This window comes from Ixodes scapularis, unplaced genomic scaffold, assembly GCF_016920785.2.
Source record: "Ixodes scapularis isolate PalLabHiFi unplaced genomic scaffold, ASM1692078v2 PGA_scaffold12__126_contigs__length_90152505, whole genome shotgun sequence".
In the NCBI taxonomy this organism is placed as follows: Eukaryota; Metazoa; Arthropoda; class Arachnida; order Ixodida; family Ixodidae; genus Ixodes; species Ixodes scapularis.
The window spans coordinates 89,518,689-89,590,489 of NW_024609838.1; the positions used below are offsets into that span (position 1 = coordinate 89,518,689).

Consider the following 71,801-nt stretch of genomic DNA (forward strand, 5'->3'; position numbering starts at 1 on the left):
CTGCACCTCATACAAGCATACTGACGTCTGTAGCACAAATATAATCTATATAATAATCTATATACCACAAACCAGAGGCTCCCCTGCCAAGGTTATATTCTGAGGAATAGAAGGCTAATTTACAGTCAGAAATCACAATGTTGAGAAAGCCTAGGGTTCACACCAGGGTGACGACACTTGAATACAGACGGCTTATGAACTGGACCCAAGCACTGAGTGAGCACCTGACTATTTGGTTACAATCAATGCCATGGTAACTATTGGGGCTTGGGCTTGTGTCTAATCACTGCGCCAACAGTAGCAGCTAACCCCTAACAGTAATCATGTGATTATTTTACCTGGCTGTGAGGAAGAGCAGAATATTGCTTGTTCTCAAGCTTTATTGTGCGACAGCAGCATTTAGCAGAAGTAACTGAGTCGGTTTATGACCTCTTTAATGCTGCTCTGTTCCACACGAAGGAGCTATAATGGGAATGCTGGCTATTCGCCTTGAGATCCGATCGTCAGGGGTGCTGCGGGGAAATGCGGAACTAAGCTTTGTTCTACACTTACTTGGAGCACGGAGAATGCTGCGGACGCTAACTCGAAGCCCTGAGAGGCTCCGGTGCAGCGTTCGTGCGCATGCATTGGAGTCAACTGCGAATTCTAAGAGCATGCATAGCCTTGCCCGTGCTCCATAACAAAAGTGGGGATGGTTTTTTTGTGGACGCCAGAGAATCGCCGCTTGTCTTGTAGGAAACAATGGATAAACAAAAGCATGTGTCCCCACTTTTCAATCTGGATCTTGAGGCAAATAACATGCAAGCAGGGCTGTGGCAGCATCTCCTTTGTACCTGGCAGACAATGAAGTGAGGGTGTGACCGCAATCTGAAAGAACAACTCCGCGGGTACCTTGCATGTGCGGTATCTTAGAGTGCACCGTGCCATATGGTGCTGCGAGTATGGAACGGCCACAACTTGCGTGCTATAGCCAGCGGTGACTGAGTTAGTACAGTTTGTAAAGTTCGACGTACTGCATGTAAGTGTTCCATGCACCTATCGGGACTGCTGCACAGTTGACAGGGATGCCAAATAAACAGACGAGCAACACTGATGCTCAATGTTAGGAGCTTACCGCTAGCTATTACATCATCAGTGTCAGGGGCACCAGCGGAGGCCAAGGGGCTGCCGGGTTGTGCTGGCTCCTGGCTAGCAGGCAGGGTCACGGTCTGTGCCAGGTCAAGGTCCGACAGAAAGTAGGCCGGCAGCGGCTGCAGCGCATGGCGCTTCCTTGCGCAGATCATGTTTGGGACCTTTGGGCAGGCCGCAACATCTGCAGGCAAGGATAAGGCAATTGTTCACGCAATTATTTTATAAGCATTACATACCGGCTGGAATTCTGTCTAGCACAGGGCACAGCTTACACTGTACGGAGCACATAACATGTCAAACAACCAAGAGCTCAGCTGGATCAATAGCGGTCACTGTTTCTACCCTTTGGTAGCTGGTCTGGAATGTTGTAGCCAAATAGCGATTGTTGCAGTTCTTTCTGAGACGAAGTGCATTCAACAGCCACCGGCGTATAAAAGAAGGGAACAAAGTTTATATCCTTATTCAACATAGTTTGGCACACAACAAAAGGTTTGTCCCAAGCGAGCCAATCAGAGTACACTTCTCTAGTAAAGAGCTGTCACATACATTTGACTTCAACACTTCAATCAGTTCACAGGGGTTATAGAGTCTGCCACCTGCCATGTTACTGTGAAATCGACTATATTCGGTGCCATCTTAGGCTGTCCATACTTGCCTAAAGGGCCCTTTATTAAACATAATTATATTTCCGCATTCATATGTGTTTCCATTTGTGACACGAACGATATGCACAGCTGCAACTTCTTACAAAGCAGTTGGCTCAAGCATATTACGACCGCAAACTCCTGACAAGGCATGTCCAACTCTATCTGCTTGAATGGTCACTAGGAAGCTGCCTAGTCAAGCAAACACGGTGGACAGTAATTATAGAGTCCTTGCACCTGACGTCAGTTTTCGCTCAAAATATTTCTAGAATTCATGTTGGTACATTTTCTCCTATGTTTTTCTATGTGCTAAGAGAGTGTTTTCCAGCTCGCTGAAGTCCTCTTGCATTGTGACCGACTGTGTCAGATAGAGCAGTCGGAAATATAAAGAAGCATCGTCTGGTACCGTTCAAACACACTGCTGTTATTTAGAGTCGAGATGAGCTGGCACTTCAATGTACGACAGGAAACATGCAGAGCCTTCACTACTTTCCACAACGAGAGAGCTGGATTAAAAGCTGTCATTTGGGGCCATCAGAGATGAAGGCAGCAGAGCGACATCCCCTGGTGCCTTGAGCAGCAAGCTAGCTAAGCCAAGCCAAATCCTTGAAAAAGGCAGTCAGTAGGTTTATATGCCACCTATTCCCACTGCAAATTTAATGACGGACGAGAATGTTATACTTTTTCAGTTTCAGTGATATCCTTGATGCTACTTAACCGCACGTCGCAAAACCTCTTTTCGATTGCAGTCCATTTGCGTCGTCTAGCCGTTGAGAGATCTCATGTATTCAGACAAAACATTGTTATTATGTCTGCAGCTCTACAAAATCTGACATTACGATTGCTTGAAGCTCCGTCTTTTTCTATGAGAGCGATGATTGCTTCCGTAGGTCACGTATTTCGCCATGCTCACTGGGTAGCACCGCTGTCCACAAATCACCAGACGCCACCAGCAGTGACGTAGCTCACGTGAGAAACGACCCATGTATACAGTGATCACAAGCAAGAATATAAGCAGGGAAAAACAACTATTGCAGAAAGAAACAAAAATAGGCAAATAACATACACTTCGGAAATGTCCTGGTTGGAAAAAACCGGGGAGCTTTGTCCTCGTACTTCTTTCTCCCAGTTTCGTTAAAATGAGCGCCGCATATTCTGCTGTCAGAGGTTGGCGTCCACAGAGAGAACCGTCCAGTGGTACCTGCATGCAAAAGAAGCAGTTAGCACCATATTAAGATTCACCCATTCAACTTTGGAGCAAGTGCAACTCAATCTCAGTGGTAAGAATGGATGCAGCAGCCGTGGCGTCTGAACAGGGGCGTCAGTAAACTATCCGGGCAAGGGGGTAGAATTCAGTTCTCCTCCTCCCCCATCGTCACCCCACCGCCTTCTAAACACTTCCAGTACCATTGTGCAGCGGGCACTAAGAACAAGCACATAGTTTATGCCTAACAAACCTGGAGTGGATGCACGCTGAAAATGATAGAAGCACTGTGAGAGTATCTTTGCTTTAGCTGTAGGGTAGTGAGATGAAGCGACATTCCTGCGATGCAATCAAATATTGGTATGTCGGTGCAGGTGGAAGTGGCCAAGAGAGTGAAAAGGGCACATGCAACATCTGGGATTCTTTGAGATTGTCTTTTTTGTTTCAGTCGTATGTTGCACTTATAGGTCAAAAATAATGAATGCTATTTTTATTTTTAAAAAAAATGTGTTTCGCAGGTATGTTGTACATATGGGTAAAATGACTTGGGCCACGTCGGACAGTACACACACTGTACCTTCCTGATCATTGTCAGGAAAGTGTAGATAACAAGTAAAAAAATATGGTAAATACCTTTCCTGTTGATTCGCTGTACCCAAATGTTGCGTAGATGGCTGTTCTTCGGAAAGCGATTCCAGGACACATGCTTGGCAGTGAGAGTGGTGTGGGCACAGCCCGGTACACAGCAGGTTGTACCGCCCGTCATGTGGCTTCTGAGGGTGACCTAAGAAGATACTACATTCAGCTGACATCTCGAATAGTGAAATAAATAAGTGAAGTGACCATCAGTTTCAAAGTTGCAGTTGCTGACATAACTCGCTTGCTAAGGGCCCGCTCAACTCACAACCGCTGTTAAGAGCGATTGTGAAGCTATGCGATGTACTACATACGCATACCAGCCGCGACGATGAATCACCGGCGCTCGCGGACGGTCAGCGAACGCGAGAAAAGTGACGCCGCGCGGACGGTTGTTGACGAGCGCTGCCGAGGCACGCCGACCGCTGGTACAGCTTCGCAAGCGTCCGAAGGGCAAAAAGATCGCAACGACAAAGCACCGTCCCGAATGTTGAGCACGCAAGCAGTACTCGATATCCCACGCTCACATTTCACAGGGCGAGCGCATCACGAAGCGAAGGCATGTCGGCCTTCGCTTCGTGATGACTACTTTATTTCTCTGCTTACAGCGGTGACATTTGTAGTGATGTTCGAAACTGCTCTCTCGCGACCGCACACGAGTTAAATGAACGGCCTAGGAGCGGGATAGAGCGTAACGGCAACAGTCAGTACTCACCCCGGGAGCGGCGAACGAAGCGGCGTGGTGTCCGTCGACGGCCGCGTCGAAAACGATGGAATATGCACAAAAACACGTAATATACAGAAGAAATACAAAGCGCTGAACGAAATAGATACACTTATGAACAAGAAAAATACACTGGAGTAGATAAAAAAGAGGATTATTAAGTATAAACAACGAAGATGAAAAGTATGTCTAGAGCGAGGTGATGCGATTCCAACGGAGAGCAGCCAGACGACGGGGGCCGACAGAACACCGATCCCAAGATTCCTCGCGCGCGCGCCGGGGCGCTTGGGAGGACTGCAAATGGTCTATTGGGATGAAATGAATGCAGCTACTGCAATTACCGTTTGCTAAGTGCAAATATGCGAGCTTGCCCTTTGACAATATCCCTGACAGTTCCCTGTATTTCCGGTAATTAAAATTTCCCTGACAATTCGCGGTTTTCCTGGTCCCCCCCAGACACACTGTTTATACAACGGAGAGTTTTTTGTTTTTTTTTCTACAAGTATTGACCTTAGCTGTGCAAGTCTGCCACGGAAGTAATATATCTCGTTCGAACTTCTGGCAAGAATCGTGAAACTTGCTCTGGTCCCGAATGATTTAGGGCCATTTCCAATCCAATTGGGATGAAATGAATGCAGCTACTGCAATTACCGTTTGCTAAGTGCAAATATGCGAGCTTGCCCTTTGACAATATCCCTGACAGTTCCCTGTATTTCCGGTAATTAAAATTTCCCTGACAATTCGCGGTTTTCCTGGTCCCCCCCAGACACACTGTTTATACAACGGAGAGTTTTTTTGTTTTTTTTTCTACAAGTATTGACCTTAGCTGTGCAAGTCTGCCACGGAAGTAATATATCTCGTTCGAACTGCTGGCAAGAATCGTGAAACTTGCTCTGGTCCCGAATGATTTAGGGTCATTTCCAATCCAATTGGGATGAAATGAATGCAGCTACTGCAATTACCGTTTGCTAAGTGCAAATATGCGAGCTTGCCCTTTGACAATATCCCTGACAGTTCCCTGTATTTCCGGTAATTAAAATTTCCCTGACAATTCGCGGTTTTCCTGGTCCCCCCCAGACACACTGTTTATACAACGGAGAGTTTTTTTGTTTTTTTTTCTACAAGTATTGACCTTAGCTGTGCAAGTCTGCCACGGAAGTAATATATCTCGTTCGAACTTCTGGCAAGAATCGTGAAACTTGCTCTGGTCCCGAATGATTTAGGGCCATTTCCAATCCAATTGGGATGAAATGAATGCAGCTACTGCAATTACCGTTTGCTAAGTGCAAATATGCGAGCTTGCCCTTTGACAATATCCCTGACAGTTCCCTGTATTTCCGGTAATTAAAATTTCCCTGACAATTCGCGGTTTTCCTGGTCCCCCCCAGACACACTGTTTATACAACGGAGAGTTTTTTTGTTTTTTTTTCTACAAGTATTGACCTTAGCTGTGCAAGTCTGCCACGGAAGTAATATATCTCGTTCGAACTGCTGGCAAGAATCGTGAAACTTGCTCTGGTCCCGAATGATTTAGGGTCATTTCCAATCCAATTGGGATGAAATGAATGCAGCTACTGCAATTACCGTTTGCTAAGTGCAAATATGCGAGCTTGCCCTTTGACAATATCCCTGACAGTTCCCTGTATTTCCGGTAATTAAAATTTCCCTAACAATTCGCGGTTTTCCTGGTCCCCCCCAGACACACTGTTTATACAACGGAGAGTTTTTTGTTTTTTTTTTCTACAAGTATTGACCTTAGCTGTGCAAGTCTGCCACGGAAGTAATATATCTCGTTCGAACTGCTGGCAAGAATCGTGAAACTTGCTCTGGTCCCGAATGATTTAGGGTCATTTCCAATCCAATTGGGATGAAATGAATGCAGCTACTGCAATTACCGTTTGCTAAGTGCAAATATGCGAGCTTGCCCTTTGACAATATCCCTGACAGTTCCCTGTATTTCCGGTAATTAAAATTTCCCTGACAATTCGCGGTTTTCCAGGTCCCCCCCAGACACACTGTTTATACAACGGAGAGTTTTTTTGTTTTTTTTTTCTACAAGTATTGACCTTAGCTGTGCAAGTCTGCCACGGAAGTAATATATCTCGTTCGAACTGCTGGCAAGAATCGTGAAACTTGCTCTGGTCCCGAATGATTTAGGGTCATTTCCAATCCAATTGGGATGAAATGAATGCAGCTACTGCAATTACCGTTTGCTAAGTGCAAATATGCGAGCTTGCCCTTTGACAATATCCCTGACAGTTCCCTGTATTTCCGGTAATTAAAATTTCCCTGACAATTCGCGGTTTTCCTGGTCCCCCCCAGACACACTGTTTATACAACGGAGAGTTTTTTTGTTTTTTTTTTCTACAAGTATTGACCTTAGCTGTGCAAGTCTGCCACGGAAGTAATATATCTCGTTCGAACTGCTGGCAAGAATCGTGAAACTTGCTCTGGTCCCGAATGATTTAGGGTCATTTCCAATCCAATTGGGATGAAATGAATGCAGCTACTGCAATTACCGTTTGCTAAGTGCAAATATGCGAGCTTGCCCTTTGACAATATCCCTGACAGTTCCCTGTATTTCCGGTAATTAAAATTTCCCTGACAATTCGCGGTTTTCCAGGTCCCCCCCAGACACACTGTTTATACAACGGAGAGTTTTTTTGTTTTTTTTTTCTACAAGTATTGACCTTAGCTGTGCAAGTCTGCCACGGAAGTAATATATCTCGTTCGAACTGCTGGCAAGAATCGTGAAACTTGCTCTGGTCCCGAATGATTTAGGGTCATTTCCAATCCAATTGGGATGAAATGAATGCAGCTACTGCAATTACCGTTTGCTAAGTGCAAATATGCGAGCTTGCCCTTTGACAATATCCCTGACAGTTCCCTGTATTTCCGGTAATTAAAATTTCCCTGACAATTCGCGGTTTTCCTGGTCCCCCCCCCCCCCAGACACACTGTTTATACAACGGAGAGTTTTTTTGTTTTTTTCTACAAGTATTGACCTTAGCTGTGCAAGTCTGCCACGGAAGTAATATATCTCGTTCGAACTTCTGGCAAGAATCGTGAAACTTACTCTGGTCCCGAATGATTTAGGGCCATTTCCAATCCAATTGGGATGAAATGAATGCAGCTACTGCAATTACCGTTTGCTAAGTGCAAATATGCGAGCTTGCCCTTTGACAATATCCCTGACAGTTCCCTGTATTTCCGGTAATTAAAATTTCCCTGACAATTCGCGGTTTTCCTGGTCCCCCCCCCCCCCCCCAGACACACTGTTTATACAACGGAGAGTTTTTTCTTTTTTTTCTACAAGTATTGACCTTAGCTGTGCAAGTCTGCCACGGAAGTAATATATCTCGTTCGAACTTCTGGCAAGAATCGTGAAACTTACTCTGGTCCCGAATGATTTAGGGCCATTTCCAATCCAATTGGGATGAAATGAATGCAGCTACTGCAATTACCGTTTGCTAAGTGCAAATATGCGAGCTTGCCCTTTGACAATATCCCTGACAGTTCCCTGTATTTCCGGTAATTAAAATTTCCCTGACAATTCGCGGTTTTCCTGGTCCCCCCCCCCCCCCCAGACACACTGTTTATACAACGGAGAGTTTTTTTGTTTTTTTCTACAAGTATTGACCTTAGCTGTGCAAGTCTGCCACGGAAGTAATATATCTCGTTCGAACTTCTGGCAAGAATCGTGAAACTTACTCTGGTCCCGAATGATTTAGGGTCATTTCCAATCCAATTGGGATGAAATGAATGCAGCTACTGCAATTACCGTTTGCTAAGTGCAAATATGCGAGCTTGCCCTTTGACAATATCCCTGACAGTTCCCTGTATTTCCGGTAATTAAAATTTCCCTGACAATTCGCGGTTTTCCTGGTCCCCCCCCCCCCCCCCAGACACACTGTTTATACAACGGAGAGTTTTTTCTTTTTTTTCTACAAGTATTGACCTTAGCTGTGCAAGTCTGCCACGGAAGTAATATATCTCGTTCGAACTTCTGGCAAGAATCGTGAAACTTACTCTGGTCCCGAATGATTTAGGGCCATTTCCAATCCAATTGGGATGAAATGAATGCAGCTACTGCAATTACCGTTTGCTAAGTGCAAATATGCGAGCTTGCCCTTTGACAATATCCCTGACAGTTCCCTGTATTTCCGGTAATTAAAATTTCCCTGACAATTCGCGGTTTTCCAGGTCCCCCCCAGACACACTGTTTATACAACGGAGAGTTTTTTTGTTTTTTTTTCTACAAGTATTGACCTTAGCTGTGCAAGTCTGCCACGGAAGTAATATATCTCGTTCGAACTTCTGGCAAGAATCGTGAAACTTGCTCTGGTCCCGAATGATTTAGGGTCATTTCCAATCCAATTGGGATGAAATGAATGCAGCTACTGCAATTACCGTTTGCTAAGTGCAAATATGCGAGCTTGCCCTTTGACAATATCCCTGACAGTTCCCTGTATTTCCGGTAATTAAAATTTCCCTGACAATTCGCGGTTTTCCTGGTCCCCCCCAGACACACTGTTTATACAACGGAGAGTTTTTTCTTTTTTTTCTACAAGTATTGACCTTAGCTGTGCAAGTCTGCCACGGAAGTAATATATCTCGTTCGAACTGCTGGCAAGAATCGTGAAACTTGCTCTGGTCCCGAATGATTTAGGGTCATTTCCAATCCAATTGGGATGAAATGAATGCAGCTACTGCAATTACCGTTTGCTAAGTGCAAATATGCGAGCTTGCCCTTTGACAATATCCCTGACAGTTCCCTGTATTTCCGGTAATTAAAATTTCCCTGACAATTCGCGGTTTTCCTGGTCCCCCCCAGACACACTGTTTATACAACGGAGAGTTTTTTCTTTTTTTTCTACAAGTATTGACCTTAGCTGTGCAAGTCTGCCACGGAGGTAATATATCTCGTTCGAACTTCTGGCAAGAATCGTGAAACTTGCTCTGGTCCCGAATGATTTAGGGCCATTTCCAATCCAATTGGGATGAAATGAATGCAGCTACTGCAATTACCGTTTGCTAAGTGCAAATATGCGAGCTTGCCCTTTGACAATATCCCTGACAGTTCCCTGTATTTCCGGTAATTAAAATTTCCCTGACAATTCGCGGTTTTCCTGGTCCCCCCCCCCCCCCCCCAGACACACTGTTTATACAACGGAGAGTTTTTTGTTTTTTTGTCTACAAGTATTGACCTTAGCTGTGCAAGTCTGCCACGGAAGTAATATATCTCGTTCGAACTGCTGGCAAGAATCGTGAAACTTGCTCTGGTCCCGAATGATTTAGGGTCATTTCCAATCCAATTGGGATGAAATGAATGCAGCTACTGCAATTACCGTTTGCTAAGTGCAAATATGCGAGCTTGCCCTTTGACAATATCCCTGACAGTTCCCTGTATTTCCGGTAATTAAAATTTCCCTGACAATTCGCGGTTTTCCTGGTCCCCCCCCCCCCCCCCCCCCCAGACACACTGTTTATACAACGGAGAGTTTTTTTGTTTTTTTGTCTACAAGTATTGACCTTAGCTGTGCAAGTCTGCCACGGAAGTAATATATCTCGTTCGAACTGCTGGCAAGAATCGTGAAACTTGCTCTGGTCCCGAATGATTTAGGGTCATTTCCAATCCAATTGGGATGAAATGAATGCAGCTACTGCAATTACCGTTTGCTAAGTGCAAATATGCGAGCTTGCCCTTTGACAATATCCCTGACAGTTCCCTGTATTTCCGGTAATTAAAATTTCCCTGACAATTCGCGGTTTTCCTGGTCCCCCCCCCCCCCCCAGACACACTGTTTATACAACGGAGAGTTTTTTTGTTTTTTTTGTCTAAAAGTATTGACCTTAGCTGTGCAAGTCTGCCACGGAAGTAATATATCTCGTTCGAACTGCTGGCAAGAATCGTGAAACTTGCTCTGGTCCCGAATGATTTAGGGTCATTTCCAATCCAATTGGGATGAAATGAATGCAGCTACTGCAATTACCGTTTGCTAAGTGCAAATATGCGAGCTTGCCCTTTGACAATATCCCTGACAGTTCCCTGTATTTCCGGTAATTAAAATTTCCCTGACAATTCGCGGTTTTCCTGGTCCCCCCCCCCCCCCAGACACACTGTTTATACAACGGAGAGTTTTTTTGTTTTTTTGTCTACAAGTATTGACCTTAGCTGTGCAAGTCTGCCACGGAAGTAATATATCTCGTTCGAACTGCTGGCAAGAATCGTGAAACTTGCTCTGGTCCCGAATGATTTAGGGCCATTTCCAATCCAATTGGGATGAAATGAATGCAGCTACTGCAATTACCGTTTGCTAAGTGCAAATATGCGAGCTTGCCCTTTGACAATATCCCTGACAGTTCCCTGTATTTCCGGTAATTAAAATTTCCCTGACAATTCGCGGTTTTCCTGGTCCCCCCCCCCCCCCAGACACACTGTTTATACAACGGAGAGTTTTTTTGTTTTTTTCTACAAGTATTGACCTTAGCTGTGCAAGTCTGCCACGGAAGTAATATATCTCGTTCGAACTTCTGGCAAGAATCGTGAAACTTACTCTGGTCCCGAATGATTTAGGGTCATTTCCAATCCAATTGGGATGAAATGAATGCAGCTACTGCAATTACCGTTTGCTAAGTGCAAATATGCGAGCTTGCCCTTTGACAATATCCCTGACAGTTCCCTGTATTTCCGGTAATTAAAATTTCCCTGACAATTCGCGGTTTTCCTGGTCCCCCCCCCCCCCCCAGACACACTGTTTATACAACGGAGAGTTTTTTCTTTTTTTTCTACAAGTATTGACCTTAGCTGTGCAAGTCTGCCACGGAAGTAATATATCTCGTTCGAACTTCTGGCAAGAATCGTGAAACTTACTCTGGTCCCGAATGATTTAGGGCCATTTCCAATCCAATTGGGATGAAATGAATGCAGCTACTGCAATTACCGTTTGCTAAGTGCAAATATGCGAGCTTGCCCTTTGACAATATCCCTGACAGTTCCCTGTATTTCCGGTAATTAAAATTTCCCTGACAATTCGCGGTTTTCCAGGTCCCCCCCAGACACACTGTTTATACAACGGAGAGTTTTTTTGTTTTTTTTTCTACAAGTATTGACCTTAGCTGTGCAAGTCTGCCACGGAAGTAATATATCTCGTTCGAACTTCTGGCAAGAATCGTGAAACTTGCTCTGGTCCCGAATGATTTAGGGTCATTTCCAATCCAATTGGGATGAAATGAATGCAGCTACTGCAATTACCGTTTGCTAAGTGCAAATATGCGAGCTTGCCCTTTGACAATATCCCTGACAGTTCCCTGTATTTCCGGTAATTAAAATTTCCCTGACAATTCGCGGTTTTCCTGGTCCCCCCCAGACACACTGTTTATACAACGGAGAGTTTTTTCTTTTTTTTCTACAAGTATTGACCTTAGCTGTGCAAGTCTGCCACGGAAGTAATATATCTCGTTCGAACTGCTGGCAAGAATCGTGAAACTTGCTCTGGTCCCGAATGATTTAGGGTCATTTCCAATCCAATTGGGATGAAATGAATGCAGCTACTGCAATTACCGTTTGCTAAGTGCAAATATGCGAGCTTGCCCTTTGACAATATCCCTGACAGTTCCCTGTATTTCCGGTAATTAAAATTTCCCTGACAATTCGCGGTTTTCCTGGTCCCCCCCCCCCCCCCCCCCAGACACACTGTTTATACAACGGAGAGTTTTTTTGTTTTTTTTCTACAAGTATTGACCTTAGCTGTGCAAGTCTGCCACGGAAGTAATATATCTCGTTCGAACTGCTGGCAAGAATCGTGAAACTTGCTCTGGTCCCGAATGATTTAGGGTCATTTCCAATCCAATTGGGATGAAATGAATGCAGCTACTGCAATTACCGTTTGCTAAGTGCAAATATGCGAGCTTGCCCTTTGACAATATCCCTGACAGTTCCCTGTATTTCCGGTAATTAAAATTTCCCTGACAATTCGCGGTTTTCCTGGTCCCCCCCAGACACACTGTTTATACAACGGAGAGTTTTTTTGTTTTTTTGTCTACAAGTATTGACCTTAGCTGTGCAAGTCTGCCACGGAAGTAATATATCTCGTTCGAACTGCTGGCAAGAATCGTGAAACTTGCTCTGGTCCCGAATGATTTAGGGTCATTTCCAATCCAATTGGGATGAAATGAATGCAGCTACTGCAATTACCGTTTGCTAAGTGCAAATATGCGAGCTTGCCCTTTGACAATATCCCTGACAGTTCCCTGTATTTCCGGTAATTAAAATTTCCCTCACAATTCGCGGTTTTCCTGGTCCCCCCCCCCCCCCCCCCCCCAGACACACTGTTTATACAACGGAGAGTTTTTTTGTTTTTTTTCTACAAGTATTGACCTTAGCTGTGCAAGTCTGCCACGGAAGTAATATATCTCGTTCGAACTGCTGGCAAGAATCGTGAAACTTGCTCTGGTCCCGAATGATTTAGGGTCATTTCCAATCCAATTGGGATGAAATGAATGCAGCTACTGCAATTACCGTTTGCTAAGTGCAAATATGCGAGCTTGCCCTTTGACAATATCCCTGACAGTTCCCTGTATTTCCAGTAATTAAAATTTCCCTGACAATTCGCGGTTTTCCTGGTCCCCCCCCCCCCCAGACACACTGTTTATACAACGGAGAGTTTTTTTGTTTTTTTGTTTTTTTGTCTACAAGTATTGACCTTAGCTGTGCAAGTCTGCCACGGAAGTAATATATCTCGTTCGAACTGCTGGCAAGAATCGTGAAACTTGCTCTGGTCCCGAATGATTTAGGGTCATTTCCAATCCAATTGGGATGAAATGAATGCAGCTACTGCAATTACCGTTTGCTAAGTGCAAATATGCGAGCTTGCCCTTTGACAATATCCCTGACAGTTCCCTGTATTTCCGGTAATTAAAATTTCCCTCACAATTCGCGGTTTTCCTGGTCTCCCCCCCCCAGACACACTGTTTATACAACGGAGAGTTTTTTTTGTTTTTTTTCTACAAGTATTGACCTTAGCTGTGCAAGTCTGCCACGGAAGTAATATATCTCGTTCGAACTGCTGGCAAGAATCGTGAAACTTGCTCTGGTCCCGAATGATTTAGGGTCATTTCCAATCCAATTGGGATGAAATGAATGCAGCTACTGCAATTACCGTTTGCTAAGTGCAAATATGCGAGCTTGCCCTTTGACAATATCCCTGACAGTTCCCTGTATTTCCGGTAATTAAAATTTCCCTGACAATTCGCGGTTTTCCTGGTCCCAACCCCCCCGCCCCAGACACACTGTTTATACAACGGAGAGTTTTTTTTTGTTTTTTTGTCTACAAGTATTGACCTTAGCTGTGCAAGTCTGCCACGGAAGTAATATATCTCGTTCGAACTGCTGGCAAGAATCGTGAAACTTGCTCTGGTCCCGAATGATTTAGGGTCATTTCCAATCCAATTGGGATGAAATGAATGCAGCTACTGCAATTACCATTTACTAAGTGCAAATATGCGAGCTTGCCCTTTGACAATATCCCTGACAGTTCCCTGTATTTCCGGTAATTAAAATTTCCCTCACAATTCGCGGTTTTCCTGGTCCCCCCCCCCCCCCAGACACACTGTTTATACAACGGAGAGTTTTTTTGTTTTTTTTTCTACAAGTATTGACCTTAGCTGTGCAAGTCTGCCACGGAAGTAATATATCTCGTTCGAACTGCTGGCAAGAATCGTGAAACTTGCTCTGGTCCCGAATGATTTAGGGTCATTTCCAATCCAATTGGGATGAAATGAATGCAGCTACTGCAATTACCGTTTGCTAAGTGCAAATATGCGAGCTTGCCCTTTGACAATATCCCTGACAGTTCCCTGTATTTCCGGTAATTAAAATTTCCCTGACAATTCGCGGTTTTCCTGGTCCCCCCCCCCCCAGACACACTGTTTATACAACGGAGAGTTTTTTTGTTTTTTTGTTTTTTTGTCTACAAGTATTGACCTTAGCTGTGCAAGTCTGCCACGGAAGTAATATATCTCGTTCGAACTGCTGGCAAGAATCGTGAAACTTGCTCTGGTCCCGAATGATTTAGGGTCATTTCCAATCCAATTGGGATGAAATGAATGCAGCTACTGCAATTACCGTTTGCTAAGTGCAAATATGCGAGCTTGCCCTTTGACAATATCCCTGACAGTTCCCTGTATTTCCGGTAATTAAAATTTCCCTGACAATTCGCGGTTTTCCTGGTCCCCCCCCCCCCCCCCCCCAGACACACTGTTTATACAACGGAGAGTTTTTTTGTTTTTTTGTCTACAAGTATTGACCTTAGCTGTGCAAGTCTGCCACGGAAGTAATATATCTCGTTCGAACTGCTGGCAAGAATCGTGAAACTTGCTCTGGTCCCGAATGATTTAGGGTCATTTCCAATCCAATTGGGATGAAATGAATGCAGCTACTGCAATTACCGTTTGCTAAGTGCAAATATGCGAGCTTGCCCTTTGACAATATCCCTGACAGTTCCCTGTATTTCCGGTAATTAAAATTTCCCTGACAATTCGCGGTTTTCCTGGTCCCCCCCCCCCCCCCAGACACACTGTTTATACAACGGAGAGTTTTTTTGTTTTTTTTGTCTACAAGTATTGATCTTAGCTGTGCAAGTCTGCCACGGAAGTAATATATCTCGTTCGAACTGCTGGCAAGAATCGTGAAACTTGCTCTGGTCCCGAATGATTTAGGGTCATTTCCAATCCAATTGGGATGAAATGAATGCAGCTACTGCAATTACCGTTTGCTAAGTGCAAATATGCGAGCTTGCCCTTTGACAATATCCCTGACAGTTCCCTGTATTTCCGGTAATTAAAATTTCCCTGACAATTCGCGGTTTTCCTGGTCCCCCCCCCCCCCCAGACACACTGTTTATACAACGGAGAGTTTTTTTGTTTTTTTGTCTACAAGTATTGACCTTAGCTGTGCAAGTCTGCCACGGAAGTAATATATCTCGTTCGAACTGCTGGCAAGAATCGTGAAACTTGCTCTGGTCCCGAATGATTTAGGGCCATTTCCAATCCAATTGGGATGAAATGAATGCAGCTACTGCAATTACCATTTGCTAAGTGCAAATATGCGAGCTTGCCCTTTGACAATATCCCTGACAGTTCCCTGTATTTCCGGTAATTAAAATTTCCCTCACAATTCGCGGTTTTCCTGGTCCCCCCCCCCCCCCCCAGACACGCTGTTTATACAACGGAGAGTTTTTTTGTTTTTTTTCTACAAGTATTGACCTTAGCTGTGCAAGTCTGCCACGGAAGTAATATATCTCGTTCGAACTGCTGGCAAGAATCGTGAAACTTGCTCTGGTCCCGAATGATTTAGGGTCATTTCCAATCCAATTGGGATGAAATGAATGCAGCTACTGCAATTACCGTTTGCTAAGTGCAAATATGCGAGCTTGCCCTTTGACAATATCCCTGACAGTTCCCTGTATTTCCGGTAATTAAAATTTCCCTGACAATTCGCGATTTTCCTGGTCCCCCCCCCCCCCCCAGACACACTGTTTATACAACGGAGAGTTTTTTTGTTTTTTTGTTTTTTTTGTCTACAAGTATTGACCTTAGCTGTGCAAGTCTGCCACGGAAGTAATATATCTCGTTCGAACTGCTGGCAAGAATCGTGAAACTTGCTCTGGTCCCGAATGATTTAGGGTCATTTCCAATCCAATTGGGATGAAATGAATGCAGCTACTGCAATTACCGTTTGCTAAGTGCAAATATGCGAGCTTGCCCTTTGACAATATCCCTGACAGTTCCCTGTATTTCCGGTAATTAAAATTTCCCTCACAATTCGCGGTTTTCCTGGTCCCCCCCCCCCCCCCAGACACACTGTTTATACAACGGAGAGTTTTTTTGTTTTTTTTCTACAAGTATTGACCTTAGCTGTGCAAGTCTGCCACGGAAGTAATATATCTCGTTCGAACTGCTGGCAAGAATCGTGAAACTTGCTCTGGTCCCGAATGATTTAGGGTCATTTCCAATCCAATTGGGATGAAATGAATGCAGCTACTGCAATTACCGTTTGCTAAGTGCAAATATGCGAGCTTGCCCTTTGACAATATCCCTGACAGTTCCCTGTATTTCCGGTAATTAAAATTTCCCTGACAATTCGCGGTTTTCCTGGTCCCCCCCCCCCCCCCAGACACACTGTTTATACAACGGAGAGTTTTTTTTGTTTTTTTGTTTTTTTGTCTACAAGTATTGACCTTAGCTGTGCAAGTCTGCCACGGAAGTAATATATCTCGTTCGAACTGCTGGCAAGAATCGTGAAACTTGCTCTGGTCCCGAATGATTTAGGGTCATTTCCAATCCAATTGGGATGAAATGAATGCAGCTACTGCAATTACCGTTTGCTAAGTGCAAATATGCGAGCTTGCCCTTTGACAATATCCCTGACAGTTCCCTGTATTTCCGGTAATTAAAATTTCCCTCACAATTCGCGGTTTTCCTGGTCCCCCCCCCCCCCCCCCCAGACACACTGTTTATACAACGGAGAGTTTTTTTTGTTTTTTTTCTACAAGTATTGACCTTAGCTGTGCAAGTCTGCCACGGAAGTAATATATCTCGTTCGAACTGCTGGCAAGAATCGTGAAACTTGCTCTGGTCCCGAATGATTTAGGGTCATTTCCAATCCAATTGGGATGAAATGAATGCAGCTACTGCAATTACCGTTTGCTAAGTGCAAATATGCGAGCTTGCCCTTTGACAATATCCCTGACAGTTCCCTGTATTTCCGGTAATTAAAATTTCCCTGACAATTCGCGGTTTTCCTGGTCCCCCCCCCCCCCCCAGACACACTGTTTATACAACGGAGAGTTTTTTTTTGTTTTTTTGTCTACAAGTATTGACCTTAGCTGTGCAAGTCTGCCACGGAAGTAATATATCTCGTTCGAACTGCTGGCAAGAATCGTGAAACTTGCTCTGGTCCCGAATGATTTAGGGTCATTTCCAATCCAATTGGGATGAAATGAATGCAGCTACTGCAATTACCATTTACTAAGTGCAAATATGCGAGCTTGCCCTTTGACAATATCCCTGACAGTTCCCTGTATTTCCGGTAATTAAAATTTCCCTCACAATTCGCGGTTTTCCTGGTCCCCCCCCCCCCCCCCCAGACACACTGTTTATACAACGGAGAGTTTTTTTGTTTTTTTTTCTACAAGTATTGACCTTAGCTGTGCAAGTCTGCCACGGAAGTAATATATCTCGTTCGAACTGCTGGCAAGAATCGTGAAACTTGCTCTGGTCCCGAATGATTTAGGGTCATTTCCAATCCAATTGGGATGAAATGAATGCAGCTACTGCAATTACCGTTTGCTAAGTGCAAATATGCGAGCTTGCCCTTTGACAATATCCCTGACAGTTCCCTGTATTTCCGGTAATTAAAATTTCCCTGACAATTCGCGGTTTTCCTGGTCCCCCCCCCCCCCCCCCCAGACACACTGTTTATACAACGGAGAGTTTTTTTGTTTTTTTGTTTTTTTGTCTACAAGTATTGACCTTAGCTGTGCAAGTCTGCCACGGAAGTAATATATCTCGTTCGAACTGCTGGCAAGAATCGTGAAACTTGCTCTGGTCCCGAATGATTTAGGGTCATTTCCAATCCAATTGGGATGAAATGAATGCAGCTACTGCAATTACCGTTTGCTAAGTGCAAATATGCGAGCTTGCCCTTTGACAATATCCCTGACAGTTCCCTGTATTTCCGGTAATTAAAATTTCCCTGACAATTCGCGGTTTTCCTGGTCCCCCCCCCCCCCCCCCAGACACACTGTTTATACAACGGAGAGTTTTTTTGTTTTTTTTCTACAAGTATTGACCTTAGCTGTGCAAGTCTGCCACGGAAGTAATATATCTCGTTCGAACTGCTGGCAAGAATCGTGAAACTTGCTCTGGTCCCGAATGATTTAGGGTCATTTCCAATCCAATTGGGATGAAATGAATGCAGCTACTGCAATTACCATTTACTAAGTGCAAATATGCGAGCTTGCCCTTTGACAATATCCCTGACAGTTCCCTGTATTTCCGGTAATTAAAATTTCCCTCACAATTCGCGGTTTTCCTGGTCCCCCCCCCCCCCCCCCAGACACACTGTTTATACAACGGAGAGTTTTTTTGTTTTTTTTCTACAAGTATTGACCTTAGCTGTGCAAGTCTGCCACGGAAGTAATATATCTCGTTCGAACTGCTGGCAAGAATCGTGAAACTTGCTCTGGTCCCGAATGATTTAGGGTCATTTCCAATCCAATTGGGATGAAATGAATGCAGCTACTGCAATTACCGTTTGCTAAGTGCAAATATGCGAGCTTGCCCTTTGACAATATCCCTGACAGTTCCCTGTATTTCCGGTAATTAAAATTTCCCTGACAATTCGCGGTTTTCCTGGTCCCCCCCCCCCCCCCCCCCAGACACACTGTTTATACAACGGAGAGTTTTTTTGTTTTTTTGTTTTTTTGTCTACAAGTATTGACCTTAGCTGTGCAAGTCTGCCACGGAAGTAATATATCTCGTTCGAACTGCTGGCAAGAATCGTGAAACTTGCTCTGGTCCCGAATGATTTAGGGTCATTTCCAATCCAATTGGGATGAAATGAATGCAGCTACTGCAATTACCGTTTGCTAAGTGCAAATATGCGAGCTTGCCCTTTGACAATATCCCTGACAGTTCCCTGTATTTCCGGTAATTAAAATTTCCCTGACAATTCGCGGTTTTCCTGGTCCCCCCCCCCCCCCCCCCCAGACACACTGTTTATACAACGGAGAGTTTTTTTGTTTTTTTTCTACAAGTATTGACCTTAGCTGTGCAAGTCTGCCACGGAAGTAATATATCTCGTTCGAACTGCTGGCAAGAATCGTGAAACTTGCTCTGGTCCCGAATGATTTAGGGTCATTTCCAATCCAATTGGGATGAAATGAATGCAGCTACTGCAATTACCGTTTGCTAAGTGCAAATATGCGAGCTTGCCCTTTGACAATATCCCTGACAGTTCCCTGTATTTCCGGTAATTAAAATTTCCCTGACAATTCGCGGTTTTCCTGGTCCCCCCCCCCCCCCCCAGACACACTGTTTGTACAACGGAGAGTTTTTTTGTTTTTTTTCTACAAGTATTGACCTTAGCTGTGCAAGTCTGCCACGGAAGTAATATATCTCGGTCGAACTGCTGGCAAGAATCGTGAAACTTGCTCTGGTCCCGAATGATTTAGGGTCATTTCCAATCCAATTGGGATGAAATGAATGCAGCTACTGCAATTACCGTTTGCTAAGTGCAAATATGCGAGCTTGCCCTTTGACAATATCCCTGACAGTTCCCTGTATTTCCGGTAATTAAAATTTCCCTGACAATTCGCGGTTTTCCTGGTCCCCCCCCCCCCCCCCAGACACACTGTTTATACAACGGAGAGTTCTTTTGTTTTTTTTTCTACAAGTATTGACCTTAGCTGTGCAAGTCTGCCACGGAAGTAATATATCTCGTTCGAACTGCTGGCAAGAATCGTGAAACTTGCTCTGGTCCCGAATGATTTAGGGTCATTTCCAATCCAATTGGGATGAAATGAATGCAGCTACTGCAATTACCGTTTGCTAAGTGCAAATATGCGAGCTTGCCCTTTGACAATATCCCTGACAGTTCCCTGTATTTCCGGTAATTAAAATTTCCCTGACAATTCGCGGTTTTCCTGGTCCCCCCCAGACACACTGTTTATACAACGGAGAGTTTTTTTGTTTTTTTTTCTACAAGTATTGACCTTAGCTGTGCAAGTCTGCCACGGAAGTAATATATCTCGTTCGAACTGCTGGCAAGAATCGTGAAACTTGCTCTGGTCCCGAATGATTTAGGGCCATTTCCAATCCAATTGGGATGAAATGAATGCAGCTACTGCAATTACCGTTTGCTAAGTGCAAATATGCGAGCTTGCCCTTTGACAATATCCCTGACAGTTCCCTGTATTTCCGGTAATTAAAATTTCCCTGACAATTCGCGGTTTTCCTGGTCCCCCCCAGACACACTGTTTATACAACGGAGAGTTTTTTTGTTTTTTTTCTACAAGTATTGACCTTAGCTGTGCAAGTCTGCCACGGAAGTAATATATCTCGTTCGAACTGCTGGCAAGAATCGTGAAACTTGCTCTGGTCCCGAATGATTTAGGGTCATTTCCAATCCAATTGGGATGAAATGAATGCAGCTACTGCAATTACCGTTTGCTAAGTGCAAATATGCGAGCTTGCCCTTTGACAATATCCCTGACAGTTCCCTGTATTTCCGGTAATTAAAATTTCCCTGACAATTCGCGGTTTTCCTGGTCCCCCCCCCCCCCCCCCCCAGACACACTGTTTATACAACGGAGAGTTTTTTTTTTGTTTTTTTGTCTACAAGTATTCACCTTAGCTGTGCAAGTCTGCCACGGAAGTAATATATCTCGTTCGAACTGCTGGCAAGAATCGTGAAACTTGCTCTGGTCCCGAATGATTTAGGGCCATTTCCAATCCAATTGGGATGAAATGAATGCAGCTACTGCAATTACCGTTTGCTAAGTGCAAATATGCGAGCTTGCCCTTTGACAATATCCCTGACAGTTCCCTGTATTTCCGGTAATTAAAATTTCCCTGACAATTCGCGGTTTTCCTGGTCCCCCCCCCCCCCCCAGACACACTGTTTATACAACGGAGAGTTTTTTTTTGTTTTTTTGTCTACAAGTATTGACCTTAGCTGTGCAAGTCTGCCACGGAAGTAATATATCTCGTTCGAACTGCTGGCAAGAATCGTGAAACTTGCTCTGGTCCCGAATGATTTAGGGTCATTTCCAATCCAATTGGGATGAAATGAATGCAGCTACTGCAATTACCATTTACTAAGTGCAAATATGCGAGCTTGCCCTTTGACAATATCCCTGACAGTTCCCTGTATTTCCGGTAATTAAAATTTCCCTCACAATTCGCGGTTTTCCTGGTCCCCCCCCCCCCCCCCAGACACACTGTTTATACAACGGAGAGTTTTTTTGTTTTTTTTTCTACAAGTATTGACCTTAGCTGTGCAAGTCTGCCACGGAAGTAATATATCTCGTTCGAACTGCTGGCAAGAATCGTGAAACTTGCTCTGGTCCCGAATGATTTAGGGTCATTTCCAATCCAATTGGGATGAAATGAATGCAGCTACTGCAATTACCGTTTGCTAAGTGCAAATATGCGAGCTTGCCCTTTGACAATATCCCTGACAGTTCCCTGTATTTCCGGTAATTAAAATTTCCCTGACAATTCGCGGTTTTCCTGGTCCCCCCCCCCCCCCAGACACACTGTTTATACAACGGAGAGTTTTTTTGTTTTTTTGTTTTTTTGTCTACAAGTATTGACCTTAGCTGTGCAAGTCTGCCACGGAAGTAATATATCTCGTTCGAACTGCTGGCAAGAATCGTGAAACTTGCTCTGGTCCCGAATGATTTAGGGTCATTTCCAATCCAATTGGGATGAAATGAATGCAGCTACTGCAATTACCGTTTGCTAAGTGCAAATATGCGAGCTTGCCCTTTGACAATATCCCTGACAGTTCCCTGTATTTCCGGTAATTAAAATTTCCCTGACAATTCGCGGTTTTCCTGGTCCCCCCCCCCCCCCCCCAGACACACTGTTTATACAACGGAGAGTTTTTTTGTTTTTTTGTCTACAAGTATTGACCTTAGCTGTGCAAGTCTGCCACGGAAGTAATATATCTCGTTCGAACTGCTGGCAAGAATCGTGAAACTTGCTCTGGTCCCGAATGATTTAGGGTCATTTCCAATCCAATTGGGATGAAATGAATGCAGCTACTGCAATTACCGTTTGCTAAGTGCAAATATGCGAGCTTGCCCTTTGACAATATCCCTGACAGTTCCCTGTATTTCCGGTAATTAAAATTTCCCTGACAATTCGCGGTTTTCCTGGTCCCCCCCCCCCCCCCCAGACACACTGTTTATACAACGGAGAGTTTTTTTGTTTTTTTTGTCTACAAGTATTGACCTTAGCTGTGCAAGTCTGCCACGGAAGTAATATATCTCGTTCGAACTGCTGGCAAGAATCGTGAAACTTGCTCTGGTCCCGAATGATTTAGGGTCATTTCCAATCCAATTGGGATGAAATGAATGCAGCTACTGCAATTACCGTTTGCTAAGTGCAAATATGCGAGCTTGCCCTTTGACAATATCCCTGACAGTTCCCTGTATTTCCGGTAATTAAAATTTCCCTGACAATTCGCGGTTTTCCTGGTCCCCCCCCCCCCCCCCCCCAGACACACTGTTTATACAACGGAGAGTTTTTTTGTTTTTTTGTCTACAAGTATTGACCTTAGCTGTGCAAGTCTGCCACGGAAGTAATATATCTCGTTCGAACTGCTGGCAAGAATCGTGAAACTTGCTCTGGTCCCGAATGATTTAGGGCCATTTCCAATCCAATTGGGATGAAATGAATGCAGCTACTGCAATTACCATTTGCTAAGTGCAAATATGCGAGCTTGCCCTTTGACAATATCCCTGACAGTTCCCTGTATTTCCGGTAATTAAAATTTCCCTCACAATTCGCGGTTTTCCTGGTCCCCCCCCCCCCCCCCCAGACACGCTGTTTATACAACGGAGAGTTTTTTTGTTTTTTTTCTACAAGTATTGACCTTAGCTGTGCAAGTCTGCCACGGAAGTAATATATCTCGTTCGAACTGCTGGCAAGAATCGTGAAACTTGCTCTGGTCCCGAATGATTTAGGGTCATTTCCAATCCAATTGGGATGAAATGAATGCAGCTACTGCAATTACCGTTTGCTAAGTGCAAATATGCGAGCTTGCCCTTTGACAATATCCCTGACAGTTCCCTGTATTTCCGGTAATTAAAATTTCCCTGACAATTCGCGGTTTTCCTGGTCCCCCCCCCCCCCCCCCCAGACACACTGTTTATACAACGGAGAGTTTTTTTGTTTTTTTGTTTTTTTGTCTACAAGTATTGACCTTAGCTGTGCAAGTCTGCCACGGAAGTAATATATCTCGTTCGAACTGCTGGCAAGAATCGTGAAACTTGCTCTGGTCCCGAATGATTTAGGGTCATTTCCAATCCAATTGGGATGAAATGAATGCAGCTACTGCAATTACCGTTTGCTAAGTGCAAATATGCGAGCTTGCCCTTTGACAATATCCCTGACAGTTCCCTGTATTTCCGGTAATTAAAATTTCCCTGACAATTCGCGGTTTTCCTGGTCCCCCCCCCCCCCCCCCCCCAGACACACTGTTTATACAACGGAGAGTTTTTTTGTTTTTTTGTCTACAAGTATTGACCTTAGCTGTGCAAGTCTGCCACGGAAGTAATATATCTCGTTCGAACTGCTGGCAAGAATCGTGAAACTTGCTCTGGTCCCGAATGATTTAGGGTCATTTCCAATCCAATTGGGATGAAATGAATGCAGCTACTGCAATTACCGTTTGCTAAGTGCAAATATGCGAGCTTGCCCTTTGACAATATCCCTGACAGTTCCCTGTATTTCCGGTAATTAAAATTTCCCTGACAATTCGCGGTTTTCCTGGTCCCCCCCCCCCCCCCCAGACACACTGTTTATACAACGGAGAGTTTTTTTGTTTTTTTTGTCTACAAGTATTGACCTTAGCTGTGCAAGTCTGCCACGGAAGTAATATATCTCGTTCGAACTGCTGGCAAGAATCGTGAAACTTGCTCTGGTCCCGAATGATTTAGGGTCATTTCCAATCCAATTGGGATGAAATGAATGCAGCTACTGCAATTACCGTTTGCTAAGTGCAAATATGCGAGCTTGCCCTTTGACAATATCCCTGACAGTTCCCTGTATTTCCGGTAATTAAAATTTCCCTGACAATTCGCGGTTTTCCTGGTCCCCCCCCCCCCCCCCCAGACACACTGTTTATACAACGGAGAGTTTTTTTGTTTTTTTGTCTACAAGTATTGACCTTAGCTGTGCAAGTCTGCCACGGAAGTAATATATCTCGTTCGAACTGCTGGCAAGAATCGTGAAACTTGCTCTGGTCCCGAATGATTTAGGGCCATTTCCAATCCAATTGGGATGAAATGAATGCAGCTACTGCAATTACCATTTGCTAAGTGCAAATATGCGAGCTTGCCCTTTGACAATATCCCTGACAGTTCCCTGTATTTCCGGTAATTAAAATTTCCCTCACAATTCGCGGTTTTCCTGGTCCCCCCCCCCCCCCCCCCCAGACACGCTGTTTATACAACGGAGAGTTTTTTTGTTTTTTTTTCTACAAGTATTGACCTTAGCTGTGCAAGTCTGCCACGGAAGTAATATATCTCGTTCGAACTGCTGGCAAGAATCGTGAAACTTGCTCTGGTCCCGAATGATTTAGGGTCATTTCCAATCCAATTGGGATGAAATGAATGCAGCTACTGCAATTACCGTTTGCTAAGTGCAAATATGCGAGCTTGCCCTTTGACAATATCCCTGACAGTTCCCTGTATTTCCGGTAATTAAAATTTCCCTGACAATTCGCGATTTTCCTGGTCCCCCCCCCCCCCAGACACACTGTTTATACAACGGAGAGTTTTTTTGTTTTTTTGTTTTTTTTTTCTACAAGTATTGACCTTAGCTGTGCAAGTCTGCCACGGAAGTAATATATCTCGTTCGAACTGCTGGCAAGAATCGTGAAACTTGCTCTGGTCCCGAATGATTTAGGGTCATTTCCAATCCAATTGGGATGAAATGAATGCAGCTACTGCAATTACCGTTTGCTAAGTGCAAATATGCGAGCTTGCCCTTTGACAATATCCCTGACAGTTCCCTGTATTTCCGGTAATTAAAATTTCCCTGACAATTCGCGGTTTTCCTGGTCCCCCCCAGACACACTGTTTATACAACGGAGAGTTTTTTTGTTTTTTTGTCTACAAGTATTGACCTTTGCTGTGCAAGTCTGCCACGGAAGTAATATATCTCGTTCGAACTGCTGGCAAGAATCGTGAAACTTGCTCTGGTCCCGAATGACTTAGGGTCATTTCCAATCCAATTGGGATGAAAAGTGCAAATATGCTCTCAAGACCCGAATTTCCTCGCAAAATGACGCTTTCTGAACCGGCAAGGGTGAGGCACACAAATGCACCGCTGCTACACGTGGCGCTTAGCATTCGTTGAATCGAGTGATGTTTTCTAGACGAGAAAAATTCGGGTAGGACGATATCGTCGAGAGATTGGCGGAGATGGGTCGAGCGCGTGTCCTTGGACATGCTGCGCAACCTAGAGGCAACTAGGAACCGATTAAAACTGCAGAGTGGGTAAGCACACACTCTTGCAGCCCCCTCTCCATCCCGGAGTTGGTTCCTAGTCGCCTCAAGGTTGCACAGCATGCATCGTAGGCCACGCGTTCCGCTGTTTGCATTTCGTTCATGGTTGATGTTAAGCATTACCTATGGGTCGTTAGCAACACCAACAAATGTTTCAAGCCGAAAAAAGAAAAAAGATTTTAATTGTACAAAAATTAAGCTATCTTGTTTTGTTTTCATTTCCTCTTAATAAATGTACCAATTAATGCAACCTCATCGACACGTTCAGTTCATATGTTTACCCAACTGTTACGGCCAAAACGCCGATCTCGTTTTACTTCCATAGAGATACATATTACATTTGCTTTCCCGGCTGTTCTGTCCAAAAGTGTCGGCATCCCGGCGCCTCGGCGCGCCAGGCACTGGCTTCAAAGCGAAGCTAGTGGAGCAAAGCCGAACCATGCAATGCAAGTCGCACAGCACACGTAGACCACGCAGACGCCGTCTCCTTGCTGGGCTTTGTTGAGCTCTGCCACAGCTTCCCTTCTTGCCCACCTTGGAGCACTGCTCGGATGGTTTCATCTTTCTCTGGCACAAGGTGTTCCCTTATGCACGCTTCTAGTTTCTGTTCCGCTCGATTGCGTGAACCGTGCTGTTTCCGAGTATGTGCGCTTTGCGCCCATTGACAACGGCATCGCAAAAAAGGAAGGCACTCTCTTTTCAAGAGAACTTCAGACGGTTTATTATTTGTGATCTCGACTTTGGACGGAGGGTGGAGAATAAAAATCAACAATTTAAATTGAGTTGTAAATTGTGATCACACCGGTTGTGCTCTCGTAAACAAACGCTTCCCTCAAATTATCCGGATATGTTTTTATATTTATATTTCGTGACCCACACTGTGCATTTTTCCATTTAAATCCAAAAGCTACTAGACAAATAATTTCTACAAAGAAAAAAATGCAGCACTCTTAGCAAATTGGAGCATCCACTCCGCTTGGCTGTTTCGCCATATTGCCATGCGTGTCGGCGAGCGAGCGCGTGCTTGGCCGAGTGGTTCCCGCACTTGACTCTTGTGCGGTAGCCCAGGAATGTCCAATTCCTGGGAATTCCTTCCTTGAATTTCGATTTCTCGTAATTCTGAGAACCAACCGTGTTGCTTGTTCTAGGTTAGAATGTTCTACGCGCCGAATCTTCCAGGCCGATTGTCCCAGAAGCCCACGCGTGTACGAAAGGGCGAGCCGGAGTCAGTCTCGCCCCAGTGTTGGACTCTGCTCTTACGCCGTCTTCGACGCCCGCAATGCTCTGCTTTCCTGTGTTCCCTTTTTTTCATTTTTGGGCACGAGTTCGCCCCATTAAACGTCATTCGCTGCCTCATCACTTGTCATTCGTGACAATATTGTAAACAAATCAAAACGTGAAAAAAATGAAAACGAGTAATGTCGTATTGCAAGCCAATCTGGATGAAAAACAAAAAGCAAATGAAGCATGTCACACTAACTAAAAATCAAGCTGCTTTTGTTCTAAAATGGCAGGGTCTAGACCAACAAGACATTCATTGAATTATCAGATGTACAGTAATTCTTTCTTCTGTACTGTTTTGAGCGATTGGACAGATTGCTCAGTCTATCTGTCCTGTTTAAAACAAATTTAGTACCGATAAAGAACCTATGCAGCACTGAGAGTGTTGGGAATGATTTCACGGTTGTGTTGCCAGTTTTCTACGCCCCGTTGTTTACTGCACTTGTTTAAAAGATTAGTGAGGTCAAGATTAGAATTTGGCTCAATCATTTGGAATTCATTAACGTTATCTCAGGCTCTTTCAATAGAAAATATACAAATACGAATGATTAGAATTGTGTATGACCGTTATACTGGAAGGAAATATTTTTACCATAATGAAACGTTACTTGTTCGATTTGCGTTGCACAAGCTTGCTGTGCGGAGGCAACACAGAGATTTTATATTTCTTCACAAAGTTGTACACGGAGAAGTGAATTCAATTGATCTGTCGCGTTTCATAGACTTTCATGTTCCGTCAAGGGTCAGTAGGAATGTGCTAATCTTTTACCCATCTTGTATGTCATCTGTGTCTCCTTTATCGAGAATCCAATTAGCATTTAATAAGACCCATCTTGACATTTTTCTTTGTTCAAACCAGTTTATGTTTTATGTGCGAAAGTGGATGCCCTTGAATTAGCTATTGTAAGGCGGGTTCTGTATAGTCTTTCAGTTTCTGTTATCTGTTTATATTTTCATTGTGACAAGTATTTTAATGTTTGATATAGTGCTGTGTTCTAATTTTCTTTGTGTGCACCACTTCATAGACTGTAAAGTTGTTTGTGGGCACGTAAAATAAAGATTTATTATTATTATTTCCTAGCTACAATGGTTTAAATCAGATTAGTCTGGTTTAAATGCAATTTAGATCCAATGAACCAGATTTAAATCAAATAAACTTGATATAAACCAAATAAACCTAGTCGAAACCAAATACAGTAAACTTTCGTTAATTTGACCTCCACAGGACCTTGAAATTTGGCCAAAAAATCGCGCACTACAAAGAAAAAAAAAAAGAAAAATAAGAAAAAAAGAAAGAAACGAAAAAAGTAAGTTTTACGAGCTGGCTTTGGCGCCGTGCCAAAGTCGGCTCGGCGGCAAAAAGAAAAAAAAAAGGGAAGAGAGAATTCGCGAAAAAATAGTCAGAGTGCAGGCCAGCTGGTGTAAGTTGAACATGATTGTAAACCTGAGACTGGAGCAGAAAAGAGAACACAACAGAAGGTAGAAAAAGAGCAGGCAACGTCTCAAGAGAATTCGCGTTTTCCAACGCGTAGATGGACCGCACAGGATGCCACAGAGTAGCGCTTTGAGAGCGCTCGCTGAGAAAGCTTCATGCTGACTTTGGCGCCGGGCAGCCAAACCGTCGGCGACAAATGAAAAGAGAACTTAAGCGCGATCCAAACCAACGCTTCTTTTTGCGCCTGTAGGTCGTGCGGCTGCGGATGTGACGCATTTCGTGGCGTTTTTGCTGTTTCCGGGCGCGCTTTCTGAGTCAGAACCGTGCGCCTTGGTTTGGACGGGCGAAACTTCGGGCGAGCGCGCACGCGCGCACGCAGGCACGAGCGCACAAGCAAAGTGCAACTGCGACAGACTGGCCGGCCAGACGGCGAGAGGAAGAGAGAGAGAGAGAGATCGCGTTGTCATCTTGGAAGAGAATAAAAGGGGGGGAGGAGAGGGCAGCCAGACGGCGAGAAACGCAGAGCCGGAACTAGCTTGCCCTCCACCGATTGGCCGGGACACAGGAGCGCCCTACTACGTCACCGCACGTTTTTGTGCGCGTTGAGAAAGAAGTTGAAATCAACCAACTTTCTTGTGCGCGCCCGGAAGGAGCGAAGAAGCGGCGCGACGTCACGAAAATGCGTCACATCCGCAGCCGCACGACCTACATGCGCAAAAAGAAGCGTTGGTTTGGATCGCGCTTTACGCTTTCCGGTGCGCAAGATGGAGCGCACACTATGCTTCAGAGGAAAAAAAAAAACGCTTCAAGAGCGCGCGTTGGCTCGTGCGCGCCCGACCACGTACTATGTTCTCCGCGCTACTCCACGCCAGATTGGTTGCACTGGCTCGTGTCATTCGCTACGGTCCATCTCAACGGCGTAGAGGCGCATATTTGCGCACGTTCGGCTTTGCAGCAAAGGGTTTCGCGGTACGTTGGTGGTTTTTCTGCGGTGGTGCCGTGCAATGTGACCCCGCGCACATGCGCTCGGGACGAATTATCCGCTGCGGAGTCTTTCCGAGTTGCAACTATCGAACGTTTCCTCCCATAGCGCACTCGCCGGCACTTTTGAGCAGGATCGAATTAAACGAGAAGTCGAGTTAACCGATGTCGAAATAACGATGCTGTATACCCGATTTAAATGAAGAAATCCGATTTAAATTATTTTTTTACGTTCATTAGCAGGCACTACTCCAACAGGTTCGAGAGACCTTCACAACCGACAGCCATCTCCTCGACGCAGTGTAAAATAACTTGCGCACTCACCCGCTGCCTCAGCCGAAGGATCTCCGCCTGGTTCACGACGGGCCGGTTCTTGATTTTGCGTGCTCGGTCCGCGTACCGCAGCGTGTTCAGGGTCTCGTCGCAATAGTAGTCGGCCGGGCTCACACACGCTATCATGACGGTGTGCCGCCCCTGTGCAGAGACGGAGGAGGAAGGCAGAGGCTCGTCGCCAGGAACGTAGGCTCCCAAGCTAGGTTCCTAGGAACCTAATGTTCCCCAAATTACTTTGACGGGTCCCCACACCTAACAGTTCTGCCAGTTTAAGCACAACTGTGGCGAAAAGTGCTGTTTTGGGCGAGCTGGTTGCTCATGATTTCCGACGTAAGCGTAATTAAGCCTGCATATCTTAGAGTAGTCTTAGGGCCGGTTGCACCAACGTCGCTTAGCGCAAAGCGGAGCTTAGCCGGGAACTTAAGCTTAGTTTCGGTTTCGTTCGGTTGCACCAAACTCGCTTATCGCTAAACCTAGCACTAAACTACGCTTAACTTAAGCGCCCAACATTGGGCGCTTTGCTTCTGGTTGTTTCTTAATCCTGGATTAAAAACATGGCGGCTGGTTTGTCACGGTCGACGCGGTGGACGAAATTGGTTGTGCAAAGTGTTTTAGGCTACATCAGCGTGAAAGCCTCGACAAGATGACTTTCGATTGTGACAAGGATGCAAAATATTGTCGCGTGAAGTGTTTATCGACCCCTGTTTTCAAGTTGGCTCTCCACTTTCAGGGCGTGTTAGCCCTAACCGAGAAACGTACGGAGCTGTGGGGCTCACGTCTGTATTCCCGTTGGTTCTTCTGTCAACGAGCTTATTCGTATGTACTTACTAATTTTCGCATAGCTGTAACGTATTCTTATTTACCACCTTGTTTATTTACACTTGCAGCGCGTATCCTTCAATCTGATCAGCGCGTTGAATAGTGGCAGTACATGATCTCGGCGATCAGCTGATTGTCGACACCTCTGCCGTTTGCATTAGATTGCGGCGCTTTTAAGTAATAAAACAGTGAAAATTCAATTTCTTTCGTTTTCTGAGTTTTGAGACAATCTTCAGTGAATTTTCCTTATCTCGCGAGTAGAATCTTGGCTTCAGAAAACTGTATCGTTCCATAACTGTAACTTTTTTGGTGATCGCATTTTTTTTATATACTTTGCTTTATATCATTCGTTTCCCGAGAACGGGATACTGTTGTTTCCGAGTTGTGCTCTGTGATGGTGTTTTCCCTTTACTTTTGTCGTTTGTTGTCATTGTGACGATGGTTGAGACTATATACCGGAACACGTTTTCAATAAAATTAAGTTGAAAGTTGCGCCTTGTTGTGTCCTCCGTAACTTTTTTGGTGATCGCGATTTTTTAGGAATATTTTTGCTTTATATCTTTCATTCGTGGCGACGACAAATCGTAACGACTACTATGTTAGATTCGTGCATTGCTGTATCGGGGCAGGCTGGGGCAGGTGATGCGAAGAGACGACCGTTCTTATCGGCACGATGTGACGTACTAGAGGGAGTTTTTTTTTTTTTTTCTGAACTCGACAGTGTGAAACTGAAGTCCGTTTGAGGCTGCAGCGGATGTTCAACGACGGTACAGTGCAGTTCTGTCACCTTGCTGATAGCAACGAGTACCGTCGATGCAAGGTCTCGTGACCTGACCTCTTGACGACTTCTATTCGACGATTTCCGGGCATTTTCGCAGCTGCCGTGGCGAGTTCGTCACTGTTTTGAACTTCATCGGTCTCAGGCTTGACTTGGTTTTAGTAGTCATCTTACCTGCCTACTTATATCCATGATGTTTTGTCTTCAGCGATGTAGCGAGTAGAGTGTCCTTCTCGCGTTTGGTGAGATTTGGGGCCCCCGATGGCTCCTTCGCCTCAAAATGTGAGCACGAAAACTACTACCACTGTCAAAATATCCTGTTATCAACCGATATTAAACACACAATCACAGATGTAAAGAGCATTCGTGTTTATTTGAAGCTTTGACTTCTGTTATTGAAAGTTAAACGAAAAAATGATTGAATTTGGAGACCTTTAATTTGTTACTCACCGAAGAAATACAGCGAAAAGCAGACGCCGACGACGACTACTACCGCAGTTTTTCTTTTTTCTTTTTTTTGTTTTGTTTATATCACGTGATTCCTCTCCGCCAATCGTATTCGTCGCTCTGAGCGTTCCCTAGTTTGCTCTGTTTGTCCCTAGATTCCCTACGCAAATCCAGCGTTTAGCTAGGGGCGCGTCTGTAAAGCCGGCTTAACGTTGGTGCAACCGGAATTTAAACCCGTGCTTACCTAAGCTCGGTTTAGGGCGCTAAGCCGGCTTAGGAAAGCGCCGCTTTGGGTTAAGATAAGCGACGTTGGTGCAACCGGCCCTTAAAGATGCATCTCGCGAAACTAACTTTCCTAAAAAAAAAATGTTTAGTCAATATTAACATTGCCACTCTGATTCAGCCGAGACACCGAAACATGCTTATACGTTTGCACATAAAAAAATCATTGTAAACTTCTGCAAAAAAACAAAAAAAAATTAATGCTGAATGCGTCATAAGGCTGGGTTTCATGGCAACGGCAACATTCTCTTTCTCTTGTTGAAACCGACGATTCTACATCTTCCTAGCACTGTCCGGCTATTTTGTTAACTGACAAAATTAACAAGGCTCGTTACATTGCAAAACTTTGCATGAATGGTATGACATGCGTCAATTCGTTTTGGGTGGATATCACAGAGCTTAATATCATTCAAACAAAAATGTTATTGTGAACGCTTGTTGCATTCATACGGGTGAAACAAACTTGTCAGAAAGAAAAGATTGTTGCTGACAAGTGTTTCACTGAAATGTACAACATGCCGACAATGTCATTTCTGACGATATTAGGCTTAGTTAGACGTCGGCTCGGAGAAAATTTTGTTTTTATCAACTACTTTTTGACCTAGGCAAACGTGTCTAATCATTCACGTTGAACAACCACTAGAGTCACTCTTGCAGAGCTCGAGCACTCTTGCAGAGCTCGAGCACTCGAGCAGAGCTCGAGCACTCTTGCAGAGCTCGAGCACTCTTGCAGAGCTCGAGCACTCTTGCAGAGCTCGAGCACTCTTGCAGAGCTCGAGCACTCGAGCAGAGCTCGAGCACTCTTGCAGAGCTCGAGCACTCTTGCAGAGCTCGAGCACTCTTGCAGAGCTCGAGCGCTCTTGCAGAGCTCGAGCACTCTTGCAGAGCTCGAGCACTCTTGCAGAGCTCGAGCACTCTGCGATGCACTTTATTCACCCGGGCCAGAAAACACCATTCTTTTTTTTCTCGGTAGCTCCCTGTACAATCGAGACAAGCTTGAACTCGTGGTCTGATAACACTTTCTTCGGGAAAGGAGTCACACATGCATTCTATCCGGGCCATTCGAAAAACAGTTTTTAGTCCTTTTAAGAGAGGAAGAAACACCCCGAGTACCTTGGAGGAGACGTGTCAGCTTTGAATCCCGGGATGTGGCCGCTCTCGTCGCACAGCGCGCTGATGACGTTCCCCAGGTTGTTCTGCACGCCTGGGAGACAAGATATGGAACTCGTGGTCTGATAACATCTTGCAGGCAGTCCCAAACACAGCTGCAAAAGCTACGACTGGCTCACATATTTGCGTTGAGGGTATTGACTGCATTGCTAACGCTTGTGACAAGAGAAGAGGCTGGCACCAGCTATCTAGTATCCCTGGCAGGCTTTAAAGGGATACTGAAGCGAAACTTGAAATACACCTATTATGGTCAGAAATAGGTCCAATATGATCAATGATATCAGTAAATCATAATCGCGCGTTTGTATTTTGAACGGATGGCTATATTTTTCTCCCTGAGGGGCCCTATTGGGTGCTCGCTCAAAAATCAGTCATCGGAGAGCGCGATGCGTCTTGGGATATTGGGCGCATTCGTGGCGTCACTTGTGCCTGACGGGAAAGGCTACGGCATAGATGTTGTGGTTACGAGCGTTGCCACTTGGTGGCGCGTCGACGATTTACGACCTGTGACAACGTGGCCGTTTGAGATGTGCAAGGGCTGCACGCACGCTGCATCACGGCAAATCGGCAACCACGGCACCAGTGACAAAAACAGCTCTGATGAGGCCGGGTTCTCAAAGCGAACTCATAACGTGTACGACAAATTTGAGAAAACCCGTATTCTCGAAACGAAATTGTCGTAACTTTTGCGCAGGTTACGACAGAATCCTACGACAGCTCCGCAGCTTTTACGATCAAATCAACATGGCCGACAGCGTCGCTCAGTTACTTGGTAGCGACGACCAACGGACATTTATTTTTCTACGTGCTCTCCTCGTGCGTCCCGACTTCAACCAGCAAGAAAAAAGGAAGGAGTACTTGAAACAGGCCACGACGATCAAGAACGCAGGATCCACAAACACCCGAGAAGAGCTACAGCGGCCACGATTCTACCGACCAAGCGAGCTCGGCAGAATATAATAGGCCTAGCAGCAACACCGACTCGGCGCACCGTTGCTCCGGCGGTCCTTGGCCAAGACCGTCTGCCCATGACCGGCTGGCCTGCTGAATGGAAGATGCCCGCGCGACCTTTGTGGATGAATAGTTTGATCCCTGAACTAAATTTCAGAGGTCAGTCTTTTCTCCTTGTCATCTAGATCTCCTTGTTTTCCGAGACAGCGGTGAAGAACGCTGTCGTCGAAAAGGAACTCTCATTGATTCTATCTCCATGTTTTGTGTGATATAGAGCTCAAATAAACGCCATACGGATTACCTTCGCAACACGGTATGTACACTATGCCATTTTTATTCTGACACGACGCTACGTCACTGTCGAGCTATAGGAGTTCGTGGGAGCTATACGATGTCGGTCCAACCTTTCTTTGCCGAGTGTCATATCAGTATCGAGTTGCAATAGTAAAAGATCGGTCCAGAAGCGCGTACCGAAACGCGGTCTAACAGAGCGAATCCAGCACTTCGATCAAACGCGCGTGTCCGCTCCGAGTGTGACCAGGTATTTGCGTGGCTCTTGCTGACACTTTGTTCAAACATATCTTTTTTAACGTCGGCTCGCGACCCGCAGCAACTAGGTAATACCGGCCGTGCCAGAAGCGCGCTCGGGTCGTGTCGTGCAAAGAGCCGCAACGTGAACGAGCTCACTGTGGCCAACTACGCTTTGGCTTTCTCCGCCAAGGCTTTGCAAATGCGTTCAGGCCTACGCTAATTCTGCCGGCACGCCGTATTGCCGCAGAACGGCGCTGTTCCTATGCCACAAGTGATGTCACGAGAACTTTCCCACCATCCACCAGATGTGAATTTGAAATCGTTTAATTAGGTTTGAAATTAGTTTTCGTGTGGTTTACAGCGCGATATTGATATTTCCGAGGTGGTGCCTGTCCCTAGCCCATATTTATGCAGAAAGATTGGCGCTAAAATTTCGTTTCCGTACCTCTTTAAATCTGCATATTTTCAAAAATGACGAAGTTAAAAAAGAAAGAATTGATTTTTTTTGGTACAACGTTACCTACTGTGGCAGACATTGGGAAGAGAGTCTAAAGTGATCATTAGCAAATGAACCACATAAACTGTATGAATTAAAGGGAAGCTGAAGAGCTTCCCTTTATAACGTTGTAAGAGGACCATCTCGATTCTCGCTTGCAGAAGTAGCCGAGACTTCTGCTTTGGTTGTTGGGGTTCGCCTTCAGATTTCTCGAAATCTTTCGGTGGATCGGCACAGGAAGTGTCCAGGAGACCCTCGACGTTCCAGCCATTGGCAGAGCAGAAAATTGACTCCCCACAGTAATAAGGGCAGACACGAGAAACCACCTGCGCCGACGCGACATGGGCGGCTTCACACGTTCAGAAACGTATCGACTGCTACTTATTGTAACGTAAAACATTGAAAATAAACTTATCGACCGGACGCGTCAGGCCGGATTAGCGTGACCCTCCCCAAAACAATCGTCAGAGGACAAGAGTTCGGCACACCTCAGCCTTCATGCTGGGCAGCTGCTGGACACGTGAGCATGCAAGCTGCACTGTTAACCAAGGCTGAGGTGGTTTGAAGGGATAGTATAATCGGCTTCGGTAAGAGCTTTTCGAGATGAGACGGGTGATGAGACGGTCACCGCTCTGACACCGCCATGTCCTTGCATACTACGCGAATAACTGCACAGAGGGTCCATCCTTGTGATAGCGGTACCCTGTTTAGTTTGTTTGCCTCTAATTCTTACGCAATTACAGTCTTAGAGAAAGCGGAGCCCGGCAGCCCTCAATTTAATGTTGAATTCGTGAAAGTTTCCTGGGCCTGTACATTCACATACTTCTCCCAAGATTTGTTGACTGCATTAGACCACCACCTAGCATTATCATAGCCCGATCGCATTGTTACGGCAATGCGATCGGGCGATCCAAACTATACGGAATACACGGCATAACTTGTAAAAAGAGAACTGAATTAACAACAAAATGTCACATGCTTTGCATCTCCAAAAAGTGCTCCTGAAGAGAATATGAACCTATGGAAGGGAAAGTTAACAAAATTTGTGTTCATTTTAAGAATGATGACCTCAAATAGTATCAGCAACTGTAAAACAAAAAAGTCCATGCTAAAACAAGTTGCACCGTGAAAGTTGCATGATGAATTGCATGACCACTTGTTACAACAAGCCCTCCTCTCCCAAGCGACTGGGCGGCAGATCAGGTTCAAAACGAAAGAAAACAATCTTGGGTAGCGGAGTCGGTCCCGGAAATATGGTCACTTCAACGATATAAGAAACCAAAACTGAAACACTAATGATGCGGCTGACACGAAAGACAGTGGAAGCCGGCCATTTGGCTACATGATCGCGGATTTTTTGGTACAATGTACAAAACTAACATCTTAACAAGCTTTTTTTCTAGAAGAGTCGACCAAAAATTCCTACCTAGTTTCGTTTCCTCTTTGCGCCTGCCTTTTAATCCCCTTCTTACGTTCAAAGATGGTTGGCAGAGCGTCGGGTTTAGTAGAGCCTTCTTCAGACCCAAACCCATAAGTATATTGTTCTCATACGCGCCGTCCGGAACACGTTCCGGACGGAAACGTGTTCCGGCATCGTTCAACAGCACGAGTCATTTGCTTCGGTGCCACGAGAATTTCGCAAACTCGTGAACAAACAAGAGAATAATCAATACGTCAGACGACCGGGCAACGGATAAAAGCAAGCACTATGCAGCGGCAGACTGCCCAGGGATGCTGTGTTCAAAAGGGTCCCTGGGCATTCTGCAGCGGGAAGAACCTAGGGATCCTAGGTTCGATCCCCACCCTGCCCATTTCGGTCTGAATGAGCCGTGTATCACTACTGCGTGATGCACGTTATGAAGACCCCAGGCTAGCGGTTGTACTGCACTGGTTCTCATCTACAGCTGGGAGACTCGTCGCCCATTGAGGCAGACCAAGTTCTAGGCTGTATAAGCATACACACAACCCAATTTTTTTTCTAAACGACGACGGCTCGAAAAAAGGGAAGTGAGATCAGGCGCCGGCGGGGTCCCCCAGCCAGTCTTCTCGTGCCGTCGGCTGATGGGCTTCCTCGTCTCTCCCCTTTGTGTCTGCTTTGGAGAAGCGTGGCTTCAGCGCTACTTTGAAGACGCTTTTCCCATTAATCCGCGCATAAAATTACCAAACGAATACGATATTCGTGATGGCTGAGCTATGCTAGGGTGTTTTTTTTCTTGTATTTAAAACCGCTTCAGCTTCCTTTAAGGAAACATGCACCAGAAAAAAGCTTTTTTGATGTCTGCAATAAGTGAACGAAATTTCCGCTTTATAGAGCTTGGCATCCTCCGCATAAATGTGGTGTTGATTTTGATACAGCTTGTTTTTTCATGTTCTGCATGTGCAAAAGAAACCATGATCTTGCATGCACGTGGGGCATGGCAACACACTTAAAGGTTGAGTAATGCGGATTCATGCGCGAGTTGCTACTGAAACTTGCAAAACATAAGAGCGCTTCACGACAGGGACAAAGAGCAGGAACAAAGAGCAGGGTTGTCTCGTTCCTACTCTTCGTCCCTGTCGTGAAGCGCTATTATGTTCTCCACTTAAAAGGGCCTAGTAAAATTTGCCAATTCACTCTTTTTAAAGCACCGTACAGTAAAAGTAATTTGTGCGACTACTTAGTTTAAAGGAAATGAAAATCGCAAAATTTGAATTTAAAAAAGGTAACAAACGTTTTTCTTAGGTTTTTATAAACATGAAAGATGTACAGGGTGTCACAAAAACAAATTTACAGAGTTTTTTTTTCTTTTCTACCGCAAAAATAAACTAGGCATCTCCGAAGGCCGTTCCGCCCAAAGGCAGCGCTAGAGGTCATAACCAGATGCCAAAGTTTCAGCCTGTTCCGATACCTCAATCAAAAGTTATGCGATTTTCTGAAAAGTTCAATGGGAAAATGGCGGCCGACGGAATTTTCGAACACATGGGGCTATGGCACCAGAAACCGAAAACGGGCTGAAACTTTGGCATCTGGTTGTGACCTCTAGCGTTACCTTTGGGCGGAGAATGAGCGTTCAGCGATGCCTAGTTTATGTTTGCGGTAAATAAAAACTTGTAAATTTTCTTTTGTGACACCCTGTACATGCCAGCTTAACCTTGATAGTAGTTGCATCCTACAAGTCTTCAAGCTTTTGCATGCATTTGAGCTTGATGTCTGTTTCAGCTGGTCTAGGCAGACTTCTCTGATGGCTCAGGTATGCATCCTCGGAGATCAGCGAGACAGGGGATCCCGAATCGAGCTCCATCTCAATGGGAAGTCCATGTACCACGAATGTTACCGTGATTGGTTTCACAGTTGACTTTGCTTGCAATGCATGCAAGTAGTACTCGGATGGTTCACCAACTGATTCCAGCACGTTCACTTGTTTCCTGGACTGCTTCTTTGGTTTAGCAGTCCACGCTTTTATTCACCCATATTTTTTTCATGAATACTTCTTACAGGCTGGGTGCAATCTGCTAACAGCGGAAAGGTCGTCAAATGTAAATTCTGCAAGTGCAAGCTGATATATAAGCTATCGAAACTTCCAAATGAAGATAAAAAAAAAATGTTCACGTTCATTTGTTAAAGCAAGTGGCAGTCCAGATGCAACTACAGCTTCCTAATTCTTCATCCGCACTTCGAAGTCAGAAATTAGATTATTGCAGTCAATTTCTAGCCCACTGGACCATACAACCTGCTCCGGTCCTCAAGATGCCTGCAGCAGACGACGGATGCAAGAAATATGCCGTCTGCCGCACTCCAGCCGGCCAAGCCGGGGCCGTCGTTTGAATCGTGTGAATAAAGACGATATTCTGACATCGCATTTGTTTGAAATATAATGACTTTCAGACACTTATAAGACTTCATAGTGGGGCGCGATGCAAAATATGGTTTATCGAAAGTCCGGGCATCGATCGAGATGATCGTCTGCTAAAAGAGCGCATTGCACCCGTGAGAAAAGCACTTCAGGCGAACGTTGAGAGCCCAAATTTTGTTTGCGGACTCGCGCTATGCGAGGGTGCTTCGTAAAAACTGCAAGAATCTTTCTCCACGCGATGGTTACAACCAGGTATTGGTTGTAACCATCGCGTGGAGAAAGATTCTTGCAGTTTCTTCAGATTTCCGCAAGACCCCAAAGCGCGAAAGAACTGGATAAAAACATAAGGTGAGTTTATTACAGATTGTACTCGCACCGCGGGTTTGATAGAGATCTTCACCAAAAGAGCACATCCACGGAATTTGATGTATAGCAAGGAAAAGAAATACTGCGAAATCGTGATAGACATGCAATTTTTTAATAACCTGACAACCACAATAATAATAACAAACGACTTACATTGACGGCGTACGATTTGTTTCTCATGCTGGCCTGCACTACGCCGGTAATGCACTTCAGGTCGTCGTCGTAAGTGATCTGAATGACGCGGTTTGATTTTATTGCATTTTCACCCCTCGTAACTAAGCTGGGTTCTTCACAGAAAAAAAAAACGCACATTGCGGAGGCCAATGCGGCCATGGCGATGCACTTGTTTTTGTCGCTCGTTTACCGACGCAATTCAATGAAGACGCCCGCTGCAACAGAGACCAGCAAATCTATCGTGTCGTCTGCTACCAAAGCAAAGTGGAGTGTAAGACTTCAGAATGGCTTTCATCGTTGCGATACGACAGAGATGACAAGAACATCTTCATAATTAGATATCAAGAAGTTAGGTTGCTTAGAAAAACTTATTTACTTCCTTGTAAGCAAAAATCTAGCCTCATGTGGAGTCTCCATAGCAACGTCCCTAGCAACGGTTTGTTTGGACCGAGACGCCATGTTGTGACGTCATGACTTACGGGGTTAATTGGTTTTGGTGGAGTATGCGGCATCATTTTGACGCAATATTTCGGCTGGTGCCACTAAAGCAATACCAGTCATTTACTTTGGTTTTGTTTTCGACCGGAGTCGCCCTTTAAAGGGCAACTCAACGTTTGGTTTCTAGATCTACGGTGAAACCGAAATATCTAAGAGGGATATGGCAATGCCGGTCGTCGTGTCTGTGCGACATCCAGATGTTGGCGCAAGGCCTGCAGCATCGCTGCATCACTATTCTAAAGGGCAAATCTGTGCAGCAATGAAGCTAGAGCTATGAAGCTAAAGCTATGTGCTAGAGCGTGCTTGGCAGGAACGCTTTTAGCGTTCCTGCCAAGCATGCATGCAAGGTCGTGCAGTACCAGCACTTTTCAGGCCCAAACGCTCGCGCCTATCAACAGCCTCGCTTGTGCTTAGAGTGAAACGGAGTATAGTCGCACACTAGTGCTGCTCGACTAACGGCTGAGCTAACCAGTCTTGGGTAGTAACAAGTTGCTGTAATTTTGTTACTTTTTTGGTAGCTTGCAACTGTAATGAGTTATTTTCAAAATGTAACTTGTAACCGTAGTTCTATTACCTTTTCTGGGGCAACGATGAAAATAACGACATTACTTTTGTTATTACTTTCCAGTTTTTGTTTCATAATATTTCATTGAAGGCGTGCAACCTAGCTATTCCTTGCACTTTCCAAATTGTCTGTTCAGACATTTAGAATGTCAAGTTTGCCTTGCACAAACCTGTGAATACGTTCTTTCTGGCCAGTGAAGACCCGAATATAGCACATGTAGATGTGATGAAAAAAAATAATCTAGTTATCTTTACGCACGCACTTCGTGACTGAACACTTACATCTTTTTTTTCTGCGCAAACGCTTTTTAATTGGGTGCATCAATTGTGAAACAACAATACATGCAGACGGCACGGCGCATATTTCGTACTTTGATTAGCACCATTACTTCACACTGCGCATGTTTCGTGTTTGCCATCAAACGAGGGGAACTTTCGGACACTAATTTCGAGAAGCAACTGCTGCTAGGTTGCTAGGCATGAACATGCCAACATGAAGGTTGCCAACATGCCAACATGAAGGTTGCCAACATGAACATGCCAACATGAAGTAAAAGCATCCTTCTTAATTTTATGCAATAAAACTGGTGAGTTTTTCCGAATTTTTTTGTGTTCTAGAAAAAACTGAAAAGTAATGTTACTTTTTAAAAGTAACTGTAACGAGTGAACATGAAACATGAAGTAAAAGCATCCTTCTTAATTTTATGCAATAAAACTTGGTGAGTTTTTCCGAATTTTTTTGTGTTCTAGAAAAAACTGAAAAGTAATGTTATTTTTTAAAAGTAACTGTAACGAGTTACTCTTTTGTTGCGGTAACTGTAACGGTAACTTTGCTACTTTTTTTTAGTAACTAGCCGTAACGAATTACTTTTTAAAAGTAACTTACCCAAGACTGGAGCTAACCCACCAGCTGCACCTTTAATATTGGTTTTAGCGGAGTATGAGGCTTCGCTTTAACATACTACTATTTTGGCTGCGATCGTATTGTGCACCAGTAAAGCCATACTCGTGGTGCCGGGAACAAGCCTCCAACTGGTGTTTAGTGCGTCCAAAATAGAGATCGCTTGATTTCCACTCAGTGAAGAACGCAAGCTCGTCTGCTTCTTTTGCTGGGGTTGTGGTGACGCCAGACTGCCAGGCTCGGATTGGCTCTGATCGAAGGATAGACTTCAAAGCAAGCTGCCTAGAGGTCTACCCACCATCTTTCCAACTGGAGTAAATCTCAGCTCTGTGTTCCGACGTCATCACAACACCCAAAAAGAAGCAGACGCATTTGCGCTCCGCATAGCGTCCTCTCGCAAGCAGCTACAATACACTGGAGTAGCTTTTAGACCAGGTTTCAGGAGGGAGGATGTCCTAGAGCAGTGCACTCACCCTCGCGGAAGCGGTCGCCGACAGCCTTGGTCTTGCTGGCCCGTTCCGAGCCGGCGAGGTCCACAAGATGGAACTTTGACGTGGTCACGTCGTTGGCGCCAGGTTCCTTCAACTCCACTGCGAGCGTATAGATGGCATGAGAGCGCGACGAGCGGGTGTTCATCTCAGTGGACCCCGTGCTCCGCGAGGCGGAGCCAACCTCCAGCTGGTGAAAGGCCTCTTCGGCGGAGGCCACCCTCCGCTCTGTCAGATTCGGGGTCAGGAGATTTGAGTGCCACTTTTTAAAGGGGCCCTGCAACAGTATTTGAGCGTCGACTTTTTTTTGCGGTTTCTACATGCTAGTGGTCCCGGAAACCCAGTGGACAACGAAAGAGTTTGAAAATATTAGCGCATCGTATTTTAATTTGACAACTCGGAAACACCTCCTCCGACGGTGGCGCCGCGAGGTGCCGAATGCGCGCGCATAACGGCGCTCCCTTTCACTATACGTCACATTCTCTGGGTTTCGTGATTGGCGAGAGCCGTCCCAGGAATTTTGAAGCGAAATAAAGTATATCACACGTTAACCGTCATTATTTCTCTAACAAGTCATTTTTATAGAGCTAATAAAGTTGCAAAGTAAAGTTCAAAAAGGGCGAAAACAACGCCCTGTCGCTCATGCGCGCCTCCCAGCGGCGTCCGCGACGTACCATCGCGAGCAGACGACAAGTGATCCGTGCACAGAACGCGCATCGTATTTTCACTTGTGCGCCCCCGGTCCCGGTCAACTAAAAGCAGTAAGAGGAGCCAGGGGAACCCTTATTTTTTTTTAGTGCTGTGACAGACTTTTCACTGTTCGAGTGAGGTGCGGCGACGGGACCGGTGCCCAACGGGACCGCTCACCAGTTTCTCCCTCCTACTCGCCGAAGTGGCTCCGGTGGCGGAGTTGCGGGAGACGAGTGTTCCGCGGCTGTCGAAGCGGACTGAGGCAGAGACGCGGCGCTTGCGTGGAGTGTCCTCGTACGGCGCGACGCCCAAATACGCAATAAAAATCCGATAAGCCCGGTAAATTCATCGATGATGGCAACCTGATCCCAAAGCTACGATGGTTGCAGCTAGGCCTAATGGCCGACGAGCCGACCGGACCGACGGGCTATCAACCAAACTCGCGTCCAATTGGCCAACCGCTTTGCTCCAATCGCTAAACTGTTTCATTTTACGTCATGAAGCGCTATGTTTTGCTTATTTAAAGTTGTTTTCTGCAATATTTAATTTGCTAATAACTCACAAAATATTGCGAATTTGTGTAATATTTGTTTTCCTCGGTGTTCCTGCTTTCATGGAGCTCCGTTTCAGCGCGAACTTCAAACCGGTCAAAAAATTGTTGGTATGCCCCTTTAAAGTTCCCTTCCCGCTTCTTGACCGACTCTTGCGCAGGGGGGTTCTACTAGAGTTCCTGTATATGCTACCTACGGTAGCAGAGTTGGGCATTCAGCCTCGGCGCGTGGCCGTAGAGCCGGCTTTCCCGCACGAGGTGGATGCTTTGCTCCTCACGTGACTAAATGTGGCGAATAGCGGCGCCGCGCGCGCCGCCGCGCATGGAAAACAGGAGAGGAGGAAAAGGAGGCGGAAAGCAGGGAAACATACGCCGGGGCAAGAGGAACGTCGGCGGAGCGACCGTAAAGGCGGCTTTCTTGCACGCCAACGGATGCTTTGCTCCTCACGTGATGGATCTCGGCGAATAGCGGCGTGGCAGCGCGGGGAAAACAAATGCGCAACTCTGGCTCCCGTAGGGAGCCTATACACCAACTCATGTTTACAAACAAACCGGAGCGCCCCTAGCGGACGTCACCGGCGCCGCGCATGCGCCGTGGATGGTGGGCAAGAAGTCCGCCGTCGCCCATAAACAGACCATTGAATTGCGTTGTTGTCGGCGTCGGTGGGAGTCCCCGTGCTCTTTTTCGCGTTGGAATTGTTGGTTCTACGTCCTCCTAACAATGTCTGACTACTTGAGCGGCTTCAGCAAAACTATCGAGGCAAAACTTTGCGTGGATAATGTGACGTGCGGCGATTCATTTCACGTGGACGCCGCAGAATGGGCGCTAAAGCCTGACTCCCACGTCGAGATTCTGCTCGCTATTTTCAGTCGCGACGTCGCTCGGACTGCAAAAGCGTGAACCGTAGCTGAGATGGTGGACATCGATACTGAAAACCTCAAGTAGAATCGGGCAATACAAGTCGGTGATGGCCACTGGTAACAATGATCAACAACTTCTTGTATCTGTTTACACTTAGCCGACTTACCCCAACCAACCTTCAAAAGTGTTTTGAGGCCTGCACTTAGTTCTTATCGCAATTACCGGGTCAACGTTTGCTTACGGGCCGCTGTCGTTTGAACGAGCTGACGAAAAAAAGCAGCTAAATTTGAAAGAGCAGACGACAGTCCGAACGGATGCGCAATGGAGTACGGGCAAGAAGCACCGCGTCCCGCGTCAACAAACCATTCGAATGTCACGTTGTCGGCGTCTGTGTGAGTCTGCATACTCTTTTTCGCTTTGTAATTGTCGATTCTACGTCCTCATCGCAATGTCTTACCACTTTAATCGCCTGAGCGAAATTATCAAGGCTCGTTACGTCGCTAAACTTTCCATAAATAATTTTACGTGCGGCGATTTATTCGCATGAACGCCACAGAATGGACGCCAAAACCATGATAAAATTCTTCTAGCTATTTTCGGTCGCGACGTCGCTCGTGCTGCAAAAGTGTAGAAGGCAGCGGCGATGATCGACGTTGATACTGAAAATCGGAAGCGGGAACAGAGCAAGCGTAACAAGTCGGTGATGGCCACCGGTACCAAGGATCAACATCTTGTATCTACTGTTTACACGGAGCCTACTTAATTAAGTCTTTTGAGGCCTGCAATTACTTCTTATTGCAATCACTGGGTCAAACTTTGGTCTACGGGCCGCTTTTGTTTGAACGAGCAGACGACAAAAAGCAGACAACTTTGAAAGAGCAGACGAAAGTTCGAACGATCAGGCGGCCGTGTGAATTTGAAGACGCACTGAATCCGTGGGTGGTCCGGACAACTTGGGGGTTTTCTCTCGGTCATGTTGGAACAAAGCAAATACATCTGGCGACTACAAATTGTGGCCCGCACACGCAATCGTAGTTCGACAGCGTCAGGTTTGCCCTTTTCACGGCTGCTATCCACGTTCTCGGACGAACGGAGGGTGCAAAAACACATGAAAACTGATCTTCAAACCTTCCCAGACTCTCTTGGTAAAGCCCCCATCGCGGCATTTTGACGAGAAGGCAGGTTTTTTGTCTCGTTTCTTCCAAAGGAACACAGGAATGCATGTCTGGCACGGCGACTTCTGCCCACCGCCCGAGACCGGAAGTGCGTCCGGCGCGCCACCACCGCGGCGTGACGTAGGAGAGCTGAGTTGGTGTATACAGAACTCTAGGTTCTACGGCTCCGGTTGGAGGGCGCGACACCTTTGAAAAAGGTGTACGACGGAAATGGTACGCCGGCTGAAAGTTTTCGCGAAGCTTTGCAAGAGGGGGGAGACTACCCCCCCCCCCCCCCCCCCCTTCCTCCTCTCTTAATCTTTAACTCTTAACTTTTAACGCACGGACGGCAGAATCGTCCGATCCGACGTGCGATCAGACAGTCCGAACGCCGCTCCGATTCGCCGTACGCGACAGTTTGAGACACGCTTCCGACCTTGCATGCGACACGACGATCCGTCGGGCTCCGCCCAGGGGATCCAAGCACTCCAGCGGAGGTCCGTGTTCATAGATCTCTGGTCCTAGATTGACGGTTTAGCTCACACGAAGTTAGGAGCGCGTTCTCGCGCTAGCGCGTGCATTCTTCGAAGGGGCCATCTTTCTCGAACGGGTCAGCGGGATCCACGCGTCCGGCTTCCCGTCGCCCGTCCCGTTTTCTTGTTCGTCCCGCCAGACCCAGTACGTCATCATGACGTTCGCGCTAGCTGTGCTGTCATTGACTGGACGCATCCGACAATCCGTCCGCCGTGCGAAACTATCTGGCGCGTTGTACGCATGTCGGATTGCCGATCCGACGTCTGAAGCGACCAAATTTTTTTGGATCAGGCAGTCGTATTACCGGATCGGACGTCGGATCGGATGGATTTTTCGCGCATGTGTCTCGCGCTTTAATCGCAGATTGGTGCGTTTGTATTTCCCAATAGTTACGATGCTCTAAGTGCAGCTTTTGAAGTAGCTCTATGCTGCAGATGCCACATTTTTTTAGCCACTTCAAGATCGGCAAACTGTTCAAGATCCCAAGGAAGCTACTTTGCCTTACCTTCTGTTGTCCTCGCAGGTGGCGAGTGGATCCTGGCTTCTGAGGAGGTCGAGGATGTCCTCCTTGTAGATCTGCGAATAAAACGGGAACACGCAGGCTCGATCGAATGCCAGCGCATAGTCACCACTTCGCCTGTATAAGACGCTTTCTGTAGGTGCCACAGAAAAGACCAATTCCTAGGTAGGACGTGCAAGTGGTATAGAAACTGCGAAGTGGGAGATTTAGCGAGGTCTTTCTGCTATGCCATTAGACCTATCCCACCAGTTGCTCGGCTGTCTTATAGCAGCACCCGAAACTTGTCGACAAAACCTTTCGTTAAATGGTTCTTTAGCCAAGCACTGGTCGAATTAGTGACGAAATAAATTATGGTTGTTGCAAAGAGCAGCGTCCTCATGGGAATTGCTTCTCCTCTCGTTCGACCAGAAGTTTGCAGGGACTTGAAACAGAACACCTTGGGGCATTATGGAAAGGAGTTATAGTAGAATCTTTATGGCAGGGGTCAAACTGATCTAGAGGAGCTCCTCCCGATCTTGGCATTAATGCAGCAGAGCCTACAGGCCTTGTAAGGATAAACGCATATAAAAAGGAACGTTTCCCCCACAGTTACGCGACAATGAATGGCGCAGATCCGATAAAATAAAGCTTACACCGAGCGAGCGGTCTACTTAAGGGTGGGAACGGAAAAGAAAATTGAGAAGGTCAAGAAATGCCTTTGGTACTCCGGGGCTCTTGAAGCTGGCCAACGTTAACCGCGACGGAAAGTTAACCGCTAAAATCTAAATTTCCCCTTCAAGGGGAATTTTAGGTCACATGACTGGCAGAGCGGGCGGCGACAGATTATACTCTGTTTCACTTTATGATGTACCGCAGGTAAGGCTACAAGCGCGAGCTCTCGGCGGCATAAGCTCTCGTGCGTTAAAGGGCAACTCCGCTCAATTCCGAAGATTTCGGCATAATGAGTGATTTCGAATTAAAAAGCCCTAGTAAAAGACACTACGTCGTTTGCTTCGCGAAAAATGGGATATATATTTTTAAATCTAATTTTAAACACGAGCGGAAATCGAAACCGAAACTTCGGCTCCGTCCGGCAACATTGGCCTCGGGCAGCCAAGTACATGGCCATCACGTGGTACGAGATGTCACGTGATCCTCGGCCCAACGACGGGCGGGATGGGGGCGGGAGTGCGGCAGGCGCGAGTGTCGTCTGCACCGCACTCTTCGCCACGTTTTGGTGTCTACGGCATTCGACGACGTCTGCACAACTGCGGCATAAGTCTGCGACTCTGCGCACGTGGTGTCCATAATGTGGACGAAACTCCGAGAAGCAATAGTCACAAGCGGTGAGACGACGACCGTGGTTGTGACGCGGAAGACGGCGGTAACGGCGGGACCACGGCGGGACCACGGCGGGCGGTTGGTCTGCTGCCAAGAAGCGCGCTGCGCAGGCGCGTACGCCAATCACGTAGACACCGCTGAGCGCCGAGAGGCAACGTTGCTGACGTCATGCGCTACGCTCGATCGGAGAAACGAGCAAAAGGGGGCCATGATGATGACGTTTAGCTCAATGTTGGCTCCGGCCATGCCGTAGCCTTGACTGCGCTGTTGGTTGCGCCTGAATAGACCGACCTCACCAGGAGTTGCGCGACGCCACCGCTGCCGCGGTGCATTCTAGTACCTGTAGTTCTCCCCAGTTTTCCGGCCGCGTCAATGCACATTGTCCGCCCTCCCGGCATTTGGAAATTTTCGGGTTGGCACGAGACTTTTAGGCGGGTGTTTACTCATGGTTTTCATTGGGTGACTACAGGCAAAAAGGCCTCGGATATTATGTCTTCCCGAAAGCAGCATGACAAAGAAAGGTAAACAGAGCCGGACAGAACGGAAGGAGAAATAGCGTTTTTCGATTTGTTTCGCGATTTGCTTCATAATTTATATCCACCTATTGCACGTCAGCTAAAAAGTATAAGATCACAGGGCACGAGACACAGAGCATGCCGAAGTGTTCCGTACGTTGGAATCTCTCTGAGAATTCGCTCCGTAGCGGTCTATGCGTTGGTCTTTCTCCACTGCTTTGCTGTGGCCGTTTTTAATACACTTTTTGCTCGGTGTATTTTGGTGGTTATAACTGCTAATGCGACGACATGTTTCAAGCACAACTGCGCCTCAAAAAATCAGGACAATCACTAAAAAAAAAAAGCGATTCTCGATATGCATCACTTCCAATAAAACAACATTTTTCGAAAGCGGTCTTCATTTTTTTTTTTTCATACAAAATGTGAAAACATCACATAATGCAATTTAGAAGTGCAACACTCAGCGCCAAAAATGTAACTGGTGTTACTGATCCATTCTGCATTAACACCAATCGAGACCGCAGAAAAAAGCTTCCACCATTGGGCGACTCTTAGCGATCGGAGCTGGCGCAAACAAAATAAAACTGAATAGAAACTACACGAAAAATCATCCCCACCCCCAGCTTTCAGGTATCTTGCATGGTTGCTTCTTTTTGACAAATGTCAGTTGTTACGGCGCGTCAGGCATGGCCTTTCTGTAGATCATTTCTTCTGTGTGCAGGCTTCTCCCCGAAGTTCATCTGCACCCTGTCGCACAGGCTGTCAACTAGAATAAAACAACTTTTAGAGAACTATCGCCCACCGAGAAAGTCTATTTAGCTATTCTTACTTCATTGTTGATTAAACGTTATGCACAAGACTGAGCACTACCAAGCTTAGTTTTTCACCAAGACATTTGATGCTGTTCCGCGGTGCTACACAAAGCCGATGGTCCCTCGAATTTTCTTGTTCTTTGCCATTAAACTAGATCTTCACTTGTTTCCAAGTTAATTAAACCGTCCAAGAAGCCGGAAAGCTCGAGTAGAGCGTCGTTGTTTTTCTCCTGCGGCCGCAGTGGGACCACTGCGTAAACGGCAGTGTGCTCAAGCGTTCACGAAGACGAAGAAGCAGACGACCAAAGCGATCCTAAAACAATAAGACGACTTGAACAGTTTCTCTGCGCTTGCTGGCAAACTAAGCAATCACAAACAACACAATCTTATAAGGCACAGATATGCAGGAGAATCCAAGCTGATACCGGAGCGTTCCAAACGATAATATACGATGTTATGTTCCAAACGATAATATACGACGAAGCCAGAAAGGGATGACTACAAGTAGCATGGCGGCGGCACCACTTCCGGAATGCGCGCGCCTGCGCAGTTCGCTTGGTGACATCGGTCTATTCGCCCGCTCGAGTCAACCGATTTCGGCCACTTGGCGAGTTGCAAAGTTTGCAGGACCGTTTAAGAAACATTTAGACAGAACTGCGTCGTAATATTTGACGTGTGGTCTTCCTACACTCTTAGAAAAAAGGGTCAGTATAGTCCTCCCTAAAGGGAGGAACGCTCTTGACACATATGTTCCTTCAGAAAGGGAGAAACTTTCGTCCCTTAAGCAGGGGAGCAAAAGTTCCTCCGTCGACTGCATCTCATTATGGCGGCCACGAATCGAGCAAATCGAGCTCGATAAGGCTTAACGAGAACACTAAGTCTATTGCACGAAGCGAGAGGAGCACCAAATAAAAACGTAACACGAGCTTTCCGCGAACTGTATTTATTTCCGAAGTTTCTTTACCTCTGCAGGTAAAGAAACTTACGTTTTGAAAGCATGCAGTCACTCAGTCTTCTCATCGTCAGCACTGCGATGTTCAACGGAGACAACCGGCACCCAGTTCGCGCACTTTGTCTTACCTTTGCTATTCCTCGAGCCACAATTCCTTCGTCAACCGTTACGTCAACCGTTACGTCAACCGCACATCACCGAGAAGTGAAAATCATTCGCCGGCAAAACCAAAAGCCGCCAAGCCGCTCTCAAAAAAAAAAAAAGCAAATCCGAAGCAACCTCTTGGCTTTTCTCAGCACGGTAACACGAAATTCTGGCGTAGCCGCGTAGCGTAAAAGGATGTCAAATCGCTTCCCACCAGATGGCAGGGTCAAGCAGAGTAATTGCACGTAGCTAGGCTAGGTGGCGCTAAGTACCGCCCAATTCATGTTTTACAAAAAATGTTTATTTTCTTACGCCACAATCGCGTTTCTTTTTCTTCGGAATCTCTAACACATGTAGACACGTTGCGCACACTACAAGCATCAGGTCAACATATATTGAACGCATACACAGGCATTGCACATACAAACATCAATACAACAGCACACTACCCCGATCACTACTACCGAGCCTTGCGTTTCCGTCTTTTATAGTGGTCGTTTTGAACCTACGGAATTTTTCGGTGACTCCCTAAGCAATAAAAAATATTCCGAACATGTTCATTTTTTTCCAGCAATGTCATACATCTGAGGCTATTTTTAATGGCTCAGGGGATGAATCTCTTATTAAAAAGAAGACGCTCGATCATGCCATAATTATTTGAAAGCCAATAAATGGAGCCGCTCCAATGTGGTTCCAAGCCATGAGTTTGTTTTCCCGCATGGCCCTTCGTAGCCAGTATTTATATTGTTGTGTTCGTTTTTCTATTTGTGCTGTTCGCGCAAAGCTGCAATTGCAGTCTTGAATTAATTTCTGTAGAGCGGATATTCACTCAGCTGGAAGTGATGCTTCACGGGCAGAGAAATCGCTTCTCGATCAACTTGAATGCAGTCAAAGCCGTGACTTGCGACAACTGTTAAGTGTACGGAGCTACGCCGTTGCGAGCTCGAAAACTTCTAGCGCTCATCCCAGCGCGCCACTTAGAGGGCAGTTTCTACAGGAACCGTATATTTAAACAGTAAAATAAAGGATAGCGTTTTTTTTTTCAATTTTGCCTGTTTTTTTTTTATGCTAAACTTCCATTATAAATATACGTACTTTCCGTCATACTTTCGTAATGTTGTCTTTTCCCCAGAGCGCAATCGCTCTCGGGGACCCACAGTCACATTGGCCACTGTACTGACTGTACGATAGGAGCTTACCGTTCAGACCAGCGTTCCAAAATGACTATCCACACGTCGATCGACTGCACCTAATCCCTCAAGTGGTTTTAAACTCTTTAATGTAAAGCGGAATGTCGTCCTGCGACACCCCGCCCCCTCCGATAACGGCCCGACCAGCGGCATCAATGCCCGACAGTTTACGTCATCTCATCTTGTTGTTACACCACTGATACGCGAACACACGGTCACATAGGCGATAATTCCAGTCTTCTGTTCACAACCCACAACACTGCCATCACGATGTCGCTGACACGAAGAAATACAGAACCACGTTGACGATGTTGCTGAAAAGCAGAAGAATCACGTTGAACGCCGGTTGGCACTCGACACGGGACAGCACAACCGAACTCAGCACGGAAGGCACCCAGGCAGCCGGCAGGAAAACCTGCCTTCCTTGGACGCAGTTACCGCGATTTCCATAACGTCGAAAACGTCGACACAGTTCCTCGTGGTTTCGCTGCTGTAGTTCCGCGTGTGTCCCGCAAATTGGAGACGGCCGTCTTACCCAGTGTATGTAGCGCTGCTGGCCCTGCTCCGGAACTTCGCTGTTTCTTCGTTAGCTCGTTTGATAAAATTAGTGGTAAAAACGTCAATGCAACCGAAATGTTCTGCGCGTTTGGACTAGACGACGGAATTACAGGCAGCCTTCGCTGCCGCTGAAGCTCAATGAACTCAACATTAATTTATTAAACAACGCGCGCAATGTCCTCGAAAAACGAAACCGAAAGAAGATGAGTCGGGAGGGCGAAAGCTTTCTCCGGTCTGCCTGGAGGAGGAAAACGTCTCGGAGAATAATAAGGACTTTAATTTTCCTTTCATCGGTCTGGGTTTGTTTATGCGTGTTTTGGTAAACAAAAATTTAAAAAAAACCTTACAAAAAAAAAAAAATACCCGCTCTTCTGGGGATTGATCCGTTGACCACTTGATCGGTAGCGCGATGTTTTACCACTGCGCCAACTGAACTTTTCTTTTTTTTTTATCTAAGGAGGAACTCATCCTCCTCCTTTCATCTGAACTGTCGTTCCTCCCTTCTCTGGGCAACTTGTCCGCAACAAGGAGGAACAGTCGCCGTTGCTACCTTTCTCCTGCCTTTTTTCTTAGAGTGTAGGCGATTTTCAAAACCAAAAATGAAGCGGAGTTGCCCTTTAAGAGCAGCTCCCAACGCTATGAGCTCGCGCTTCTAGCCTTTTCTGGGGTACAACATAAGGTGAAACAAAGTATGTGCCTCGTCGTAATTCGTAAATGCTAGACATTCTAAATCCCGCACGCAGGAATACCCCGTCCATTTAACCCGCAGTCCCACGTATTTTTCATACAAAAGACACGGTGTTTGCAGCAGCCGCAACAGAACCGTCAGGAAACTAGCGACGTTCGAATGAGACTTCTTGGACGGCGATCGCCGTGTTGCACATCGGCGGCACGACTGCAGCCTGAATGTTTCCTCGCGTACGCACCCACCTCCAGGAAGTCCTTGCTGGCCCGACATTCGCCGACGGCAGCGAAAATGTCCTGGACAGCGCGCGGTATGATACCGGTGTCCTCCGCCATGGCTCGAGATGCGCAGCTGGTGCCCATAGTGAATGTCTTCCCAGACCCGGTCTGGCCGTACGCCAGCACAGCCTGCGTGCAACGGTACATCCGACCTCAGAGACTTTAGGCGGCAGGCGTTGAGCACGGCGCACACGAAGGGCGCCCAAGAGAGAAGACACTGAGCTAACTTGCAACACGGTTGCAAGTTGCGTGAAAGAAATGTTTACCCGCCGTCAGGCCCCAGCGCCCATGAAGACGCTTCTTTCTTATTTGCAAACCGCATCCCTCGTGATGTTCACTGGTACCGGGGAGTCTTCCAAATTCAGGGATGGAACTCATGAAATGTACTTGGGAGCAGCCGTTGGAGCAGCTGAAACAGCTGTTTTGGAGCAGGTTCGGAGCAGCTAAAACTACATTCTGGAGCAGGCTAGGAGCAGCTCAAATCAGTTTCCATTGCACTGCAGAGCCCCGGGTAATCTGACGGGAGCAACTTCAATTGTGCTTAGCAGCACAGATGAACATTAGTTGTTGGGAACCTAGGTAGATGGGATAACAGTGTAACAGATGCGAAAACTTGAAACGTTGTGAGCCTTAATGAGAATCGAAAAGCAAGCACCATATGTTTCTGAAGATAGTGCCCTTTATATTTTCTGAGTGGCTTTCAGCTGCTCAAAATGCAAACCAGCACTGCTTATCGCAGAACCCACACGTGCTCGACATAGCAATTATATGTGCGAGCCACGTGACGTGCGTAAGCAACGGAGGTGCAGTTGCGCGGAGGAACAGGGCAACCAATTTCGAGTTTATCCTATTGTACGACTCAATATCGAAGCAGCAGACTACGATTAACGGAGTTAGCGTGTTCTAAGCCATAAGCAGGAGCAAGGTACGCCGACCAGATCTACCGCTCGCGTGAGAGCTGCTGGCCGGCAAGGTTTCGGATCGGACCGCGTTTCAGTTCTATCAAATCACGACTTATCTTGCAGGAATGCGGTTCCAACTTCTAACGATAAAGTACTAAAATGAATATTTTGCTAATGTGTTTTCAACTAGCTGACGTCCGGAACCCGGGCTGCAGAGCCCCGGGTAATCTGACGCTTAACCATTCGACCTCACCTCGGCGGACTTGCTATTAACCGCTTATGGTTGAAGAATAACAATCCAGTCGCAGGTGGTTTAAGATTACGAGACGGAATGTCCAACGAGCCTGAATGTCCAACGAGACGGAAGATCCAATAATGGATATTCAGGCACGTTGGACATTCAGGCGCGTTGGACATTCCGTCTCGGTTGGTCGACGACTTTGAACTGCATTGTTCCGAATGTTGGGCTAACCGACTTCGCATTTCGTTGATGTGCCTTCTTTGTATTCTTCCATCTGAAGTTGTTACTTCAAATGATTGGGAACCAACCTGGTGGAGCACCTTAGCTTCTATTCATTTCGGTTATCCCGCGAAACCCTTAATAAAGACGGCTTGAGAATTGCTGAACTTAGCATCTTTGCAGACTTCTACCTTCCTTAACCCGCAGATGCTTCCAAACATCAACTCTGCTGGTGTTTTCTCAGTTGTTGAGCTTGGCACGGTTCTTGTTTAAGCACCATACAACACCAAGCTCAACAACTGGGAAAACACCAGCAGAATTGATGTCCGCGGGGTAAGGAAGGTGAAGAAGGCTGCAAATTCAAAGCCGTCTTTATTAAGGGATTCGCGGGACAACCGAAATGGATAGAAGCTAAGGTGCTCCGCCAGGTTGGTTCCCGATCATTTCAAGTCCATCCTCGTCACCAGTGTTAAAGGGGCGGTGGAATGATTTTAGCACTGAACGAATGTGCAGCTTGTATTTTTTATATTGTTTACTTCGGCATAAGGAAGAGAAAAACTGCCACCATACCCCAAAATACCTCTATTTCGCTGCGTAATCGTAAAATAAAAAACGCTTTTTTTCCCAACCTGCGGCCACATAGTGGCCGTAAATGGAACCTGTGGTATCACGTCATTCGGAGTGGTTTTTGTAAGTGATAGTGTTAGGCAATTGTAAGCTTGATTTAAGGTTAAGTTTTAAAAAATCTTGTTGTTTAGGCATGCAGAAGCGCTTCAAAAGCCTAATATTGCCGCTAGAAGGGTATGAATTATTTGTGGCGCCATCTACCGCAAGTCAACAAAACCTGCCGTCGCCGTCATCCGTCGACGCCCGAGGCACCTACGGCGGCTACACGAGCAACCCGGACGTTTTGTCTTTCCCTCGCTCGACGGAGTGCGTTGGTCGTGGTCCGTAGTATCGTGGTATCGTTATTGTTACTGGTGTCTCGACCTCGACTTCGACTTCGACTGCCCGTCGCGTCGCAAGCATCTTGCGCTCGACGTCGCTCAGGCCGTCCGCCCATGCCGCCATGTTGGTCGGGAATCGGCGGGAAAGCGGGAGAGCGGCGAGGCTTGGCGATCCGGCGAGCGCTGGGGAAACGGAAGCCAGAAGCACCCAACCGGAAACCAACGCCACTCCGAATGACGTCACAGGCGAAGCATGTGCCGCTTCAATGTTGAGTTGAGGGGTGCCAGAGATACCAATTTCTTTTATTTTTTTAATGAAAACTAGGGCAAGCAGGAAAGAGTAGTTTTCGGTCCTTCGTTTTATATGTGGCCGGGATCAATTCCCGCAATTAATTAGCCAAAGTCCGCAAATTGTTGCACAGCCCCTTTAATTGGTGGTCTATTTACATATTATTTACAAGAAAAGACTGCAAGCGATTGGTGGTGAGCTATGAGCCGTCCGAACATGTCACTAGCTGAACCAGGAACAGTGCGTGGGGCGTGGCCAGAGCTGAGGCTGCGCGTCTTGGCAGTTGCTGAATGAAGACGACGAAGTCCCATCGTAACACGGCCGCTACGGTTTCTTCCTTCTCGCTAACTCAGAAACAAATCTACCTTCTTTTTTTTTTTTTTTTTTTTTTTTTTTTTTTTTTTTTTTTTTTTTGGGGGGGGGGGGGGGTGGGGGGTAAATGGTCGATTCGAGGTGTTTGGGTAGGAAACACGAGTGCACATCCCGACTCCACGAGGAATGGCAAGAGCCACTGTGACAGGCCAAGCCAGTCACGGTGGCAGGATAACGACAATAAACAGTGGAGAAGGGGAAAAAGAGGGAGAGGCCCAGAAAGGGGCCTGTCCCCTTTCTGGGCCTGTCCCTCTTGCCTAGACGCGGTATCGTTTCTACGGGCTTCAAAAATGATAAGCAAAACACTTGACTCTTCCCGGCTATCACGATACTGAATGTTCAGGCAATCACATGGCCAAAACGGTAAGTGTGGAAGGCAATCCTCCATCATTTTTGCCGATTCGCTGTGGAAGGCAATCGGCCATGGGAAAGCACGCCAGCGTAAAAAGAAGCTTCCGCGGCGAGTGGCGAAAAAACAGCAAGATTAATGGTAAGCTTCGTTACAAATTTTCTTTTTGCCACGCCGTGTATAAAAACATTAATGCTGCGTCAATGCCACGCTGTTATTCACCCGTATTTTTTTCGTCAATACTTCTTACTGGCTGGGTGCAATCTGCTAACAGCGGAAAGGCCGTCAAGTGCCAATTCTGCAAGTGCAAGCTGATATATAAGCTGTCGAAACTTCCAATTGAAGATAAAAAAAATGTTATCTTAAAGCAAGTGGCAGTCCAGATGCAACTACAGCTTCCTAATTCTTCATCCGCACTTCGAAGTCAGAAATTATTGCAGTCAATTTCTAGCCCACTGGACCATACAACCTGCTTACTGGCAGGGAGCGGCCGCTTGCAGGGGCTTTTCTGTGCCCTTCTCCACAACTCGCAGCAGGTACGCTAAGACTGCCGTCGCTTGCAATATCGAATGCGGATTCTGAGCGCGTGTTTTCTCAAGTTTCACTAACAAAAATTCAATTGAGAAAGAAGGGGAAGCTGAATGTCCTTGTGGCGTTTCTGAAACTAAAGTTCGGGCTGAAGCTGCAAGAGGAAACGACCTCCACATTTGACGTGCCCATCGAGCTTCTTAAAAACTTACCCTCAATTACTCTAGATGTGGAAGCACTTATTCACGTTGATTAAGGTTGTACATAGCCTAATTTTACCACTTCGTATGACAATTTTTTTTTTAGAAAAAACGGTGGCGACATTTTTGGCGCCAAGACAATAAAATCGCTACTTTTGGCTGCTTCCACCAACCGCCCAACGGCAACACTCCGTAACTCGTCGGTTGCAAAAGGTGGTTTTCGACTTACCTTGCTGATCGCTGTGAGGCAACACCCACTCCGTAGTCCGCTGCTATGGCGGCAACCCGGCCGGCCGCAGTTACGGCCGGGTTCGTCCGTTAACTGCGGAACAAAAAGGACATTAGGTTGACGCTGTCTTAATAGACTATTTGCTATATCCCCCAAGTGCCCCGGCCCGCGCCAAAAGAATCATGGGAACGGTGTTCCTTCAGCTCCTTAGTGATCGGTAACTTCGACCCTCTCCTTGGTTACACAGCTTTCGAGCGTAACTCGGAGTCACCCTGAACAAGCGCCTGATGTACCCCAATGACCTGTCATATCGCTTTTAAAATTTCTCGTCAATGTCAGCGTTTTTTATACTGTGCATGCTGTCCACCCTTCAACCTGGGTGGGCTGCAGAAATCTCTTCCATTATTATCATGCTGATATTAAGTTAGAAACGATAAAAATGTTATAAACATCCCCGCGGACTCCGAGCTAAATCCTGGTTTTTGTTGTTGTGAATTATCGGCTTTTTAAGCAATTCCTGCTGAAACAACAATCACGAGAATGATAATATTGTAAGAGATTTCTGCAGCTCAGGCCAGGTTGAAAGTTGGATCGCATGCTCAGCATCAAAAATGATAACATTGACGAGCAATTTTAAAAGTGATATTACAGGTCCTTGGGGTATATCAGGCGCTTGTTCAGGGTGACTCCGAATTACGCTCAAGAACTGTGTAACAATGGAGTTGGTCGAAAATTGGCGGTCACTATACTCCGTTTCACTTTATGTTGTACCGCAGCGAAGGCTGGAAGCGCGAGTTTATAGCGTTGACAGCTGCTCTTACTACGCGAGAGCTTTTGCCTCCGAGATCTGCCCCAGAGCAAGGAGCTCGCGCTTATAGCTTTTCCTGCGGTACAACAAAAGGTGAAACAGAGTATAGGGAGCTGAGGGAACACCGTACCCATGATTCCTCGAGTGCGGGCCGGGGCCAGGGTTGGGCTATTAATAGCCAAATTGGGCTACTTTGTCATATATTTGGCGTCGAAATTTGGCGGCTGGCTATGTGGCTATTTCAAATCACAGTTAACAACAACATTTCTGCACCATCATTATCATTGACAAAGACAGAGGTCGAATTCTTAACACCACAGATGACTAGAATATTGACACCTCGTCGTGACGCTACAGCTTTTTAAACTTTTATATTTATAGTACAATTCCCTTTTTGGACTGCAAACAAGAATAATTCCGCATTATCACTGACAATGACCAAGGTTAATTCTAAGTAATCGAAAAATAACTAGATTACTGATGCGCTTTTCAAACTTTTCTTTTAGAGTATTCCCTTTCCTTTATAACAAGTACCTCCTTTCCCTCTTTGAGAACGTTGAGACCCATGGGGGGGCGGTTTTATCGTTGTGCCATTCTATGTTGTTGCTAAATGAAAGATGTCCTGTTCCCGTCCTCGTCCTCTCTGTTTTATACTTTCAAGTTTTGTATGTATGTTTCAAATCCTACCGCGGCACAATTTTTTTTTTTTTGTTGCTTGGTTTAGAGTAAATGTACTAAAGACACTTCAGCAAGGATACAAAGCGACAGTCCATCCTTTCAGGAATTTTTTGCGTGAAGATTCGTGGGCGTGATGCCAGAACCTATTAGCGAGTTTTAGTAGACCGTGTTTCCCGCTCCGCTAGCCCTCCGCTACAAAGAAACCGCCACTGCGCCTGCGCGCCGATGGCCTTGGCTGTAGAGTTCCGCGTAGCGGAGGGGCTTAGCGGAGCGGGAAACACGGTCTACTAAAACTCGCTATTAGGGAGTTTTAGTAGATCGTTTTCGTGCAGCCGCTCTGCAGAGCGGAGCGCGGAATCGCCACTGCGCCTGCGCGCCGATGGCCTTGGCTGTAGAGTTCCGGGTAGCGGAGGGGCTTAGCGGAGCGGGAAACACGGTTTACTAAAACTCACTATTAGCTCAAGTGAGCTACCGTGACCTAGATTCTGCTCCGACGACAACGTTTTCGTATTGTGGCTTATGTTGTGCTCCCAAGTTCTTTCCGTTTTTTACTGGCGTCTCTTATTTCCTCGAATTTTCCGCCGTCCTCCGCGCGGCCGGTACCGAAGGTAGGTCGTGAGAACCCCAGAGAAAACGAAACCGAAACCACGCCGCGTACGTTGGTAGGCATTGAAGTCGGAGTGGTGCGGTTGCGCTGGGTTCACAGTATGAAGTGCTGCCTGTGCTGCGTCATTAAGTGTTTCAATAGTTATGCGTCGTATCTCGCGGAAACAAAGTTTCACAGTTTTTCACCTCGCCGATGTTTTGTGGGACAGCGACAACGATGGAGCCGTGCCGTACGACGCGAGAAATTTGGTCTCCCGATCATGTCCGCCCCTGTGTCGGCAAGGCTGACATATTCTACACTGCCGCTTTGCGCTCTGCGTTCGTTTTCGTACCAGTAACGCCTACATGTGTCAGCGCCGATGGGACGAACTGAAATGCCATCCCACACTCGCGGGTATGCAGTGCCAATTGGCAACGTGCGCGACCGAAAGCGTCGCTGTGGTCGGCCTTCCACGATTGGCCCAAAAGCTAACTATGACGTCGGAAAGGGTATACTATCGACGGAAATAAGAGGAATGAAAGAACTTTAATTTCGACGGTGTTGGCAGTTTTGCTTTGAGAGCGCAATGATTTCAGGCTTCCACAATGCTATTTACAAACATGATCAAACTTGTTGTTCGCAAGGTAATGACGTCACAAGGGGGAACCATAGGAAGGCGCCACCAAAACATCTCGCCGCTAATTTCGTTGGAGCAATGCCCTCCAAAGAAGTTTCGTCCCCATCGTACGTGTCGATGATATTTTAGGACAAGTATATGGCACGCAATCTGCACTTCATGCGAACGGTAAAAAAGTGACAAATATAAATCTAAAGAAAACAACAATGAAACTCGGAATCACTGGAGAATCGACGTTTGTGTATGGAAGTTTATGTGGTGTGCTTTCTTTCTTGATCAGCCACCTTTTGGATGTGGAAACGCTGACACCCCGAGTTCTGTAGACAATTTTTTTTTTCTCGGCTTTAGAGCCACCTATCGCAAAGTGGTTCGAACTGGAAGTACCGTCCACTGGTCCCTTCCTACCTGCAAAGTGTGCACCTCCCACGATGAGCGGTATTATCTGACAGCCTTTGACGGTCAAAGCCAGTTCCCTTTTAGTTACGCCGCCCAAACTAAATTTCCACCTGGTTTCGCTATGCCAACTCTTTTTGTTATAATAAGTGTCGTGCCAAGTGACGGTCATGTCAAAGTACCTGCGCGCCGAAAATCAACACCTCGCACAACAGGTTATTACACAACAGCTGACCGCAAAAGCCCTTGGCGGCCAAACCGTGTGTTGGCCGACAACTTGGTTTTCTCGGCTTTGGAACCACCTTTCGTAACCGTAAAGTTCGTAAAGTTGTTTCAATTGGAAGTACAGTCCACTAGTCCCTTCCTACCTCTAAAGTATCCACCTCCCCCAACAAGTGGTATTCTCTTGACCAGAGTGTCGAACCGATATTTTTATCGGTTCGGTTCGGGTTCGGGTTCACGGCTTTCGGTTCAGTTCCGGTTCAGTTCCGGAGCGCAAAAAATAACGGTTCAAACCGGTTCGAACCGGTTCGAACCGGTTTGAGCCGCTAAATCGAGAATATATTTTCCGCGTTGTTCTGTCAATAGGCACTATTTAGGCCGTGAAACTAACTGCTGTAAACGATCTGATTTTTGCGAGGACCTATTCTTGAGAATTTCGCGAATCGCCAGCAATCCGCGAAAAATGGGTCCCGCGAACAATTTCGGTAAAATGTAAACACATTGAAATTTATATTGAGATTCCACCGCGGTCGAGAAAATTACAACCCGCGAATTATTCCAAAACTTCAGCTTTGACCTAAATCGCGAAATATTGAGCCCACGAAAAATAAGTCGTTTACAGTATATAGTTTTCTCTTTTTTTATCGTTTGCTCATTCCAGTTTTATTTTTAGGTACCAAAATTATAAAATATGTTATTTATTCCTACACAACAAGAAAAGAAAATCTACATTAACATACAAAACGTCGAGTTTATACGACTCAACATCCCTTCGTTTACCACAGTCACATACATTGTACCTGAATCGAAATGTTTTCGCGAAGTGAGGTAGGTTGCCTAAAATACCCGTGATTGGTACAACTTTGTATCGCAGTATCAGATGTTGAATCGTGGTTTTGCCCTTGAACTAAGGAATTAATTAGAGTGAATAAAATCATGAAATGGGCACCTCGTCGCCATATATACCATAAAATGTGTTTTACGGAATACGTTTCACAATATATATATATATATGATGACGAGACGACTGAGCTTAAGGCAATATAATTTTCAAAATGTCACGAAAGTCACGGGACAAGTCCTTCCAGTCTATATTTTATAGAAACGCTAAGCGACAATCGCAATGCTTGTTTTTCTAACTAGCATTGTTTGCTCTCGGCACCATGATGCGGGCGACGAATCATGCGAAAAGGAGTGGCTGAAATTGTTCACTCTAATTTATGAGCACCTTCGTACTGAGATCGAATCTGACCTAAAACAGTGCTTACCCATGTGTACATTTTCTTATATTGGATAAACTGGCATAGCCTGGATGTTGAGGTTTGCTCTTGACAAAGTGCCGGTCAATTTAATTTGCGAATGAGCATCACCCTCGCTAATTGATGATTTTTGTTAAATAGAACAAAGTGGTATTTCGTGCTCTACTCAATTCGGAAGCTACTTAATCGGACACTTTCTGAGAGTTTAAGTGTGCAATCGTCATAGTTCCACCATTCGTTCCAGTAAAAAAACGCGATAATAAAAACACATAAAAAAGGCGATAATAAACTTCTATATATATGAGAAGTTATATATGCGTGAGGAACATATAGGTATTTAAATTAGCTTCAAAATAAAAATAAAATTATTTAAAACTTTTCCAAATCACCTATAACGTACGTGTCTATAGAGGTTAAAAGCGCCGAAAAAGATTTGCAGAACATCTTTCAGATAATTTAAAAGTACACTTATATATCTTTGAGGTGAGGATCTTCTATTTATGCTGCAAAATATTGAGACAGGAATTAAGTATATATTTATTATCATCGATAAATTTGACTTTATGAAGTTCACATAACCGCCTGAGACCGACACGGAAGGACGATACTCGAAAATACGCCAGCTGTTGAGTCTTCGCTAACGTGCTTTTGTTAGCTGTTTTGCAGTGTAAAATACTGGGTTGCAGGGTATGCCAAAAAACACTGTGATCACATGATATATCGGAAGGCAAATACACGAAATGGGCAGAAATAAGGAGATGACACGCAATTTTTTTCTAAATAATCCCTTACACAACGCTTTACTGCAAAAAGAGATGCATAGAAATGCATAAAATGATATTCCTAATTAAACATAGATTCCGCGCAGGGCAAACGAAGATTTTATAAATCCTAATATAAATCCCTTTTGGGCATCAGCTTGTCTCAGCTCGAAACGTCGCGAGATACTGCCTCGGGAGGCTAATTTTATCTTAGGTTTTACGTGCACTTGTTTTGGGACCTTACTTCACGACTCTGTTCTTTATCAATCATGTGCTCCAACATCTCATTAGGCTGTCGTATATCATCGCGAGACTGCTATAAATACTACACAACTTTACACCTTGGACGTGTACTGCTGGTGTTGCGAACGTCGCACTTCACCAGAAAGCTGACGTATTTAACATGGTTTGCACGTGACGTAATCGCACTAGATAGTGGTTGTCATTGCGAGTTGTTCTTGCTGAGAATATCAAGTCCGGTGGGGCAAAATGCACGCTGCAAAAGTTTGGCGCTCAGTGCAAGCTGTGTATTTGAGAGGCACACATTTTTCTTGTTGGTGCATCGTCGTTAGGCACGGCGCGAGTAACTCGCACGACGAAAACGTGCTTTCTGGCAAGAGTGTTTTTACAAATAAAAGTTGTACCAACTACCCATCTGTCACTACCGTTTCCAGGCCACGCTTTGTAGTCTGCGCCGAAAATGCGGGGCAGAGGAATCTTTACGACACAGTATGCTTTAAAACTACCCCCCTCCCCACTCCCTTTTTTTTTTTTTTAGTTGCTCCTCAAGATACTTTTTGTTCCTCAGGGACTGCCTGCTCCGTATTGAGTGGTGTTCACTCGACAATTATATTTGTGTCACTTGTTAACAATAATTCTTCCTTGCTTTTACTTTGCACCACACTGTGACGTTTAAACAAAATACAGGGCGGTCGAAACTTGGAGAACTTAAGAACGACACTCCTGTGAGACTTAGAGCGGCTGCTATCCCCATGAGGCCACTAGGATCTTTCTTTTCAGGTATCCCTCCCGTACACACTAATAGTTCCATGTAACGTCGGACTAATACGTCACATTTAGACCTTTAAACACTTCTATTCTCGGGACAACTTTTTGAGGCAGTTCAGCAATAACGAAAACATGTTTGGGAGCCTGAAGGGTGTCCATACATGTAAAATGGGTCGTGCAGCATTTTTTTTTTTTACCTTAAGTTCAATAAATACCGCTAAGATGTAATCCCTGACGTTGATAACTTACAAACGCATCCATTTTTTTGCCCCTCCGCGAAATGGCAGACAGTCGAAAGAAAGAAATGAAATTGCTTTCCCCTCCTCAACTCGCAACTAGAACTATCAGCCACGTGATATGATTCTAATATACACACCGTCAGTGTTTATCATAATCATACGCAGGGTTGGCAAAGCAGAGAGCATGGGCTGATCCTCAGATATAGTTTTAGTTGGGCTACAATGCCCGAACCCCACTAAAGCGACAAACAGAAACAAACGACAGCGGCTAGCCTTAAACCAGAGTATTTCGTGATTTGACAGGCTTCGTAGAATAAAGAAGGCTATGCTCAAACACGAGTATCATGCACACGATGGTACCATTTGCAGGCTTGTAAATGCTCGTGCTAACTTCGCGAGCACCGAACCACTCAAAGCCGTATAAAGGTACCATCGCGAACATGCTGCATGTGTCTGAGGCTTGTCGCTGTCGTTTGTTTCTTTTTCTAGTTTAGTGGGACTCGGGCCCATCATAATTTTTGAGTTGAACACGAGCCGTCACCCGAATGTTTGGCGATGCTGGTTGTCATGAACCAGAGCATTCGACTCGGGATCATGACAATCGGGTGCATCATGGTGTCACGTGACTCTCAGTGCGAAGTTCTGATGTCATGTGACGTCACGGTATCAACAACGTTAATAGATCTAGCGACGTCCTTAATTTGAATCTACGCGGTGAGTCACGTGACGTCACGGGGTCACGCGGTGTGACATTACTTGACAGCATGTCTTGACATCATGACGTCACGTGACGATGTGACACATGGCTAAACACAGTGCCAATAAGAAAGCGCCACAGAAAACCAGGATTTATTATACATTGCAATTCTGCATATGACGATTTGATCAATATAGAAATACAGCTGCCACTTTTTTTATTCCCAAATAATGAATTTGTAATACTGACAAAAAAAATACCGCGAACCGTTTTGAACCGGTTACCGTTATATTTTTTTCCGGTTCAGTTCCGGTTCAGTTCCAAGATGGCGGCGAAGATTTCGGTTCGGTTCAGTTCCGGTTCGGCTAAAAATAACGGTTCTGTTCCGGTTTTCGGTTCGGTTCGGTTCCGGTTCGACACCCTGCTCTTGACAGCCTTTTCATGGTCAAAACCGGTTCCCATTGAGTTACGCCGCCCAAACCAAATTTTCACATGGTTTCCCTATGCCACCTTCTACTACAACTCCCCAATAGGGAGTTGTAGTAGATCGTTTTTCTCCTCCGCTACGGTATCACCGATGAAAACGCCGCAGCTGCGCATGCGCGCCCCCAGCCTTGTCTGCATAGTTCGAGGTCTTGTGGCGGATTACGGAGCGCTATCCGGGTGCTTAGCGGGCTCCGGCAACGGTCTACTACGATTCCCTATTAGTTTTCAATCGCCAAAGAGCGTTATTGGAAGGATGTTCCATCCTTTGTTGGCATTTTGGGTCAAGAAAATGGGAGTGAAAGATTTCACGCTTCAAGCGGTCCTTGCAGGAGGACTGAAGTTAGCAAATGCAGGCAGACAAAAGCTACCGAAGGGTCAAAGAGTAGATACTGTCTTACCACTTCTTTCTATTCGAAATGGGATAGGTGATTTGATCTGGCGATTTCAAATATTCTGCAGAGATGCATTTAAAATGTTTACTTATTTTAAATGTGGAAGAGACATACGTGAGTTCGTTGACATTCGCTTTGCATGTCAGCTTGTGGAGGCGGATTTCTACCTAAATAAAACAAACATTGCGGAAAAAATTCAGTGAAGCTAGAAACAGAACAAGCATTTTGGAAGTAGGCGTGACACGTTGCAATTTGGAAGTTGTGAAAGTCGCTCTGAAGATTCTTTGTTTGACTCCAACAACACACTCTTGATTCAGTATTTTATGAAATAGAGGCAAATGTATTAGACTAGAACCCGCAAGCATTTTATTATGGTGTTCGTCGATTGCACTGTCTTGGCTGCGATGAGCCCTTGGGCGGCTGTTACTATTGAGCGGCGGACAAAAAATCTCACTGGAGAACGGGCGGCGGAGAAAAGCTCACCAGTGAAATACTCACTGCAAAATCGACAAATGCAAAGAAAAGCTCATTTACGAAATATTTTATTACTAGGGAGTTTTCGTAGACCGCGTTGCCCCCTCCGCTAAGCGTTCCGCAACGAAGAAGTTGCTACTGCGCCTGCGCGCCGATAGCCTTGACTGTGGAGTTCCCGCTATCGTAGCGGATTGCGGAGGGCCTTGCGGGACGGCGAAAACGATCTACGAAAACTCCTTATTGTTCGCACTGCGGTGCTTATATTTAAAACTCACGTCCACACTTTGCTCAGCGCTCGCGCGCTTTTTGCGTGTTCGTATATTTGTAAAACCAAGTGTTCTCGTTCAGCCCCAAAAGAGCAGCTTACTTTCTAAGAAAAATGGGGAAGAGGCAGACGAATTTACAGTTCTTCAGAATGCGAACACATGAAAAAGTCGGGAACGTTTTTGTTTTTTTTATAACTTTTACATGGAGACAGGGCTGCCTCAAAGTTGTGTACTACGAAAAGCAACAATGTGACCTCCGTCTCGGCACCCGACGACTCCTGGCCCCCAAAAAGTATCAAGTTCGTCTTAGGCCTCAAAACCGAAGGAAGTCAATCTTTACTACAAAGCAAAAGGAAAACAGAACATAATATTACCGCGTGCGCGGCTTACCAACTAGGCAGCGCGCCCGTGGCCTAACGGTTACCGTGCTTATCTTCCACGCAAGTAGCCGAGGTTCGATGCCTGGCCACGGATACACGTTTTTTTATTGTTTCTGTAATGTTGCGTTCTGGTGAATTCCAGAACCCTGTTGCTTATTCGAGGTTAGAACGTTCTGCGCGCCGAACCTTCTACGCCGGTTGTTCCAGAAGCCCACGCGTGTACGTAACGAGCTCCGCGTGGAGAGCCGGAGTCAGTCCCGATCCTGCTGTTTCGCCGACGTCGACGCCTGCGACGCCAACCTTCTATTTTCTTCGCCCCATTAAACGTTTAGTTTTTTCAGTTATTCAACGCCTCGTCATTTGTCATTCGTGACATTATATTTATCCTTTGAATGCAAAGAAAAAACACTATTTACAAACACGAGAAACGATCTGGCCAGAAACCATGATGTTCGATGAAACGGTGTTCTACGAAACGGCTTTGATGAAATAGACCTATTGCTATATTACCCTAGCATCAAGGATAATGCAGGGATTGGTGTTGCACGCGCCACACGTGCTGGCCTCAGCAGTAGTAACTTTTCTAAAACAAATACCTAAAACAAATGGCGTCTTGCACGCGCGTTCATCAGTGCTTTATTTTGGTTACTTCGAACCTTTTATACGGGGAAGGCGTGCGCGTGTGGGCGCGTGGAACACCAATCCCTGCATTTTCCTTGATGCTTGGGTAATATAGCAAATGGTCTCTTGGGTTCAATTACATGGCCTTCATTTACAAGACTTTGATGTAAGAGTTCGATAAAATATCGAGAGCTACGAAGAAAAAATGTTACAACGGTTTGTAAAGGGGAGCTTTTCTCCGCATCTATCCAAAGTCTGGCGAGCTCTTCTCGGCATCCTCCAGATTTCCGGTGAGCTTTTCTCCGCCGGAGAACAGCGCAACACCGAGAGGCTCACGGGAGAAAAGTTTACCGAAAAACTGAGAGATGCTGAGATAAACCCACTCAAGAATTATACGATCAAGCTTTTAAATTTAGTATTTGCGCCCGACGACCACAGAGAGCCCCCAAATTGCGTCAGAACGGGACCCATCACACCAGAAATGTTAAGTTACTACAAATGAAAAAAAATATATATATATATATGAAAAAGAATGTTTCTTTTATTTATATACCAAAAGAATGCCATTTCTGAAAACGAAAATCGCAGGTGAGTTTCCACCGCATTCATCAAGAGGCCGATGAGCAAGTTCTCCGCGTCGGTCGGTCTTGCGGTGAGATTTTCTTCTATTAGTTTTTTTCCAAGATTCGTGACCTCGGCATCGATCTGAACCTTTTTATATCGGAACCGCAGAAGATCGCACGGGCCTGAAAGACGATGCCGGTTTTCAGCCATCACATTTTCACAAAGTGATGCATCTAAAGTTCTGTTGCGCACTGGAAGGTCTCACGCACCTACACCGGACACTGCATCGAACGCCGTTTCATTGAATGCGTCAATGCCAATAAAATTGGAAAATTTCTCCTTGTCCTCTCGTACGACAGACGCCTGGGTGGAACGACGTAGAAGGCGCCTGCATGGACCCAAGCGGATGGATTCGGGGTTCCGCCACCTCCCCCTCCACCAGCCTCACATGTTTTCGTTTTGTTAGCAACGTTTCTTAGCCGGCTATTAGAATTCTTTGTTTAAAAATGCCGGCTAATTGTTTCGACTGAAAAAATTTCGGTACGGGACAACCACTTTTTCGATGAAACGGCGTTCGATGAAATGTCATGGAACTTTGGCGCTTGCCGCTTTTTTTTTCCGTCGGGGTTATTTTCCCAATTATTCCTTCGCTCGACGACAACTCAGGCACATCTTTGTGCTCCCCCCCCCCCCCCTTTTTTTTTTGTTTTTCTCCCTAAAGAGAAACCGACAAAGCACGAAGAAGGTCCAGACTCCTCGATATGCCATATAACGACGCATACCCTAGCCACAAGCCAGTGGACCCGCTCTAACAGACCGATCTCACCAAGCGTTCGGCGCATGCGTGAAGCCGACATAACTTTAGTTCACAAGAAGCAGGCGGCAGTGTCCGAGACGGCTCGTGCCTTTCACGCGCAGAGTTCCAGCGAGGTTCGGGCACGTGCTGAAATACTAAAGTTCTCTCGATGCATTGCGGCAGCGGTGGTTTAGTCAAACTGGCCCAGGGCAAAGAGGGAGCATAAAATGTTTGTCGTTTCGTCAACCTTTCTTTGTAACATCGCGGAGGTTTGTGGAAGCTTCAACTCCGACTGAGAGCCAAGTTGGAAGCCGTCCGCGCCAATATGTTGCCTCTATTAGCCGTAAGAACGAGCTCAGTGTAATGATTGGTTGCTCTATCCTCGCCATGAAGTCACGGGTAGAACAGCGGTTTTGTTACTGGGAGGTTAGGATCGTACGAATAGAATGATAGACACTGTGGCACTGTAGGCACGATAATTTTTGCCAAGAATAAGGCAAACATTATCGTGGAATATACCATCAGCCAAGACTAAAGCGTGTCAAGACGGCAAAGAAATGACCTCGTCAGGTGGCAGGACGCTCGAATGACGTCACGCACGAGCTGCAGAGTTCGTGCTTTGGCACTGTTTTACTTTATCTGCGAGCGAAATCAAAGCTACGGAGTGAGCCATATGCATAGAGGAGTCTACGGCTGTGAGCGTTCCTGAGTAGCTCGCGGGCTCGCGCAGTGAGGGCACCGTTTTAGACTGAATGCTCGCGCGTTTAGCTTCCGCTTCGCTCGTACCTAAGGTGAAACGAAGCATAGACAATTGCAAGCATGGCGCCACAAGTGGTGCCCCGTGCGTGCAAGCGCGTGCAACGCGCGGGTGAACGTAGCTTTGGCAGGCTCCTAATCGCACGGGCGTGCCTGCTCGAGCAGAGACATGGCGGCGGCCAGTCGCCCAGCTTGCAATCGTCTATAAGCTACGCTTGCTTGCGAATTTGCCGAACGGGTGCCTGACTAACTGTGATGTTTGGTTTGTACTGTTGATAGCTGCATATGAAATAAGCATTGGATTAGACAAAATATTGCGTGTTTTGTGGACTCACTTTTCTTCCTTTCTAAGGCAACTTTCGAGAGATTTCAGAACTGACCGATATTGCTTGTAGGTATAAGAAAAGCGGCTTTTGACAAGTCGACCAGTACGTGGCAGCACGGCGTGTTCACATCCTGTCAACAGTTGCTGGCACTCAGGTGTCACGAAAGTTTCTTACCATATATTTGGTGTGTCTATATAGGAAACTAATCTAAAACTCTACTTAAAAAACTTTTTTTGTGTGTTTTTTTCTGAAATAGATAAATCTAGAAACTGAAATAAGGGATTCTCTGCTAAAACAAGAACTATACCCGTCGGTGCACCGATCTAATGTTTTTAAACTTGAATCGGTCATGGTATGCGACGAAGACCACTGCGGAGGTGGCCGCAGTACATGGCTCACTGATACGCAAACATTCGACTTTATCTCAGTTTCGCTTGACATAGAATTGGCTCATTTAGAAAAAAAATATATTTATAATCTTGTAAAAAATATAATCAAAAATATAATCAATCAATCATAACCAGCGCACTTTTACTGTGTGCAACCGCGTTTACTTATTTGAGTGTTTTGCGGTGGCGGCGTCTCGTCCGGGCGAACAAAACAACAACAAATCCGGTGCTCGGTAAAATATGCTAGGGCCTTAGTGGAAAATCAGTTTTGAGACGCGATTAATCGGAACACGTAATCATGGAAGTTTTTGTTTTAATAACTTGTTTAAAGCATAGCTTTGTCACAATAAAATTACGCTTTGATCAGTATGTATATAAGACGCAACACTATTTAAACTTATTTATTTATTTATTTATTTACAGAATACCTACATCGAATCGTGGGCATTATCGTAGGGGGGGGATCACGAAATAACAAATAACAGTGATTTTCACAAACAAGAAAAAAAAATACATCATTGTCTGAGATACTGACCAGCTCCTGTTGCAGCAGGTTCCAGTCTTTGATTGTTTGAACAAAAAAAGAACTACCAAAATTGTTTGTTTTATAACAGTACTCAAAAACCTTTTCAGAGTTATCGAACCGCGCTGACATGTAACTTGGTTTATACAAATACTCATTTCTATCAATGCCAGTTTCATTATAATAAATCCGATGAAAAAACTTCAACCTTAACTTATACCTTCTAGTGTTTAATGATTCCCATCCCAGCATGGCTTTTATTTCAGAGATACTTGCATAAGGGTTATAGTTATTGCTGACAAATCGTGCCGCTTGATTCTGTACCTTTTCTAATTTTTCGATAAGATAATCTTGGTATGGGTCCCAAATGATGCATGCATAGTCGAGTATCGACCTAACATGCAAAATATAAAGAGTTTCTTTCACCTCTGTTGAAGCGCCCTTAAAATTCCTCCGGATAAAATATAACATTTTGCTTGCCTTTGCTATTGTATAGTCAATATGATTGTGCCATTTAAGTGATTGGGTGAAATTAACTCCTAAGTATTTACAGTCGCTTACTCTGCGGATTATTGCATTTTTAATGGTATAGCTGGCGGGAGACCTTGATACATTTTTTGCGAACCTGAGATAATTACATTTTCCAATATTTAAACTCATTTTCCACTTATCACACCAGTGTTCTATTTTATCTAGGTCGCTTTGCAATATTTCTATGTCCATTGTTGAATATATTGGTCTATAAACAACGCAATCGTCCGCAAACAACTTAATCGGCGATTGAATGTCAGTTACAATATCATTAATATAAATTAAGAACAATAATGGTCCCAAGACACTGCCTTGGGGTACTCCTGAACTCACAGTTATAGGTAATGACTTGCTACCATTTAAAACCACGCACTGCTCTCGGCCACTTAAGTAATTTTTTATCCACTTTTGAATATTGTTAGTTATATTTAAAGATGCTAATTTCTTCAGTAGTAGGTGGTGTGGTACAGTATCAAAGGCTTTACAAAAATCAAGGAAAATTGCATCTACATTAGTATTGCTGTCAAGTGATTTTGAAATGTAATGTTGAAATTCTGCCAGTTGTGTGTTACATGAACACCCTCTGCGAAAGCCATGCTGGGAAGGGGCAAGAAATTTACAGGATTCCAGGTAATCAAAAACTTCACTATATATAATATGTTCCAACAATTTGCAACTAATTGACGTCAAAGATATAGGCCTATAATTTTCTACAAGTTTTTTATCCCCTGACTTGAAAACAGGAATAACATTTGCTACCTTCCAATCGTGTGGAACTGCCCCAGTTTCAAGGGAAATTTTAAACATGAGACATAAATACTGGGCTATAATATCTCGACACTTACAAAGAACAATCGATGGTAATCCATCAGGTCCGGTTGCCTTCGAGGTATTCATTTCACGCAAGAGGCAAGTAATACCGTTAACATCAATTTCAATATCTGCCATTGTGTTACCAGAAATAACAGATACTGGTGATTCATCGCTGGTTGTTTCTTGA

General features: G+C 45.6%; 2 protein-coding genes across 3 annotated transcripts in view; both read right to left on the reverse strand.

Annotated features, from left to right (window-relative positions):
* Positions 1–4,653, reverse strand: part of LOC121046876 — an 11,155-nt gene extending 6,502 nt beyond the window's left edge. Inside the window, exons 1-4 of the mRNA XM_040501564.2 lie at positions 4,331–4,653; positions 3,613–3,763; positions 2,842–2,976; positions 1,115–1,312 (exon numbers count right to left, since the gene is read on the reverse strand). Coding sequence (XP_040357498.1) covers positions 1,115–1,312; positions 2,842–2,976; positions 3,613–3,745 — 466 coding nt within the window. The 5' untranslated portion in view covers positions 3,746–3,763; positions 4,331–4,653. The remainder of the gene's footprint in view (positions 1–1,114; positions 1,313–2,841; positions 2,977–3,612; positions 3,764–4,330) is intronic.
* A 25,015-nt stretch (positions 4,654–29,668) lies between these two features.
* Positions 29,669–53,044, reverse strand: LOC120841278 (kinesin-like protein KIN-5A). 2 transcript variants are annotated; one of them, XM_040212137.2, is made up of 6 exons: positions 53,000–53,044; positions 52,701–52,862; positions 46,265–46,335; positions 41,955–42,071; positions 33,111–33,201; positions 29,669–29,812 (listed from the first exon to the last, which is right to left on the reverse strand). In XM_040212137.2, exons 2-5 carry the CDS (start codon positions 52,815–52,817, stop codon positions 33,126–33,128), a joined length of 381 nt encoding a protein of 126 aa, XP_040068071.1. In that variant the 5' UTR covers positions 52,818–52,862; positions 53,000–53,044; the 3' UTR covers positions 29,669–29,812; positions 33,111–33,125. The 2 variants fall into 2 exon arrangements, with proteins under 2 accessions (XP_040068071.1, XP_040068070.1); XM_040212136.2 differs by lacking the exon at positions 53,000–53,044 and having other exon boundaries at positions 52,701–52,972.
* Between the last annotated feature and the right edge of the window lie 18,757 nt (positions 53,045–71,801).

What these genes read in the sequence shown, in the direction of transcription:
- LOC120841278 (XM_040212136.2), bottom strand. Translation starts at nt 52,880, where the DNA reads ATGTACCGTTGCACGCAGGCTGTGCTGGCGTACGGCCAGACCGGGTCT. An exon ending in CCAGCAAGGACTTCCTGGAG is followed by an intron (nt 46,336 to 52,700) that starts GTGGGTGCGTAC and finishes TTTTATTCGCAG; the next exon opens with ATCTACAAGGAGGACATCCT. An exon ending in CGGCGACCGCTTCCGCGAGG is followed by an intron (nt 33,202 to 41,954) that starts GTGAGTGCACTG and finishes CTTGTCTCCCAG; the next exon opens with GCGTGCAGAACAACCTGGGG.